This window comes from Microtus pennsylvanicus, chromosome 10, assembly GCF_037038515.1.
Source record: "Microtus pennsylvanicus isolate mMicPen1 chromosome 10, mMicPen1.hap1, whole genome shotgun sequence".
Lineage (NCBI taxonomy): Eukaryota > Metazoa > Chordata > Mammalia > Rodentia > Cricetidae > Microtus > Microtus pennsylvanicus.
Window position 1 is genome coordinate 8,525,802 of NC_134588.1, and position 72,089 is coordinate 8,597,890.

Genomic DNA, 72,089 nt, shown 5'->3' on the forward strand with positions numbered 1-72,089 from the left:
TCACACAAGAGTCTGTGACTAAGGCAGTAAGTTAGAGAATGATGGAGCAGGACATCTGACATCCTTCTCTGTTCTAAATGTGTGCAACCCTTCACAGATATTAAAAACATTCAAGAAATAGGTGAAAGAATATTACCAAAATTAATCCTACAAAATTTTAAGTACTAAAGTATGTGATAAAATAAACATATTTAAAAAGAAGAACATTCAAATTTTCTAGGGGATCACTTTTTTCTTGTATCATTTCAATGCTTCCGTATATGCAGATGCAGCTTGTTTTAGCCATTCAAGACAACCTTCAGATGTACTTGGAGTTGTCCACTTTCCATTGCCTGGCAGTACAGTAATCTATCATTTCTCGTGGAGCCTAAATGTCATCGCTTCTTGGCACTTTGCTCCTTTGACCCAGAGACATCTTTCTTGCAGCAGCCAAAGAGGTCTGTGAGTCAGATCCTGTCACTTCGTGTTCTATGCACACACAGCATTTCCCACCAAACTTAGAGTTCAAAGGCTGAATGGCAGGCTGTGGGTACTGTTGAGTGTCTCTGGAATCTTGTGTTTCCATTACTGTTCTATTCACAGACTAAACAGGTTAGGACTCCAGAGTTTCCAAACTTGTCTCAAATGACCATAGCATAACTGAAGTATGTCATTACAGGGGCCATTTATGTCTTTAAGTCATGTTATCAGTTTTATTTTTTTGACTAGTGTATCTAAAATTCTAAAATTGGACTCTTAAGAGTTTTCATCTTAATATTCAAATGTTCCTTCATAACATCTTGATTTGCCTATCATATTTTTGCTTATTTGCATGTGCATGTGTGTATTTGTGAATGTGTGTGCATGTGTATGTCATGCATTGGGGGTATGGTCACACAACTGTGCAGAGGCCAGAGGTGAACCTCAAGCATTGTGTATTAGGAGCTGTCCACCTTGTTATTTGAAATAGGGACTCTCATTGATCTGGCCCCTGCTGAATCTGCTAAACGGGCTGGCCAATGAGGCTCATGAACTGCCCATCTCTGCTTCCCGAGTGCTGGGAAGGCAAGCATGAAAACTCACACTCACCTTTTCTATGTGGGTTTTAAGAATTGTACTCTAGGTGGGCAGTGGTGGCACTCACCTTTAATCCCAGCACTTGGGAGGCAGAGGAAGGTGTATTTCTTTGAGTTCAAGCCCAGCTTGGTCTACAGAATGAGCGCCAAGACAGGCTCCAAAGCTACACAAAGAAAATCTGTCTTGAAAAAGCAAACAAACATAAAACAAAACAAACAGAAAACAATTGAACTCTGATCTCCTTGCTTGTCTATCTAACATTTCACTCACTGATCAGTCTCTCTCACACTTATCTTTCCACATTATTATAATTAAAAGCATAGACATCACTCTTGTATGCCAGGCTCATTGGGAATCCAACAAACATTTGTATTGTATTAATCTCATCTTCTCTTACTGGCATCTTCTTAAAATGGATTTTCTTAACAAAGATTCACAGACAGGCTGTCAATAGGGTTTTAAAGTGTGTTTGGTGCATTGAGACTCCAAAGCCTTGGATTGTTGACTCCATTTACAATTTTCTTTTCTCAGAAGTCCCTGTCACTTTTGATGGTAGGGAAATATTTCCAAGAGAGTCTTAGGTTGCAAAAAGAACACTAAGGAAACACAAATGAAAAGTTTTTTGGTTCAAAGTTCTTGAGGACAAGGAAGCCATGCACTTACTATCTTAGTGGTATGTGCAGCATGTTTTGTATGCAGTAGAAATTCACTGTGTGACTACTGGATAATTTCATATATTCATTCAATCATTCATTCACAGCAAATACAAATGAATGATAAGTGTTGTCCTGTTAGTGGGATATGCAATACTGGATCCAAAGACAAGACAAATCAAAACCCACTAGAATTGACTCATCATAAAAACAGTATAAAAATAAATTTATAAATTTTCTTCACATTTAGCCCAATATGCACATTACAATTTCAAATCAGACTTTCAATGATATGATAATTTGTCTTCTTAAGATAAAATTATGTATTAAATGCAATATGTTATGGTTATCAAATTTAATTTTTAAAACAATGAGGTTACATTTCTCCATTTTATTCTAGTTCTCTTATTTTTTGAACACAGACCAAGACATTACAATGACTAGATTAATCAGATGGACTAGTTGGTGGGTGAATATTTTGGTGAGAAAAAATAATTTACAATGACAACAAATTATACCCAAAATAGCAATGAATTAGAATCTCTGGGCCTAGTTCAATTCTATTTCTAGAGTTCAGGCTGAAAGAATGTCGGAAGAGCAAGTTGCAAAATTTTCAGAGGGAATTGTAGCTAAATAGGTTTCCTATGGAATTATTTACCATAATATGAGTATTGCTGAGGCTCAGTGCTCTTGAGACTCATTGATATTCAGCACTGTATGTTACCGTGGTGGAGAAGTGATTCTATCTTCCAGAGTAGTGAGCCATATTATCTCATCCCCATGTGGTGCTGATTCTAGCTAGAGCTCAACAGATCAGAAAAAGAACAGAAAACCTTGGGTTTAGTCCACAAGCACAAGCTATCTATCTGCAGTGGTGCACACTGGCAGCTTCGGTGGCATTCAGGAGGTGCAGACAAGAGGATCAGCAATTCATGGCCATCCTCAGTTACACAGTGATTTCCACAGCAAGGCTAGAGGACACTCAGGTACTGAGGCCTGAAGGACCATTTTTATTAGCCTTACTTTTCTGTGACACTCAGAAGAATGAACTCTCTCAGCTCTGAAGCTGAAGAAAATATTCAAAGATGGAATTAATAAAAGTATGCATTTTCAACATCAGCTTAATAGTCAAAGCAACAAGGTAATGAAGAGGACCCATTGTGTTGACTGTCTTCGCAGAGTCCAGTATGGAAGTTTGCAGAGAGCTTGGTCACAGGTATACAGCATCTCCATTTCGAAATGGTGTCTAGATACAGTAGGCAGTTTCCAGTTTTCCCACAATATTTGGCCTGAAAGCACATGAAAAGAAGGGATAATCAGGGCAACAATTTGGCCATGTGGTCATGCATGACCTGTGCTACACAGAGATGCTGCTCTCCTGCTTTTGGCAGGAATGAGGCACTCATTCATGATTTCTCCTTTCCTCAATTTCAAGCCCATCTGTTCTTCCCACTCACAGTGTCAGCTTCCTGTCTTGGAAGATCCTGCTATCTTAGTTGCAGGGAACTCCCTAATGGCAAGGGTGGTAAATATGCACTCAGTGTTCCAGAAGAACTGCTGTGAGCCTTCCTGTCAGCAGAGAGTAATCAAATGTCTCACTCCCAAGGTAGAGTCAGGGCACAGTGGCAGAGAATGCCTGGGCACTGAGAACAAAATGCATGGTAGGAACATTCACCACAATCTTATTGTGATTTTTTTTAATATAATGTTAGGCAGAGGTTCAAAAGCAAGAGAAATAATAGAAAATACAAATGTGTGTACACATGCATATTAATATATATTATATTATGTATGTATATGTGTATGTATTAAACTAATTGGATTTAATTACTTACAACTGATAAGGGATGGGTGCATCCTGAGAATTGTGGAACTGCTCAATCCATGAAGCTAGATATCCCAACAATTCTAGGCTGATGCTGAAGTCCTGAAAGATTCCTCGGGAATCTCTGATTGTTAGTTGAACTTGTAAAAATCTGGATATGAGGTCGGCAACATCAAGAGGTGAAGGCTTCATGAGTCTTATGTTACCACTGTGACCTTACTTCCTTAGCCCCTGTGCTTTGTTTGAAGGGAAACACAGAAAGGTACTTTCTTTGATTGTTGACAGTGAGAAATTCAACATATGTTTCTTTTGTTCTTTAATTAATTTACAGTCCAGAATGTTTCCTAAAGGCATTTTTACTCATATTTATCTTTGGCTGACCCTCTTTTCTACACCCCCTTTCACCGTCTCTCTGGTTCCCAGATTACCTCTTCCACCATTCATATTCCACCATTTGTGTCACATGTGATCTATTGCTCTTCCTGCCTTTGTGTTTTGTTTTCTTTTTCTTTTTTTTTTTTGGGGGGGGGGTTTGGTTGCAAGCCAGGGTTTCTCTGTAACTTTGAAACCTGACCTGGACCTAGCTCTTGTAGACCAGGCTGACCTTGACCTTACTGAGATCCACCTGCCTTTGCCCCTGCCTCCTGAATGCTGGCCTACCTCCTTCCTTAATGCCTCTTTTGTCTCGTTTTTGTGTCTTTCTAGTTTTCTGACTGACATATAAACACTCACTCCCACATAAATACAAGTATATGACAGAAGCTGTAATCTGCATGTAAGATCGACACAGTATTTTTGTCTCTAAACCTGGGTTAGCTCATCTGTGTCCCTCAGAATTCCATCACCTCACTTTTCTTTAGGGCTCAATAATCTTCTGCTGCTTTCAAGTACACATTTTCATGGTGAGTTTATTTGTTGATAGACATCTAGTTTGATCCCCTCTCTTCGCTATTATAAATACAGCAACAATAAACATTGATGTGCACTCTATCTCTGCAATGGATAGTGCCCCTCAAATGTGAGCTCAGCTACAATTGGTTCATATGGTAGTTCTAGTATTAGTTTTTTTTTTTTAAAAAAAAGGAAAATTCCACGCTTATTTTCCACAATGGCTTGACTAGTTTGTGTTCTCACAAGCAGTGGATATGTGTCCCCTTTCCTCAAATTCTCACCACCATTTAGTCATTTTTTTTTCCTTTCTTGTTTTTTCCTTTATTTTCTTTTTTTGGGGGGAGGTAATAAGAACACAGAACCCTCTACTGCTTATATTGCAGTCAAGCTTCCATTATTTGGGGTATTTTTCAGTCAACACATCCAGAGTGCAATGGACAAGCCTCACCCTAGGGAAAACACCTTTTTGATCATGGTACCTCACCTGCCAGGTAAAGCATCCTTTGTTTTCTTGACATTTGTCGTTCTGCCTGGGTTTACATGAATTTACACAATAGTTTTTGTATCCACTTCCTAATGGTTATGGAAATTAAATAATTTTAAGGTGTTTATTGGCCTTTAATACTTACTTACTACTTTATATTTAGAATCTTTCTAACTGGACTTTCATTTTGTGAGTTAATTTTTAATTTATGTGTATGAGTGGTTTGCCTGCAGGCTTGTCTGTGCACCAAGACTTCAGAAGTCAGAAGAGGGCATCAGAGTCTCTGGAACTTACTTACAGATGAATATAAACTGTATTTTGGTGTTGGAAACTGAACCCTGGTCTTCTAGAAGAGCAATCAGTGCTCTTAATTGTTGAGCCAATTCTCCAAATCCTTTCAACTCATTTTAGAATGCATTATTTTCTTATTTAGTTTTTCAAATGTTATTTATATATTAGAGATGTTAATTAACTCTCTATCAAATGTACATCAGGCAGAGATTTTCTCTGAGGAGCTAACATACCGGAGTAGTACTGGTACAGATGAGATACATGAGGCTCTGCAATGACCAGGTACAGTGTAGCATAGGCCTGCTGAGTACATGTCATGCCATGATTTTGACATCTCAATACAAAAACAACACTGTTTAGAGGTTTATGCTATGTTCATTTTATAGGGAAGCAGCACATGGCCACTGCATGACTCCCACTGTGTAGAGATTAGAAGACAAATTATAAAAGTTGTTTACTTCATTCTACCATATACTCAGGAATTGAACTCATATCCTCAGGCTTGACAGCAAGTGCTCTTTACTGGTAAGCCGTCTAACTGACCCTGGTTTATTTTAAAACAGAAATATTAAGACTGGGCATGGTAGTGCACACATTAAATCCCAGCACTTCGAGGCAGGCCTGTTGGACATAGTTTATTTCAGGACCATCAGGGATATGTAGAAGACTGTGTCTCAAGGGAAAAAAAAGAGGGAAAAAAAAGGAAAGGGTGGAGGGAGGAAGGAAGGAAGGAAAAAGGAAAAAAGAAAGGAAGGAAAGAAAGAAGGGAGAAAGAAAGAAAGACAAGAACATTTAATAGTAAATGTCAAAAAAATTTGGACTTAGGGATTTTGAAGTAAGAGGTGTCTTTTTATCTATTAATGTTATATGTTTAAGAAATATTATTATTCTTGGTTTTGTTTCTTCATGTATAGAAAGGATAAAATGACTTGAAAATTATAATGAAGATTAAATAAGGCTCACAAATTGTATGTCTCTTATAATCTCGTATGCACAATTGCTCACGCAGGTGGATACTTATTTGCATGCAGTATGTAACCTGGTGTCAGGGAAATGCTGGGCCCTCCTGATAATCAGCTTGGGTGCTCACTTGTGTTCCTTCAGAAAACAGGACTAATCGATCTAATAAGTGTTCAGTTAAAGATCCCTGCACAGCAGGGGGGCGGGGAAGAAATACTCTTTGGGTGCATGACGACAAGTATGGTTCCCATGTTCTAGTGGGTGATCCCACACTCATGCACATGTGGGAAGCACTGAATGGAAGTAATGGGTTAACTATAAAGAGGAGAAAACATGAAGATGAGAAGTAGACATGAGGACGGGGATGCCGGGGCAGTTCAGGGGTGCAGGAGCAGAACTCATCCTGTCTCACTGTATTGTGTATAAAATCCTAACAAAGGTTTTAAGGACTCAAATACATAAAAAACAATTCCCTCGTTTTCATTTAAGCTGAATATTATGTAACATAACCACTTACTTTCAGAGCAGATTTTAATGCCTTTACTTCTATCACTTGGAAGGCAGGGGCAGAGAGATTTCTGTGACTCTGACAGCAGCCTGTTCTACAAAGCAAATTTCAGAACAGCCAGGTCTGTTCCATAGAGTGTAGTCGGCGTAATAACCAGGCTAACTTAATATGAAACAACAAATTTTAATGAAGAAATAACTTAGAACACCAGAGATCCAGCGAAGAGCAGGAGATACCAAAAAAAAAAGACCGGTGGGGCTCACGCTCGCCAGATTTATTTGTAAACATTAGTTAGAGGCGAACATGCCCCCTAATGGGCTGGGCTTATCCCTACAATAGAGAAACAATGTCTCAAGAAAAAAATAAGTAAATAAAATAAATAAGTAAAAAGGAAGAAAAGGAAAAGAAAAGAAAACCCCAAAACAACAAAAAATAGGGGGCCTGGAGCATTAATCTCAGATGTTAAGAGTAGTGATTGTTCTCCCAGAAGTCCTGAGATCAAATCCCAGCAACCATGGCGGCTCCAGAGCTAATGGGATCTCACTGACTCTGGACTGATAGCTGGGGAACCTGCATAGGACTGAACTAGGTCCTTTGAATGTGGGTAACAATTCTGTGGCTTGGGCAGTTTGTGGGGCCACTGGCAGTGGGACCAGGATTTATCCCTTGTGTACGAACTGGCTTTTGGAGTCTATTTCCTATCTAGAGATACCTTGCTGAGCTTCAGGTGGGAGTATCCTGGTTCTGTCTCAACTTGACAATCCAGATTTTGTGGACTCCTCATGGGAGATCTTATCCTTTTTGAGAAGTGAATGGGGGATTGAGTGTAGAGAATGTGGAGGAGGAGGAGAGAGAAGGGGAACTGTGGTTAGTATGTAAAATGAAAAGCAAAAACTTCTAAATAAAAAAATTTAAAAAAATCACAGAGATTTTAGACCTTTGTATTTAAAACAAGAGCAAAATAATTTGACAGATGGCAGATTACTTTCACATGATGGTGTTTATTTTCCTCTTATTTATACACATTAGAAATGACAGTAAGCCAGCTGTGACCCCAAATATGAACACAGACAAGTACCCAAGATGAGGATTTTGGAGTGCCCTCAACTGTTTAGTACAATAATTACATGAGAGCAAGATTCCGGTTGAGCATTAATGTCACTTTCAGGAGTGCGAGCTCTAACAGGGTGTGGAGAATTTCCTGAGTTGAAACATTCCACCCTGGAGGGAAGCAAAAAGACTGATTCTCAGGAAGTCCCTCAAATATCAGATTCACAAGGTCACACCCTGTCCAAGGTTACACAAACACTAAGGACGACTGAGAAGTCAGAGTCTGACTCCTGAAGCTGCCTAGCTGTTCTGCAGAGAGCTCCAGAGCTCCTGCTTTCATGAGGACCACTCACGCTTGGGTGAGATTTCAGTGATGCAGCTACCTTTGAGTCAGTGATGCTGATTAGTCTTCACCCATACTCAGGTAAGCAACCCCACAAACAAATTGGCTCACTGCGGTGGTTACTTCCATCAACTCAACTAAAGAGTGTCTGGGGAAAAAGAACCCCAATCAAGAACATGCCTCCATTGACTTGCTTTGGACAAGCCTGTGGGAGAATCATCTTTATTCATTATTGACATAAGGAGGTCCACACCACTGGATTGGTGCCATCCTGGACCTGTATATAGTCCTGGCTATATACAAACACGGGCTGATCAAACCATGGAAAGCAAGCCAATAAGCAGCATTCCTGACTGGTCTCTGCTTTAGCCCTGCCCCCAGGTTCCTGCCTGACTTTCCTGGGTGATGAAGTGTGACCTGAAGGTCATACCTGGAATAACCCTTTCTTTTCTCAAATAGCTGTCAGTGGTGGGCTTTATCATAGGGACAGGAAGCCCACAAAGATACTCACCATTTGAATTTGATGGTATTCTTTCCTTTGTCCATTGTTCATGTCTCCTCCTGAATAACATTACACAGCACAAGAATAAAAAACCTCCATGGTTATATAGAATGTGTACACAAAGAGAGGTGCATCATCCTTGTTCAGAACTTGAATCTCAGGTTGGCTTTCCTGAGAGGAGACATTTCAACGTAATCACTTTGCAGGGTGGTAGCAAGAAGGCAACATGAGCCTCAAGGAGGTAAAAGTAAACAGTATAATTTCTGAATTATTTATCCACTGGGCTTTTCATTCCCCTTAATGCTCTTTGTACTAATTTTTAGAAGAGTCTATTTTAATTCAATAATTCATCTTTCATCTTATTTATGGCCTATTCTGGAGTACTTTAAACATACTCATATTAAACCATTGCTTTCTTCACATTTTAACAGAGTGTTCAGACTACCACTCCCCTTTCCTCGTTTCTCACCATGGCACTGACTCATGAATACTAATCTATAAACAAAAGCACATTTACTTAGTACAGTAGTTCAGCAATACTGTTCTTGAAGGTGTGAATTCATTCTAAGCAAAGCAGCTATGGGCTAACAAGCTAGTTCCTTGAATACAGTGATTGCTCCCAAGCCTGGTGATCTGATATTGATATCTGGACCCCACACTGTGGAAGGAAATAACAGACCCTGACACATTGTCCTCTTACTGCCACATGCACCGCTGGTATGAGTGCATGCATGCACACACTTATTAAAGATAAAAAAACATTTAGCAGAAAGAAATGTAGCTGTGTTGTAGAGAATTTTTCCTATTTATTCTTAGATATCTATCTATTTATCTATCTATCATCTATCTATGATCTATCTATCTATATCTCTTTCTCACACACACAGAGAAACATGCAAATGAATTTTATCATTTTCATTCCTCCTTTGCCCTTTCTCAGCATGCTCTCTTCTGTAAGCTTGTCTTCTGCCCAAAGATCCCCGTTCTTACTTTCATCTTTGCCTCGAGCGACCCCCTGAGTTTAATTAGCATTTCATGCCTGAGCACAGGAGTCATGTTATTTACAAGAGCAAGAACATTTTTTTTTTCAGACTGGATGTGAGATTTATTATTGAACATGATTTGCTAGGGTACAGGAGAGCACCGTGAAAGCCTTCAGGAGTGTAGGGCTTGCCACTTGTCCAGGGGACCACAATTAGGAATATATTTGACCCCACAGCCATCAGGAATCAGTCGCTTCTTCAAATTCATCTGCATTAAACTTAGTAAAGCCCCATTTCTTTGAGATGTGGATCTTCTGGCGACCAGGGAACTTAATCTTGGCTCTACAAAGAATCTCAATCACATGTTCTTTATTCTGCAGCTTAGTGCGGATGGACATGATGACCTGGCCAATATGAACCCTGGCCACTGTGCCCTGGGGCTTCCCAAAGGCACCACGCATACCTGTCTGGAGCCTGTCAGCCCCAGCACAGGACAGCATCTTGTTGATTCAGATGACATGAAAAGGGTGAAGCCTCACTCGAATATGAAAGCCATCCTTGCCACAACTCTTTACCATGTATTTGTTGGCACAAATACGGGTAGCCTCGAGAGCTTCGGAAGAGAGTTGTTCGTATTCATCTGACACCATGTGGCCACAAAGCGGGAATTCATCAACTTTTGCCTTCTTCCGTCCCAAGTCAAAGATTTGGATTTTAGCATCAGGGACACCTCGGTAGAAGCAAGACTTTGGGTACAGCTTGTTCTTACAATACGGGTATCACCGCGCAACTTATTAGGCCGACAGCAGAGGAAAAACTCCATCTCTTCCAGCAACCACCAACTACTTCTCAAGTCCAGGAAGCATGTGGTTTCGCGAGCCTCTCTCTTTCGTGAAGAATTGGCAAAGGAACTGCCTTCGTGCGCATCTTGAGCAGTTAACTCCCAGTGGTGGGAGCTGTGGAGTGCAATAAGCAGGGCATGTTCAGAAGCCGGCATGTGTCAGATATCCTCTCATGTCTCAGGGACTTTCTAAGACTCGGAACTTTCTCTTCATCAGCCTTATGAAGCCTCCCTTTACAGCCTTATCAATCTTAATGAACTTCCTTCCGTGATGCAATATTTCAAGTCGGAGGCAATTCTTCATAAACTATAAGATCACACATTCTCCTCGTGTCTGCATTTAGAAATTTTTGCCCCCTCTTCCAAAATGTCTCCTGAGCCTTGGAGGAGACGGTGCAGATGTCCGGTGGAGGGTTGAGGAAAGAATTTTGTCATACAATTTAAAATATGCTCATAAACTTTAATTATTGTTGACACAGGAAAACAAGCCTTGCCTCAAAGAGTATAAAAGATTGTTTATTCTGAAGCAAAATATGATTGAATATTCCTAAGATCAAAGTTTTAGGTTACTTCAAGGCCCATGTTCCGACACTGTAACCTTTTAATGGCTTTTATAGTAATGGAACAAAGAAAGCTATAAGGCATTGTTCTTAATTCACTGGTAAAAACATCAAGTTAGTGTTTACTGCAAAGAGCATCTGAGGCCTTTGCTATAGTCCTCAGATGCTGAGCGACTCGTAGCTTTTGTTTGTTGGGTTTTGGTAAATTAATCCATTTCAGAAGTTTTGTTAGTCACGGTATGTCAGCTCATGGGGGAAAGGATTGCTCAAAGTAAATTACAGTTTGGCTCTGAGCCTGCAACACTCCAATCTCTTCACATCATTGAAGTTTTACTCAGTTAATCAGTCTTGCAGTCAGTTCAGGGGAAAGTGCAGCTGCTTTTCTTCAGAGTACGTGTGTGTGTGTGTGTGTGTGTGTGTGTGTGTGTGTGTGTGTCCACCCCCACCCGTGTTTTGTGTGTGTGTGTGTGTGTCTGTGCATAGACCATGACTATGAGTGGAAAGGTCAGGAGAGCTTATAAGAGCGTGCTCTTTCCTATCTCCATGTAGATGGTCAAACTGGAACTTCTCTGTCCCCCTGAATGATGAAATCTCCCAGATACTTTTCAGGGGGAATTCTGGAGACATCAGACACTAATGAGAGGAAGTCAGAGATTCCACAAAATGGGAAAGATCAGTTTGTTTCTCACAGGAGATCTTTGGGGGAAAGGTTGGTCCGCCCTTCAGAACTATTTGACATGAATGTACAAATAAGCTCCTGACTATGTATGGGAGCCCAATTGCACAGACTGAGGTGGAGAGCAAGAACTGTGTGGTGCTGCTTTCTCTGAACTAACTAGAGAGTTTTTACTACTGTCTAATATGCTGATTGCAGTAGACATGGGTTGTTGCCATGGACTCACACATCTGTATTTATTTGGAGTTTGGCAGAACAACAAAGCTGGCCAAGTTTCATTCATGCTGTTCTCTAGTAGGTTTTACAAAAAATTGTAATCCAGGCATCCTTAAAATGAAAATAGAAGTTTTGGGTGGATGGGGTGATATTACAGGTTTAGGGAAAGAGCCTGGGCCCAGAGAACCAGGATCACGCAACCAGGATTTTTACACACACACACACACACACACACACACACACACACACACACAGAGAGAGAGAGAGAGAGAGAGAGAGAGAGAGAGAGAGAGAGAGAGAGCTTCAAACTTTTCAAGTTTTTGTAACTATACAGTCCTGTTCAAGGTGTGATCCTGTCGGCCAATGACCTATCTTCTCCACTGATCCTCTTTTGCAAGGTCCTCTGAAAAGTTGTCAGCTTTAAATGAATTCTTTCTGGAACATAAGCCCCTCTTCTGGATGGTACCAGGTTTCAGTCTCACCCTCTCCTCATCTTGAAATTCATAACAGAATTCCAGTTCCTTGTGATCCATTATGCCAATAGTTCACTACCCAAAAGAAAATACATGGTATTGCTTAGAAAATCTTCATTCCAGCCAGTATGGTTCGGTGACTTGCTTTTATTTATAGAGTCCACCTTGAGGACTGAGAAACCAAGTGGGGTAACGAAGGAGAGTTATGTCATGCACATTCTTAGTGTGCTACTGTGCTAGGTGTCTGATGTCACTGATTACAGCACCTTATCACTCTGAGGGCGGTCCTTGGTCTTATTCCTTGGAAGCATAGCTGCACCCTTCTCTTTTGCCCTCTTCTAAAAGGCACAGCTTAACTCACTGTTCCTTCTGGGTGGACCAGACAAGTTTAAATTCCTTCTCAGCAGAAACAAAGGCAAGGAAAACTTAGTTTCAAGTGGGTTATATATCTCCTTTATATCCCCATAAAATGCAGGTGCTGAGATGCTCTTTCAGTACAACACCTGCATTTTATGGCGCTTATGATATAATATATTTTATTTGTGACTCCTTAAAGTGGATTGAAATGCAAACAGAGGAAATGGGATTCATTTAAAATGAAGGGCAGAATTGGTGATATGTTTATCTGGACTAATATTTTTAAACACCTATCAATCCAAAAATGATTAATATAAGCTTTAAAAGACAAACACAGATAATCTTATGTGCCCTTCATTTCTGCTTACTTTTTTATTATATCTTTGAAATGGCAGGTATTCAGAGAACCCTCAAATCTGAAAACCATCTGCTGAACAGAAATACAATAAAAACTATAGGGATCTCTGTTTCTATGGCTCAGGTCTGCTGCAGTTAATTACTCAGTTGAGGTGATAAAGAGAAAATACCTAGGTGAAACTGTTTGTCCACCCTCATTTGTAAGTTTCTCATAATGTCAAAATCATGTGAAGCCTAGGAATTCACTTTCTTTCCCTTTTTCCCATTTGAAGATATAATCAGGAATCAAAAGAGTTAGAGAGTGTATACTCTAGTATTAGGGCCGGAAAACTGACAGGAGGAAAGAGATAAGAAAAGAGGAGCATGTTCTGTTCCAGCACAGCACAGATATGCTGAAAAACACCCTTCAGAATCAATTGCAAATCTCTGGAGAAAGTGTACCTGTAACCTACTCTGCTTTCAGGGTGATTCATAAGAATGGGAACCATGGCCAACATTCAACTTCATACTTCAGGTTCTTATCATTGCCGGTATGTGTGCATATTTGTGTGTGTGCAGACACATGTGAATGTGCAGGCACATGTGTGCAAGTGTGTCTGAAAGTCACAGATGGATGCTGGGGATCTTTTCTAATCACCATCACCTCATTGTTAAAGACAGCTCTCTTCCTGAAACTACAGCTCACTGATATGGTTAGATCAGCTCACTAACAAGCTCCCAAAATCCTCAGTCTACACTTTTCAAATGCTGAGTTTATAGCCATGTAACACAGTGCCTGGCTTTTCAGGTGGTTGCTCTGTATCTGAGCTTAGATCCTCATGTTTGCCCCAAAACACCTTACCACGACAGCCCTCTTGCCCTAATGCTGTTATCTTAATGCTTACAGACACACAAGAGACTGTAGAATCAACAAAGGTAATCTGTCACTAGACATTATGTGATGATCCAGTCTTGCCTTACAGGGATGTAGTTTCAATTTCAAGGTCCTTTATTTTAGAAGGCCCTATAAGGAAATGTTTGTAAAAAAAATAATACCCTAAGTTAAAATGGGCCTTGAGTCATATATTAGAGGCAAGTTTTCTTGAAGTTACACTACCTGTCTCAACAAAATGAACTTACATTGAGGATAAGTATAAGTAGTAAACTCCACTCTGAGATCATTTGGTAAGCAATGAATGAAAATCTTCCTTGCTCTCTTTTTCTTTTCTTTTTTCTTTTTTTTTTTATAAGACTCTGTGTAACAGTCTTAGTTGTCTTAGAACTAGCTCTTCTTGACCAGGCTGGCCTTGAACACACAGAGCTCTGTCTACCTCTGCCTCCTGAGTGCTAGGATTAAAGGTGTGTGCCACCAGAGGGTAGAAAGGGAGAGACAAGTAAGGAAGGTGGTGGGGAAAATATATAGCTCAATAAAAACAATAAAAAGATCCATTCTTTGTACATACATTTGGAGAGTACTAGAACACCAAGGCCCACCCTGATATTCTTAACTGACTTTCTAAGATATAGTTACAACAGCATCCATAAGACTTTTAACAGCACTGGGAAAAAAGTGAAAAGTAATCATCTTTACTGCATATGTCAGTTGTCCCCCTTCTTATTTGGTTTGACCTTATAAGTTGGCAGCCATATTTCCTTAATTAGAAGGTTTTATTTTACAATTGGTTTGATTGTTGCAAGCTTTGCTTGCTAAATATACAAGTAGCTGATAAGATTTGTTTCTTTAATAACGTATTAAAAGGAGAACTTGGAGAAAATGAATAGTATAGTTCATCAATAGAAACAAAGGGAGCCAGTGACATAGGTCAAGAGATCTCAAGAAAATATGAGAGCTGTTACCAAATTAATAACATTTTACTGAAATATGGTCTAAGCAAAACCAAACTTGGGATTTCAATCTTCATATTCTTTGTTCCTTCAAACCAGTGGCTCTCAGCCTATATGTTGTAACCACTTTGATAAACCTCTATCTCCAAAAATACTTACTTTGTAATTCAGAGCAGTAGCAAAATCTCAGGTATGAAGCAACAAGGAAAACAACTGTATGGCTGGGAGTCATCACAACAGGAGAAACTGTATTAAAGGGTCACAGTTCTAAGAAGATTGAGAACCACTGCAAACAAAGGCTTCAGCTCAACTTTCTGCTCATTCTTTACATTTGCTTTCAAACTAACAGATTTCAGAGAAGTGTGGTGCAGCCGGCTTGCAAAGCCAAAGCTCTGCTGGTGGCAACAAAGGATCAGGAGTTCATACTTATTCTCCACTAAACAGTTCAAGGAAAAGCTAGATGAGCAATTCACGATGATTCCCCACTATCCAGGTAGTTTAAGGCCAGGCTGGACCAGGAGTTCTGACTTATTCTCCACTAAACTGTTAGTTCAAGTCCAGGCTGGATGAGCAATTCACGATGATTCCTCACTGTCCAGGTAGTTTAAGGCCAGGCTGGACCAGGAGTTCACACTTATTCTCCACTAAACAGTTAGTTCAAGACCAGGCTGGACCAGAAGTTCAAAATGATTTACCACTGTTAAAGGCCAGTCTAATTGCATGAGACCCTGTAAAAAAAATAAAATAAACAAGTATATAAATAAAGAAGTGAAATTAAATAAACAACAAGACTTAAATAGCTCTTTCAGTATTATTATTGTATTTTAAATCATGTTTATATGTCTGGGTATGGGCATATTCTTTCAGTGTCTGTGGAATCTAATAGAGACGATGCTGGATGACATCATGCTGGAGTTACAGGTACCTGTGAACTGTTGGATATAGGCATCGGTGACCAAACTCAGGTCCCCTGTAAGAACAGTGCATGCTCTTCAACACTGAACCAATCTGTGGACCAAAACAATCACAATCTAAATAAAATATTTAATCATAAGATTACAACAACAAATGATGAATATCAGAGACAAGAGAACACCGAAATGTGGTGGGAAAGAGCAGATGAAGGAAGATTATGATCTTTGGATCCATTTAGAAATCTTTTTGAGATTCCCACTGTCTCCCTGGAATCATCCTTCTTAAGTCATCTTTCATCTCAAGCCATATTGGTTTCCCTGCAGGTGTGTAGCAGAGGGGCACGGATGCAAAGACAGGGGAAGACCCATACAAAGCTCTGCATGACTATACTTGGCATTTAGTAGACAATTAGAAATATCCCCTTCCTTTATTTCCAGAAAAGATAGATTGTATATAAGAATAAGATATAGGTCCCAAGAAAAGTCTAGAAATTGCTTGTTACAATCACCTGTTAGTCATTTGATGAACATACAGTCTTTTTATCAGTTGATCTGATGACAGGTGGGCAAACATTCACCTTTCCCAGTTGAGGCAGCACTGTGCATAAACTTTCTCCAACAGCATTAAGAGAGCCCCAAGGTGGCTCGGCAGGTAAGGAAGCCTGCTGCATTAGAGTCTATCAACCCGAGTCTCACCCCCTAAAACTCACAGAAATGGAGAAGGAAAGAACTGGCTCCATGGAGTTGTCCTAAGCCCTACATATACACTACATTTACACCTGCACACATATGTCATGAATACACACAATAACAATTAAATTTAAAGCACATATTAAAAATGGGCTTTTGGACCGAGTGATCTATCAAATACTTGATTTTTCTTATTGGTATCCATTTAAATATGGTGTTTTACATTCTTGAGTTTCTTTTAAGTCTCTATGCTTTCACCACTTGTATACGCTAGGAAAGAGCTATGATATGGTATTTAGATAGAGCCATATAACCTTTAAAACAGCTCGATTTTATATTCGCAGGCTCCATTAAGGCTGAGTGAGCGGAAAAGTCTACTGCAAAACTAGCCACCCACAAAAGCTGGAAAGATACACAGAACGAAATATTTTTATTATGTGATCAAATTCATGGAAAACTTACTGAAGTGAGATATTCCTAACACCCCTCAGGGTGAGTACCCTTAATCTAAATGGATTAGCAAGCATTTTTGTTATTTAAAACAATTTATGGAGTGAAGGCTAGAGAGATAGTAAGTGCACCATAGAGACACTGGCTCGTCCTAGGAGTGATCACAACAATGATGTTTCCAACACAAAACATCCTGCTCTCACAACACACACAATAAAGAGTTCACTCTGAAGGAAAATATGTGTGACCATGTCCAAGAAACACAGACTCATGTTACCTCAAGCTCCATGTTCCAACATGGCAGCAAAGTTGTAGAGTTTTTATACTAACTCAACAAGACCAGGTCCCTGTGGGATTATCAGGCAACTGGTAGCAACAAACTAGAACAAGCTTTGTCATAGAAAGATGTTAAAACCTTTTAGCCTTTGGATGTTGAAGGAGAAGAGTATGTGTGTGCATTTACATAATAGCCACAAGGATGTTAGAGCACAGAGAGAAAAAAATGAATAGCTATTAAGGGAATCAAAAAAAAAAAAAAACAATCCCCCAGAAATTGCTGCTTCTGTGAAATTTGGGTTTCCCATTATCAGTTAATCAGCTTTGTAGAATGTTTACCACAGGCATGGCTTCCTTTCCTCTCTCATTCCTTAGTCCAAATACCAAAAGGAGATCACATGCTGCCAACATTTACACAACCTCCTCTGTCTCAGGAGGGAGCAGATGGTGACATTTCACTCCCATACCTTTCTGGGCTCCACTGACTCCTCAAGCAACTTGAACATGGGGCAAAGAATGACTAGCATGGGTCTGTTGTAAATGCACCAGCGACTAGCTGCTGACATGGTGGGGGGAATGGCCACCCTGATCTTCCTCATGACATCCTCTTTGGATCTGTTTTTTCCTCCTACCCCACACAGGCGTGTGTTAACACACTTTGGACTTGCTGCCATTTTCAGTCCAGGGTTTATTACTCTGTGATCTCTGCTTTAAGAAGCACCCCCTTAAGGGCCCACTCTCCAGCAAATAGTCTTTATTTTAGAGAAAGTCTTTACTGAAGGTATTTGATTCTCAAGCATGTTGTCTTTTATTTCTAATATAATACCTCAAAACCATTCTGGGACACTATTGCCCCTGTATATTTGTCATCTTTATAAAGGACTTCCTCTTGATTGGGTGTATTCATGAATAGTTCTTTGTAAAAATATTCTCTGGACCCACACATTAAATACTTGTACTTTAAAATAAACAGAATGGCCACCTAGATGGATCTAGGGGTAGGAACTTGCCATGAAGCCTAGGGATGCCAACATTTTATCCAAGGGATCTTCTTGGTGGCAGGAAAGAGATGAATTCCTTTAATTGTCTTTTGATTTTCACATGAGCACCCCACACAAGTAAATACATAAATGTAATTTTAAAAAGTTAATAGTTAGAGAGATGGCTTAGCAGTTAAAGAGAGTGTATTCCCAGCACCCGAGTCGGGCAACTCCAGCTGCAGGAAGATCTTATGCCTCTGGCCTTTGTGAGGCGTCCTCACTCACATGCACTTAACCACATCCAGACATACAGTCAGAAACATAATTGTATGCATGCTTTTCATAAAGACAAAATTAAGGCAAACCATTTCATAAAGCAATGAAAGTAGGTGAGTAGGTAAGCGTGTGTGCAAAGAGCTGAAGAAGTGAGAACCCAGATTGACAACATGGCTTGTGTGCATTCTCTCCTCCATCATGAATACCAATTCTTCTTTCAGAATTTGAAACTTCAAGGTTTGATTTTCTTTAAAAAAAACCAAATTCTCAAACTTAGGAGACATTTTTTTTTTTTGACGTGTGCTTGTTTTGCTTTCTATGATGTCTCATGTAGCCCGTGCTACCTTGAATTTAGCACGTAGCTGAGGATGTCCTTGAACTTCTGATATCCCTGCCTCCCCTTTCCATATGCTAGTGTAGGTATCATCAGGAGGAGAACCTCCATACTCAGCTTATACTATGCTGGAGATTGAATCCAGGGTCTCATACCTGTATGGTAAGCTTGTGATCCAATGTGATACATCCCAGAACAAACTCTCAGACACGTAATTGTGGTGGACAAATTTCATCGGGCATCAATTAAACTGATATTGTTTGACACCAAAAATAATGTCCCCTGGAATAAGCATGGACAGAAGAATGTAGAAAGAAAAATAAAGCTATAATTACTAAAACACAAACTACCAGTGAGGACAAAATAACTTGAAAAGTTAACAGTACAATGATGGCAACCAACACCACCTTTCAATAATAATTTTAACTATCTGTGATCTTCATTCTTCAATACAAAGACATAGATCAAATGAATGGATCAACAAACCAAATCCAGCTATCTGTTTTCTGTGGGAGTCAGTCATGATAAACTAAGTATGGGCAGATCACCCAAAGGAAGTTCTTTACCTGCAACAATTATCACCTGCCAGAGTAGGGCTCAGCCATTGATAATTTTTTTTTTTTTTATTTTTCGAGACAGGGTTTCTCCTTAGCTTTTGGTTCCTGTCCTGGAACTAGCTCTTGTAGACCAGGCTGGCCTTGAACTCACAGAGATCCGCCCGCCTCTGCCTCCCTAGTGCTGGGATTAAAGGCTTGCGCCACCACTGCCCGGCAGCTATTGATAAATTTAATAAGGGCCTGAGTCTCAGTAGTTTACCCTGAAGCAATACCTGGCTGCAAGAAGAACCACAAACTAAGATTATCTGAACATCACCCCAAACCAGACCATCCAAAGGAAATGCCTAGCATTCCAACCACTGTAGATAGGACCACCTACCAGTACACACTCACCGGGGCACCCCTAGTCAAATGTCAGCCAATCAGGGGTCCTGAACCTTAGAAACCCCTCACCCTACCTTTACTACTATAAAACCAAATTCTAACTGAGCTTGGGGCTCTCTATTTATTCCAATACTTTGGACATGCGAACAAACCAAGTTTACAAACTTGTATAAAATAAAGGCTCTTTGCTTTTATATACGGGACTTGTTCTCCATATTGGCTTTTGTGGGGACTTTGTGGATTTGGGCAGAACATTGTATACAGGAAACTCATCTTATAAGCATCTTATAGTGAAGAAAATTGACAAAAGTACCCCAATGAAATGGGATCAGAGAGCAAGCAAGCATCAATATCCTAAGACAGATTAAATCAGTCAAATTATACAATTAGAAGAGATAAAGAGGGATGCTCTATTTTAGTCAAGACAACAGTTAAGCAAGAAGACATGAATATCCCCAAAACATATGCAACAAGCACTGGGCTACTAAATTATATTTTAAAAATTTTACTGTTAGATTTAAAGACACATATACAAGATGGCTTAGCAGTTAAGAGCATTGCCTGCTCTTCCAAAGTTCCTGAGTTCAATTCCCAGCAACCACATGGTGGTTCACAACCATGTGTAATGAGGTGCCCTCTTCTGGCCTTCAGGCATACACACAGACAGAATATTGTAGACATAATAAATAAATAGATTTAAAGACACAGGTTGACATCAGCCCCATTAATACCAGTTGATTTCAATACTCTATTTTCTATAATAGTCAGGTTATCTGGACAAAGAATGAACAAAGAAACATCATAATTAATTAATAACATATACCAAACGAACCAGCAGTTATCTATAAAATACTCCATCCAAGCACTAAAGAATGCACATTCTACTCAGCAGGAAGCTTTTCTAAAATAAATTATCCTGGAACACATAAAATACATCTTAACAAACTCAGGATAATAGAAATGACTTTGTGTACATGACTAACTATAATGTAATTAAGCTTAAATTCCACAGCAAACAATTTCTAGTAAGTACACAAACTAATGGAGAATAAACAACTCATTACTGAAGGATGGCTGGGTAAAAGAAGAATTCAAAAATAGCAAATAAAAAAATTCCTGGAACTAAATGAGAATAAAAGCACAACAGAACAAAGTCCTGGGTTACATTAAAAGCAGTCCTATGGGAGAAATTTACAGCTTTAAGAGCTTCCACTAAAACTCAGAAAGAGCACAAATAAATGATTTAATGATGAAACTTGAAAATTTGACAAAAACAACAAAAAATCGCAAATTAGAGTGAAAATTAATGAAATAGACACAAAGACAATATAAAGCACTGAGGAATGTAAGAAAGGGTTCATGGGGAAGATGGGCAAGATTGTCATACTCTTGACCTAACTCACTAAAATAAAAGAGAGAACCCAAATAAACAGGGTGAGAAATGAACAGAGAAGCATTATAACAGACACCAAAAGAATTCATTCAGAATATTTCAAGTGAATATATTAAAAACCTGTACTCCTTTAATTTGGAAACTGAAAATAACTTTTAGATTCAGCCTAACTAGTAAAATTAAGCCAAGACGACCTGAATAACCTAATAACCCAATAGACCCATAACAGATATCAAGATTGAAACAATGGAAAAAAAACCCTTCTAATACTACCAAAAAAAAAAATCTGGGCCAGATAGATTCACAGCAAAATTCTATACTTTCATTTTTATTTTTAACTACTTCTTATTTATTCTTTTGCAATTGCTTTAGCAATCTCGCCCAAATAAAATAAAAAAAATTAAGAGAAAAAAACAAGAAAAATCAATCTTGTCATGTAAGTTGAGACCCCCCACGGATATCCTGTTGCTGCCCTATGTCCTGGATATCCTGTGTCTACAGGACCTGACACTTCATGAACTCTAGCAGATTATATATGGGGAGGATGTTGGGGTGGGCTAACACTGTTTTGGGGGTCTGGGTAGTTGCAGGGTTGCTCAGCCTTCCAACTCTCTCCTGTACATGCTGCCACATGATAGATAAGGAGGTGAAGACAGGGTAAGGGGGGCAGATCTCACATTCTCGGGCCTGCTCACCCTAACGATTAGCTCAGTGTGCTGCCCCAGACCAGGTGCAGAGCCTGCTCTCCCTAGTGTTGCAACTGGTAAAGGGAATAGGGCTGGAGTCAGCTATCTGCTCAGCTGGAGGTAGTAGGACGGAGTGGAGGGCATATTTCCCTTGCCCCTACTACTACACTCAGATAAGGAAGGTGGGACAAGCTATGCCCCTCTCACACCCTCAGGGTGGGCCACCTGTGCCCCTGTTTAAAAATGTCAATTTTCCTGTGGTGCCCAGGTGAGGCATAGAGCCAGTTCTCCTGAGTGCTACAGTTGGTAAGAGGTTGGATCAGATTCCTCCGACTGCTCCGGGAATGAGGGGAGGCATCTTTTCCTCATCACATGGCAGGCAAGATCTCCTCTTCCGTTCTCACGCTCTCAGGGCCAACTCACCCATGCCCCTCTGAACTTCATTGTGCCACCCAGATGAGTTGTAGGACCCTTTTCCCAGAGTGCTTCAACTAGTGATGTTGCATCCAGTAAGGGGCAGGGACAATGCTATGGAGCCCTTTCCTCTGGACCTTCAGTGATATCAAAAGCCATGGACAACAGCACAAACTGCAGCTACATCAGAGCCACCCAAACATGAGCCCTGGAAACAGGCCCAAACCATGGCCTTGGGTGGCAATTAAGTCACACACCTCAGCCAGCTCCTCACCACTTTTACCTCTACAGGCATGTGCCTGTCCACAGAACATGAACCATTCTTTCTCGCCATTCTCTCCCATTTTTCCATATCATGCCATCTATTTATTCATCATAATAGTGCCCATCTGCCTGGTACCATGCGTGGGTTGTTCTGTCCTGCTCAGTGCTTCATGGTCCTGGGCAGGACCCTGCCTTCAAGAATCATAATAGTTCCCAACCTCCCTGTGCCAGAGGCAGTGAACAAAATTCTTCTATCTCTAAGTATAGAGAACTGGGGCAGAGCTATGCTTCTCCTCTGGGGTCCACCGGGCCTAAAAAACATCAGGAATCTCATGGATAAAATTTACCCTGTCCCAAGAGTGCAGTTGTGTTGGTCTCCTGAGGTCCACTAGGCCAAGATACACTAGGAAGCTCACTACTATACATTTGAAGAAGATATATAGCAATACTTCTTAAACTAGTTAACTAGAAATAGCAACAAAATGAGTACTCCCTAAGTCCTGCTATTAAGCCAATATCGTTCTAATATAAAATCCTGTTATATACACATACACAAGAGAGAGAGAAAGACAGAGAGAGATGAAGAGAGAGAGAGAGAGAGAAAAATTGCAGTTCAATATACCAGATGAAAATAGATTTTCTAAGTGCTCAATATATTACTTGAAATCAGAATAGAGAAATACCTCCAAAAGCATTATCTGTAATAACTAAGTTGGCTTTCTCCTGGAAATGCAGGGATGGTTCAAGAGGTGCAAGTCAATAAATGTAATAAATCACATAAATGAATTTGAAAACAAAAAATACATAATCATCTCACTGGATGCAGAAAAAGCCTTTTCCAAAAATTCATCATGGCTTCATGATGAAAGTCCTGGAAAGAGTATGACTAGAGAGAACATTCCTTGGTGTAATTAAAGCTTTTTTGGAAAAGCCTACTGCCAACCTCATCATATATATATATATATATATATATATATATATATATATATATATATATAAACTTGAAACAATCCAACTGACATCATGAATAAGTCAGTGCTATCTACTACTCTCAACAATTTCAAAATTGTGCCCAGAGTACCATTTTGAAGGAAGAAATGGAAGATTTGGGAATTGATGTAATTATATAGTAATTTCAAAATTTTAAAAAAATGTGATAAATTTATCAAACCCTTATCATTTCAATTTGTATAAATTGTCACCTTTTAGAAAGGTAGTGGAGGAGCTCAATAAAAAGAAAAAAGGTAGTGGATGAAATACACAAGGTGATGGGTGTTGAGGGGTTTGCCCACTAGAAAGCCAGCTGAGGCAGGTTCCCCTTTTCCATTTGGTCCTTGAAAGATACATCTTCCTGTAGCTTAGAAAGTATGTAACAAGGGCTGTGGCCATAGCTTAGCCCATGTTCCTGTTGTGTAAGTATGAGGACCTGAGTTAAGGTCCCAGTGCCCACATAAAAAGCCAGACATTGTGGTTCACATCTGTGAACCTAACTCAGAGGGGTAAAGTGCAAGACAGAAGCTTTCTGTGGTTCACTGAGCAGCCTGACTAGCCAGCTGGTGAGTTTGGGGTTACCTAAAATGTTCAAAACATTCTGTGGAGAGCAATGAAAAAGGTACCTCCATATTGTTCTCTCCTCCAAAGGCTACGGGTGTATGACTTGGGTATACATTCAAATGCCCATACAAGCACTCAAAAAATGAAAAACTAAATAAGACTTTGAAAGAATAAACAGATTTCCACAGAGGCCGCTCCAATTTCATTACACTCTGCATTTGTTCTCCTTTGGAGTCAGTGGCTGGCTATTCTAGGCTCTCTCCTGTTACCCACTATTATATTTCACATAAGTGAAATATAATAGTTTTTACTGTTTGAAATGCTGCTCTCCTATGGACGCATTGTGTGAGATGAAAATGTCTTTACGATACCAGAGACCATACTGTAGTAGTGTGGTTGAACTGTTACACCTGAAAGAAATAGTTTTAAAATACTTGGCACCGTGGAGCCAGGGAGATAACTCAGTGGATAACATATTACCTTGCAAACATGAGAATCTGAGTTCAGATTCTAAGATCCTATGTGAAGGCATATGTTTAGTAATGGTTGTAATTCTAGAATTTCTGTGATGAGATGAGAGAAAACACAAACAATGAGGAATTTTTTGAACAGTTGGCTCTGCAGATGTAAGGTGAGGACTGACCAGGGGCTCAGCAGATGAAGGGTGAGGGTTGACCAGCTGACTCAGCAGATGTAGGATGAATTATAAGAGGCAGATAATGCTCTCTTAAACAAAGTCAAGGTGAGGACTAATATCTGAAGTTGTCCACTAGGATTTTATTCATGTTAATGCACTAGACTTTACCCAGTTTCTGAGGGTTTGAACTTAGGTACTAGTACTTGTAGGAGAAGTGATTTAACCACTGAGCCATCTCTCCAGCCACAAAAAATTAGAAAAAATATCCTCATTATCAAAACAGCAGTGATAAGGAATTTGGGATTGTTTCATTGTTTAGATTGGAACCCTGAAAAAGCATGTAGAGCTCACTCTACTTTTCTTAATTAAGGAATGTGATCATTTAAATGTATGGGGGGGTTCATGGATACTTTACCACCTTACAAATCAGTATAATACAAATTAGAGAATCAGAGAGAGGCACAGGAAACAAATAAGTCTTGACATATGGAAAAAAAAATAGTAGCAGTGATTCTGAAGTATGGAAAGTTCTCCTGAATAAAACAAAAAGAAAGAAAAGAAAGAAAGAAAGAAAGAAAGAAAGAAAGAAAGAAAGAAAGAAAGAAAGAAAGAAAACACCATTTGTAATGTATTTCAAGCAGAGAAGTGAGGGTGGTAAGTCATTGACTCCGTTGAGGACTTCCTTCTGACCCAATCCCAGGTGAACTAGGGTAGAACCAGTCAAGTTGGTACCATGCTAATTTGTTATCCATAAAACAAAATAGTAAAGTATTATTTGCACACAAAGTCAAAAAGTAAAATAAAATTAACTGAATATTAGTGGAGTAATGTAAAAGAGACCTCTTCTGATTCCCCTACTTTGGCCCAATAAATGTACATAAACCTATCAAGAAACTTATTTATGGAAAATTTTCTAACTATTTTTTTCTGATCTTTTTATAAATAAATAGAAAGACAGACAGACAGACAGACGAGATGATAATGTTAAGTCTGGAGCATAGTCCTAGCCCCTGGCATCTATCCCAGCCCCCTGACCTGGGAGTTACATTAGTCTAGACTACAAATCCCAGCATGCCAAGTCCTGATCTCTCCCTGGGGGAGGCTCAGGACCACTACCACAGGATATTTAAGTGGGCTCCCAGAGAAGAAACATGCGGTATCAGGTTTTGATGAAGGAGGGTCATCTGTCTTTGTGTTACTTTCATTGGTTAATAAAAAAACTGCCTTGGCCCTTTGATAGGATAGAAAATTAGGTAGGCAGAGTAAACAAAACAGAATGCTGGGAAGAAGGCAATTAGGCAGATGCTATTACTCTCCTCTCTAAGATGGACTCAGGTTAAGATCCTTCCTGGTAAGCCACCACCTCGTGGTGCTACACACATTATTAGAAATGGGTTAATCAAGATATGATAGTTAGCCAAGAAGAGGTTAGATATAATGGGTCAGGCAGTGTTTAAAAGAATACAGTTTCCGTGTAATTATTTTGGGTAAAGCTAGCCGGTGGCCAGGAGCTAGGTGATGGGAAGTGGCCTGCCACTCCTACAAGGTTGGCATGTGCTTCCCACTTTCCTATCTTCCGGCCATGCGCGCGGCCACCCCAGAGTGCCGTATTTAATAAAATGATGGGCATTTTAATTTGGCTTGATCTGACCTAATTGGATTTCTTTGCGCTGCCGGAACTGCCCATCTCAGGATTTTTTTCCTAACTGATAACATAAGGAAACAGCTATGATATATAAACATATAGAAATAAAGAGATTTCTAGATTTTTGTCTACAGTGCATTCATTGCTATATTTCTCTCTCTCTTTCTTCCTTTCTTTATATCATAATTTCATTCCTATTGTTTTTATTATAGAAAAATATCTGACACAAGCCAACTTAAAAATGAAGGGGAGCTGGGTGGTAGTGGCATATGTCTTTAATCCCAGCACTCCGGGAGGCAGAGGCAGGAGGATCTCTGTGTTTCAAGCCAGTTTAGTCTATAGAGTGAGCTCCAAGATAGTCAGTTCTACTCAGAGAAACCCTGACTTGAGAAACAAAAAAGAGAAGGAATTTACTTCATCTTATAATTCCATGTTAGCATCTGTCCTCATTGGCGCACTTAGGAGGACCTTTAAACAGCGAGGTATTATATCCACAGTCCAGAGCAGAGAAAGAATACATGAAATATTTTCTTGCTTTCTTTCTTCTATCTTATACAGTTCAGGACTTCCTGCCTAGGGAATAGTGCCACTCACTATGGACTGTATCGTCCCATACCAATCAACTTATTGAGAAAGTGCCCATGGACATCCCCACATTCACTCCAATGTCGACAATACCTCATTAATACCCCCTTCCAAAATGATATGTTATATCATGTTGACAAATCTAACAATTACTACAAGCCCATATCAACTTGATATGCAAACACATCTCTTTTAAACCATAACTTTCACCTTTTTATTTCCAGTCCCATTTTCTTCATAATATAAAGCATGGTTCTGCCTTAAAAGCCCAAATCTTTTTTAAAATCTAAAGTCTACTAAAGATAGCTTTCTACAAAATTAAAAACAATTTATATACTCCCAGCATATGATGACACAGCATAACATATTTATTTTCCCAAAGGGAATAACTGGAACATTATGAGGAACAATCAAATCAAACAAAATTAAAATCCAGCAGATAATTATAAAATCCTGTAGAACAATGTTTAGCATCTGGGACTTTTTTTCTGGGCTTCAAAGCCTTGCAAGCCTGCCCCTCCAGGTCTTCTGCTTACAGCACATAGCTTCTACATTGTGTTTAGGTGGGCTTCACGCTAAACGTGTAGCTCTCCGGGGTGGGTGCCTCCACAGTCCTTACATCTCCTGCATTCTGAGATCTCCAATGCAACTAATATTGTACCTTAGCTCTAGAAAATAGTCACTAATATATTTATCATCCTCTACTTATTGACCTACAAATCTAACTGTTATCTATTTATCAACTAGTTATCTATTATCATGTATCTATCTTCTCTTGTCCATTATCTATCTCCCAATTTAATAACATATATTCACACATATATACATATGTATACATCATACGTGATTCACTCTTACAGATTCTAGTTTAGACTTTTACCTCAGAATGATGGCACTGAGGATTTTTTTCAAAACAAATTATTGTGAAGACAATGGCCCCAAGATATACTTCTACCCACCTCTGCTGCCATTGTTCAACAAAGAAGCTAGAAAGGAGTTAATCGTCTGCTTTCACCATCCCCCACAGTGGGGCATCTCTGATCCCATATCCCTGGTCTCTTGTGTCAGATATCGTCTTACAGGTTACTCTCTCCTTCCTTTCTTTTCTGATAATGCTCTAACAGACACTCTGATACGTGCTCTTCCCTGAACTTTCAGTAATCAGATGGCATCATCTGTGAAGTTACCTGATTTCCACTAAAGAGTGAGTATGGACTTTGAAGATGTCTGTGACAAGCAAACAGAAAGGGACCAGTTAGGCTTTCTCCTGCGGAGTTTTACTGCCCATATCTTCTTACTGACCTTTCTAAGATCAATCTTAGCTCTGTTGTCCTTTGAAATAAGACTCATATTGGCATCTTTGTCTTGCTTAACCAGATGCTGCCTTCTTTTTCTTTTTCCTTTTCTCTTGTTTTTGGTTTTGTTGTTTTGGCACAGGGTTTCTCTATTTAGCACCTCTAGCTGTCCTAGAACTAACTCTGTAGACCAGGCTGGCATCCAACTCATAGAGATCTGCCTGTCTCTGTCTCCTGATTGTTGAGATTAAAGGTGTGTGCCAGCAATACCTGACAAGGTGCTACTTTTAAAGCAGAGATCTACAACACCATAAAATCCATCTTGGGATGTTGAACAATTTGTTTGACTCTTTCCTTTGGAAACTACTGGACTCTATGGACCTAAATCAGAGATGGCTTGAGACAATGGATCATTCACTCACTCATTCATTCATTCATTCATTCATTCAGTGTAAGTGTGAGGAAGTCCTTCTGTGCTTCATACTGTGGTCTTACTGTGGTGACAAACACTGAGTAGCCATATCTACAGGTGCTCTATAAGCCTGTCCAAATAATAGTAGCAATAGTAGCAATCCATTTTGTCACCAAGGTGCCAATCAGAAGACCAATCAGAATCAGATTGGCTGATTCATAATTCTACCCTCTCTGCAGTTTCTACAAGGGAAATCAGAATCTGGTATCTTAGAGGCACTCAATTACATCATTCACATTATTCAAACATTAAGAAACTGATGAATGAACCAATAAATCAATGCTAATGTTATAGTAAAATTTTATGAAATCCAGTGTTGTATGGTGCACTCCGCCCTCATATATAATCTCATGCATCTTGGTGGTTGTCTTAGCCATGAAAATGAGGTTGTACCAATATAACCTCTATTGCCCTATTTTAATTGTGCAAAAATGGTTATTTCTAATACTTGACAAATGACAGACAATATGTATTCCTGGAATCTCATTTATCTTCAAACACCCACATTTATTGCATTGGCAATCATACTGTTCCAAATAATTTTAAGAAATTTAGATGAGAGACTATGGGTCCATCTGCATAAAAGATCCGAACCCTGAATACAGAAAACAATGTGTAACATCCAGCAGGAGGTGATAGTTTTGGCAGTCACTGGTCTTCTGTCCCTCCTTCATCTTGCACACTTTCTGGGAAGATTATTGATCTATCATTTGTGAGCCTGTGTTTATTTGTTCAAATTCTCAGTTCATAATGTGTAGTAAAATATGATTATTGTTTTTCTTCATAAGATTAAACTGTTTTCTTCACCCTTCCTTATAGAAAACACATTTCTGATTCAATGGAAAAGGCTTCTTCAGTTCCCCGTATAGCTCTCAAAACCCATATTGAAAACTCTGATTCATTTATAATACAGTACACTTTATGTAATGGGATATGAATCATAACTTCATATCAACCAGAAAATGATTTGACAGTTCAAGATGGATGTCTTGAAGTATATGCTCGGGATATTTCTTTGAAAAGAAATATGTTTTCTTAATCACTTCTCTTCAGGTTTGTTGCGGGGGGGAGGGATCCCACATGCACAGTAAAACTGTTAGAGACAACATGACTGAAATTTAACTCAAGTGGAGTGTTGCTTGCCCTGGGCATGGGGATATTATGATAATGATGGATTTTATGGCATACTTCTTATTTGTGAATTCTTCTCCTCCATTACTTTTTTTTGCATTAAATTTGTCATTGAAATTCTACTCTCCTCTCCTGCTGCTGCCTTATGTATGGTTTAGTGTTTATATGTGCAACTCCAAAAAATTTATCTACCTGAGGGAATAATCACTAAAATCAAATATCCCTTAAAAACCACACTTGACATGTCAGATTCTGCCTATAAAACCATAGGTCAGAGGATCCGATTATCAGATAGCTAAAGTCACATCTTTTCAAACAGAAGCTCATGGTCACAGCTAACATGTGAGCAATAATGACAGTATTAGTTATAACTGGGGTAAAGACCTTACAGGTGGATATTATCTGCCCTTAAGTATCAGTGTAATTCATTAAATCACTAGAAATCTCTCCTGCAGCTTTTCTAAAGCAGAAATGAAAGGTTTGTTCTAACTCTAGACAATTTCTTACCATGAGAACATGATAAACTTAAAATAGATGCTAAATCTTGGAAAGCAATCCAAGAATCCCACTAGCCTGATTATCATCAAACCTTCTGAAAGCCTTTGATACTGTGCCCATTTTGCAAAAGAATAGTGGGGTTCCTCTTAGGGTATATTACCTCCCATCCCACGAGTGTCTGACCAGATTCAAAGTGCCAAGAATTCCTCCAATGTAGCAGACTTTACTCCCAAGCAGGAAAACATTTGGTTCCCCCCAAACAGATGTGGTGCTATTGGACCAGTGGGCACATCTTGCCTGGTAGGTTGGTATTGTACATGTGTAGAATGCAGTGAGCCACAAACAATCAAAAAGACATGAGTGTAGGGGTAAAGGTCTTAATGAGGCGAAAAAGATAATTGTAGTGAATATGTTCAAAGTACATTATACATAATCATGTGTACATAAGGTAATTTTCTAAGTGCCTGCTGATAACATACTGCAAGCACTGTTATTAAAAACAAACAAGCAAACAAACAAACAAACAAAAAACAACTTCCAGCAGAAGGGGAGGGCGTCCATAAGTGCTGAGCATGTAAGGCTATTTAGATGAGGAATTTTTCATGGACACCGCTGAGGTAAAGAGGAACATTTGCAGAACACATTATCATTTAAATTAGTTTCACTCCCTATCAAAAAAAATCACACACTAAAGAAGTTCCAACACATGAGAAATTGAAGTTAGAGGATGTAATAGTGATAGCGGATCCTAATATTTCCTCTCCTGGCACATGTGCTCAAGCATGCCAAGTTGGTGATTGAATGGCTTGTAGATTGCTTCAAAAAAATAATAGCATGATTATCTTTGGAAAACAACAGCAAAAGTCTGCTCAATTTCTAAGGTGCTTCCACTGCTTCAAAAACACATTTTCAGATTTTATTTTACAGCCAGGCAACTGCTAGTGCTAAATATTGAAACATACATTTTATATACTAACATTTGTTTCACTGCTGATTTTTATCAGTCAAATTTCATGATTTATTCCAAATCAGCCAGCCTTTTTTGTTCATCATTGTTTTTCTTCTACAAAGGTAAAAAAAAAAAAATGGCTTTTTCAGTAGCTCATTTATAGCTAGGGTCTAGAAAATCTCAGACAAAGGATGGAGACCAATGATGATTCCCAGTGCCCTGGTCATTAATCTATAGCAGTGACTGGAATTAAGGGTGTAGGCTGTACTTGCTTTACAAAGCCACAAGCATGAAGTTAATGCTGAGCTCCACTAATCTTTCTTTTAATTTCTCTGACTTTAGCAATCCAGGATTGAAACATCTAGGGAATCACAGATTTGTTTCTGTATTGGCAAAAGTAATGGAAATTTGTTATTTGTTTGCACTTTTGTGTTTAGATCTTTAGGGGATTTGTAAAGGAGTATCTAAAAGGAAGTTCAGGCAAAGCATTTCTTGTATTTATAAGAAAATAAATAATATTAGTGTCAGAAGACCAACCAGGCTGCAGCCCTGGGGACAGAAGTCTCTTTCTTCTGTAAATGAAGTGGCAAGCCCCCTCCCTACTGGAATTCTCTTCCTGAATCTCTAGCCCATTGGCGAAATGCAGGTGATGTTCTTATATCACTGTGGAAGCTTATAGACTCCAAGTTGCCACATTCTGGGGCATCTGAGGGCTACTGGCAGCAAACCATCTTCCCAGCTGTATAGTGGATACTCCTCAACTAGACATGTCTGACTTTCTCATTTCTCCCCAATCCAGAGAGTCAGACATTCTTTCCTGGCAATGCAAGACTCTACTTCCATTTCCCTGCTACCCCTGAGCAAATCAGAGAAAGCCTGAGTATATGAAATTCCCCTTTATCTGACATCTCTTAGGAGGACCTATCCAACTTTGTCTTGTGGTGCTGAACTCAGATCAGAGCCCCCGCTGAGCTGTCTGTCTAAGACATTGTACCTGAACTGTCCTGAGTGCCTAGACCAGTCTCTCCATAGTATTAAGAACACTTCCACCAAATTTCTTGCGTAAGTGCACATCTGCCTCAGTGACCCCTTTAACATAAAACCTAAAACCTTTGGATTCGTAAAATATTAATACGTTGTTTCCACATTGGGAGGAAGAGGAAGTTCAGTGACAAGGAAAGTGACAGTCAGGCACAAAGACACAAGTCAGTGGGAGATCATGTTAGGACAGAAGGTAGCATTTGGAAGGCCCATCACACCAGGGCCTGCTACATTTCCATAAATATCCCACCAATCTTGAGTGGGTCAGCTTATGAGTTAGTCTCGCCTATCTTTGTCTAAACCGTTCCATTGAAGAAAAAAAATCAGTCAAATAAAATTAAGTATAAGTAGTTATACCTAGATATCTAATTGATACATTTATGTAAACAAGTAACAATTTTTTGTGTCTCAATTCTGGTCAAGAGATTGATAATCAATAGTCCTTCATTTTAAAACGTCCTAGAATGGCAAAGTCATATTCTCCAAGAGTGGCTCCTTTTCCCTCCTAGGTGTGCTCATTTTAATGAAAATCCATTAGTGATGATGTTTAGCCCTGAGCAGGATGCCATCCTCAGAGTGGAGACTTCCAAATCACAGTTCCTCTCCCTGCCATAAAGGAAATGGTGAGATTAAAACTATCAAACCCTGAGAAAAATCACTATGCCTGTAGTCAAGAATTTATTATGTAGATCCTTGCTCTTCCTACCATGATTCAGATAGCCTGACTGCCAGCATAGACTATGGCTACTTGTCAATCATGTGACATAGAACCTCCACCTTCGGGCACCTCAAAGGACAGGCGGTAGCTGCCACCACCACCACTCTGCCACAGGGACCTGAGCTCTCTTCAGAGCCTCCACCATGTTCCTGTCTGTCTATCTGTGATCTTAATAACCCTCCTGAAAAGATACCTCCAACCAAAATGACAATCAACCTCAATGTTCCCATTGAGCCCCAAACCCAGGACCCTTCCAATGGATTCATTAAAAAAAGGAGAGATTATACAAAAAGGACCCAACAACACATTGTCTCTGTTTGTAAAAGTTACTTCTTTGCTGAAGGCGACCTAGTGTGCTTGCTGTCAGAGCAGTTTATGAGCATTTCATCATATTTATATACCATAACTCCTAGTCTATTGATTTACAATTTAATAGTCTCTAGTTTTTGCTGTTACACACAGTGCTGTAAGGAGCATCTCTTGCACATTACAGTGGCAATATCACACAAGGAGAAATGGAAAATGCATTCTTAGCAATAAGATTGCTGGGTCAAAGTTTGCGTGCATTCGCTTTTTAATAGGCATTGCCAAATTGCCCGCCAGAAATTTCACACCAGCTTAGATTCCCATCAACTTTTATGAGAGGCCTTTCTGCTTCCCACACTGGCCGGTGCTGAGAATCATTAAGCACTTTCATTTTTATTTTTTCGAATAGTGCAACCCACAAGCCTGAAAGGAGTGAGAATATTCTAAAGGGAAACGGTGCCCCTCCATTTGGCTATTACATCGCAGAAACAAAGCAACCCATGGAACTGGAATTTCCCCGTGGAAATCCAGCCTGTGGGAAGGGAAAGGCTGAACACTCCCACCCATTCTTCTCCAACCAGAGGGTGAACTCGTCTCCTGGCAAGAGGAAGAGATTGAAATTTCATGCAGTACACACAAGATGATTGTCAGATCATTTTGCAGAAGCCATAATGATGGGTCAGTAACTGGGCAGACCCACACCTTGAAGACTGCTTGGTTAGATGTATCTCCTGGCCTATACTTAAACCTAAGCCACATCTAGTATCCAGAAAGTGGACTTGGGGACACTTTGGATTTCTTTGCCCTCTTCCCAATGTGGCCCCATGGAATACATCCTCCTTTCCTGCCTTGTACTATTAATGTGGTCTTTTTATTGGCATATGGAAGCTGAGTAACCAAGAGTAGCTTATTAGGGCTACATGGGGCACAGGATCTTACCACATTGCCCAGATCCTTGAATCTCATGTGAATTCCTTGAGAGACAGCTGGTTTTGAACATCTTTCATATGTTTGTTAGCAATTATTTTGAAATTTTGCTTTTTTATATGTTTGGAAAATTTTAATCTTAGATTGTAGATTAATTAATTAATCTAGATAATTGATTTTTCTTACTGATTATATATTATTTTAACTTAAAAAATTTTGCCTTTTATCTATCATTATAATATAAGTACACATTATTGATTTATGTTTTGTGTTTTGAATTATTTTTGTCCCATAGAAAAGAAAAGGTAGTATACTATCTGCCACACCCACAGGGTGTGTATTACAGCTCTGCCACTTGGGGAAGTTGTTTAACCCAACAGTAGATAAGTTTTCTTGTCTTGAATTGGCTAGCTTTCATAGAGCCATGAAGCATGATGCAAGAAGAGAAAAGTAATCATCAGTCTTTCACAGCTGTAAACTCTATAGCTACAATAGTGACTGCCCTGGAAAGACGTGACCACTGGTGCAATTGTTACACAAATATCACAGAAATAACCATCTGCTTTCTGCAGGGATTTAAGTTCCCCCAACAACAGAAAAACCATAACTGGCACCATTTTCAGACCAAGAACACATGCCTAGACACTTCATAAGCCCTATGGAGGGAACCTATTAGTATTATTTGCTAAATACATGGTGTTAAGCCAGTTCCAGTAGCTTATTACTTCAATAGATCAGAGAAGCTTCTTTATTCAGTAAATGTTGAGTAACCCAGAGACCCTCAGTTGGTTCAAATGCAGAGAATACTGCTTAAGATTAAATAAGATATCTGCATTTCACTCAGTTTCCCCAAAGTTAAGAAGTCACTATAGACAGAGGGTGGAAAGATTTGTAAAAGCCAGAGATAGTGTAAGACCACAGGAAAATTGTCTGGGCATAGCAGGACAATGGCACCCACGAACTCATGGCAGCACACACATGGGCTTCAAACCAGATAAAATCTCTGAATAGTGAGGGGAGGGGAGCACAATATCTTGCACCTACTGAAGAGTTATTGGCAGCTAATAGCTTTGAGGAGAAGAGTTTGTTAAGGGTGTGCCCTCTGTTTGCTCCACTGGGCTCTAGTAGAATGTCACATAACCCAAAGCAGAACAAATCAGACTAGGTAATGTTTTTAAAAAGGAAAGTATGGATACAAAGTTAGTTTGGTAGAGAGATGAGTATGGATCTGGGATGAAGGGATGAATATAATCAAAATATATTGTACAAAATTCTCCACAAACTGGTAAAAAATTGCAAAGGAATCATAGTGAATTGCTTTTAACACATAATTTAAGAATCTACATATTTGAAGGTTATAAAATTGAAAAATAATTCTACTGAGTATAGATAGGATGGTTCAGTTATTAAACTGCTTGGATTACATACATACATGGTTATTTATGATTGATCACTTTAAAAACTACATATGGCAGTATGTTCTTGTGACCCAAGCACTGGGGGGGGGATGGGGGAAATAAAAAGATTCCTGAGCCTTGCTAATCAGCCAGTTACGCTGGACAGAATGAACTTCAGGTTCAGTGAGAGCTCATGCCTCAAAAAATAAGGTGGAGAGTGATTGACTGAGGAAGACATCAGATTGCAGATTCTGACCTCCACATACATGTTCATACATGCACAATTACACCCATACAAAAACGTGTGTATATTACATGTAACACACAGACACTTTACAATAACACACACATTACAATGCATAAAGCACTAAGAAGATAAACAACATGTTCATGGTGATTAGTAAATATAAATAAGTTAGTAGTGAGAAAACTACAGACTTTGTATGATATTAATTTCTGTATGTTAGTATTTGTGTTTTCCTTGCTGGTCAAATTAATCAGGCCCTTTCTTTGTGATTCTAAACTTTCATTCTGATTAAAATTTAGGAAATTTTCAGATGTAAATTACAATTCATGAAAAGCTAGCAGTAGGAAAAGTGACTGCTCTCAGATGTATCTGGTTTACTCTTTCACTCAAGTTAATTAGTGAAAAACCTGTGTGAATGTTTGAGTCTTTGATGTCCTAACAACTTGAGTGTTTCAGCCTTTGCACTTATAATAAAGAAAATACATGAAATTTTTGTGTAAGAAATCATATTCATGGTGGCCTTTCTGTGGATGGTGACATTTTAAGGACCCTCTTGCTGATGTAGTTCTTCTCACGATGGTTCCAAACAACCTGTGCAAAGAGATGGAGCCATCTTGGAGTGGCCTGTTGAAAATGGGTGACTAACCCCAGCTTGGGGCACAGGTTGTGGTCCGAGTCTGATAGTACCAGGGCTGGAATAATAAGAATATTTCTAACATTGATTCTAGATAGCCATCTCAAGTCCTCATACTGGTGTAGCATGCATCTTACCTACAGATCTGCTATCCCAGCCCCACTCTGGTACTTTTCTCCTCATGTGTGTGCTGATATGAAACATGGCACTTTAAGAACAGTATTGGATAGTGGGAAAATGGATGTCAGTGGATGTAAATGACATAGCTTATGGGTTCATCCTGTTGATAAAAAACAACCAGTTCACAGATTCACAAGAAGGTCTTTGATTTCAAGGCACATCTAAACACTGTCAGAGGACTGTGCGCCAGTCATGAAGATTCCATAGGGACTTCACAGGGTGTTGCCATTTTTAGGGAGTCCTTCTTCTTCTCCATCAGGAAGGAAGAAGTGCAGAGAAGGTTGTCAGGAGTGTCCTTAAGTCTCATTCTTGCCTAAGCCTCTGCTAGCTCCTCACCTCCAGGAAGTTATGCCCAGAGTTCTGAGGGTATAATGCTACTCTTCCAGCACTTGCTTGAAGTCAAGCTGTGTCAACTTTCCAAAAGCACGGAACAGGAGAAGGAAAAGGTCTGGTCCTTTATGGCAGAAAGGTCACAGTAGCAGGCTTATCAATTTCCTAGTTTGGTGACTTTTGGAGTCTGCTGTAGTCTTTTGAGAAAGTGAGGTCGCTTATGTATACTATCATATCATCTGCAAATAACGAGAGCTTAACTTCTTCTTTTCCGATATGAATCCCCTTGATCCTCTTATGTTGTCTTATTGCTATTGCTAGAACTTCAAGCACTATATTGAAGAGGTATGGAGAGAGTGGACATCCTTGTCGTGTTCCTGATTTTAGTGGGATGGCTTTGAGTTTTTCTCCGTTTAACTTAATGTTAGCTGTCGGCTTGCTGTATATAGCTTTTATTATGTTTAGGTATGACCCTTGTATCCCTAATCTCTCCAAGACTTTTATCATAAAGGGGTGTTGAATTTTGTCAAATGCTTTTTCAGCATCTAATGAAATGATCATATGTTTTTTTTCTTTCAGTTTATTTATATGATGGATTACATTAATAGATTTTCGTATGTTGAACCAGCCCTGCATCTCTGGGATGAAGCCTACTTGATCATGATGGATAATTTTTCTAATGTGTTCTTGGATTCGGTTTGCCAGTATTTTATTGAGAATTTTTGCGTCGATATTCATGAGTGAGATAGGCCTGTAATTCTCTTTCTTGGTTGGGTCTTTGTGTGGTTTTGGTATCAGGGTAACTGTAGCTTCATAAAAGGAATTTGGCAGTGCCTTTTCTGTTTCTAGTTCTTCGCGACTAACAGGTCTATTTAGATCGTTCACCTGGTCTTGATTTAGCTTTGGTATTTGGTACTTATCTAAAAAAATGTCCATTTCGTCTGCATTTTCTAGTTTTGTGGCATACAGGCTTTTGTAGTAAGATCTAATGAGTCTCTGTATTTCCTCTGTGTCTGTGGTTATGTCCCCCTTTTCATTTCTGATCTTATTTATTTGTGTGTTCTCTCTCTGTCGTTTAATTAGTTTGGATAGGGGTTTGTCGATCTTAGTACAGACTCAAGACAGTCACAGCAGGCAGCCTGCCATGCTGCAGGTGAGCACAGCTTGAGTATCTCTCTCACCCTCCCCTTTCTCTGTCTCTGGGGAAAAGAGACAAAATCTCATATTTTGAATTGCAATTTCACGTAGCCGTAGTTGTCTGTGGACATGCTATGTGGCAAGGGATGACTTAAACTTCTGATCATTCTGCGTCCACCTGCCTAGTGCTGGGATTCAAAATATGCCATTCAACCAAGTTTATGCGGGCCTAGTAATCAAGCCTATGGTTTTATGCATGCTTGGCAAATACTCTACCAACTAAATTTCTTTATAGCCCACACAAATATGATGTTTAAAAGTGCCTAGCTCTGAGTTCATAAGTATGCTACTTATAGATCTGTTTTTAAGATTTATTCAATTATTTTATAGGGTTTTGCCTACATATCTGTCTGCTGGCAAAGGACAAAAGAGGGTATCAACTTTCCTGAAATTGCTGTGACAGACAGATTGACAGTGAGTTTCCATCTCGGTGCTCAGGATTGAACTCAGATTCTCTGGAAGAGTAACCAGGTCTCTTAAACATGGAGTCTTCTTTCTAGTTCAATGTGATTCCTTTCAACATCAATGGTGAGATAACTGTGGTGACAAGCAGTGGCCAGCTCAGCAAAAGAGCTGAGAAAAATTACCCTTCAGAAAGAACCTTATTAGGAGAGAGGGCCTTGTAGAGGGGCATCAAGGGGAGAAGGTACAGAAAGGAAATTCCTCAGAGAAATTCTATGAACAATGTGAATATTTGATTTTTATAACTCCTATCACTTCCAGGAAAATCCATATCATGTGTTTTAATTAAGAGCTAAGATAGAGCTCTGAAGCTCAATGATATTAAGACAGTGTGTCATAGCAGAGGTGGCATGAGGAGACCTTGAAGAGAAAGAGAGATTCCCTTTATAACCTAGAGATGAGCTTTATTATGAGATTATCAAGAGAGAGATTAAAGTAAAGAAGTATGAGATAAAGCACTTTGAAACTCATGGTGAAGATACATGAAGAAGGAGAAGAAGGGGGGATGGTCCTCAGAAATTCAATGAACGATGGGGATATCTGACTTTTATATTTTCTGAGACTGGCAAGAAAACCTATACCAAGTGTCTAAGGGTTTTCTGTCGCTGTGATACACGTCAGACCAAAAGCACCTTGGCTGGGAAAGAATTTATTTAATCTTGCAGCTCTCAGGTCACACTCCATCTCTGAGAGAACCTACACTAGGAATTCGGGACAGGGTCCTAGAGGAGGGAACTGCTGTGTAGACCATAGAGGAACACTGCTTACTGATTTCTTACACTTGCTCAGCCTGCTTTCTTATAGAATCCATGGCCACCAGCCCAGAGAAAGCACCGCTCCTGATGATGATCTGGCCCCACGTCAATCACTAATTACCATATGGACTGTAGTTTTGTCCAAAGGCCAGTTTTATAGAGGTGTTTTCTTAACTGAGAGTTTCTCCCTCTAAATGACACTGGCTTCTGTCAAGTTGACATAAACTCATCAGCACTGTAGATGATTTAGTGGGTATAGCCCACTTGACTCCCCACACTGACTAAAACTTTCTATTGCACTTTTCAGGAGAAAAACCTCAAGGTCAGAACAGCATAGCTTCCTTTTTAAGCTTGCAAGTTCTATTTGTGAGTTTATGCATGTAAATATTCATCTGTGTGTGCGATGTATTTCATGCAGTGTATTTGATGAGCTTCAGAACTTTTAACTACAATAGCCCATGCATTTATTTTTTAAAAAAGTATATTAAAGAGGTAAGGGGATAAAATCGAGCCTGCAACATATCAATGTAAATGTGCCGTGGATGTGTGCAACTATCTCACTGCTTGGTCTGTGAAAAATAGTGTGCTGACCTAAGTAAGTCTAGAAATATATAGGGTTTGCAGGTGAAAAGGCAAAATGGGCCACCGTAAACAATGAACTTTAATTAATAAAGTGATTTCCCATAGGGCACAGGTTAATAATTTATACCCTGATATTCTTGACTACTACAGTGGAGCAATGAACACACCTGCTGCATATATCTTAGTTTCCTGTATGCACCAGTATAAAGAACTGCAGCTTTTAGAATCAATAATAATGGGTAAATATTAGTTCATAAATTGGAGTAGATATTCCACATTCAGGCGGTGGGTATGTGATTCATGGAAATCTTCAGTATCTTTGTCATGATCTTTCCATAGATGAGAAGCTACTCAAGGGGAAAAGTCCATTGAAAAACAAAAGAAGATAGGGGATAAATGTATTTAGGTAAACTGTCAGTGCATCCTGCCTATGTGCTATCATAAAATTCATCCTTCATTACATTTTATCAAATGGGTAAAGTCAATGGAATGTGAATTTGCTGATTGGAGTATTTGTCTTAAGAAAGCATAACCCGTGTGAAAAGAAAGGTGAGCAGTATTTCAGCATAGGCGAGCTATGCCATGTTTATTCGGGAAAGAGCGCAACCTTTAACACAAATTACACCCCTTTAAAACACAATGTTTCACATATACACAGAGATGAGCTCAGCACCACAGAGTGATTACATGCTGCTGGGTTCAAATCTCCATCCTCCGCATTTGAGGACCCGAGAGATTCTCTCGGTTGTTCCTTCTTCACTAAGAGAAGAGGCTTCATGGCAAATGCAGAATCCACATTGTGGGGTTAATAAAGAATAGTGTTTTTTTTATCTAAGACAGATGAGCAAATTCACATAGGAACAGATATGTAAACTGGCATTTTGTTTCAGAAAAAACTACAGAAAAGTGATTTGGTATATATTGGAAGAGAAATTGTGAACCCAACAGAAACAATTTCTATAATGAGACTTATTTTTAAAGTGTGGGTCTTCTAACCACTTTTTCCCTCAGTTTTACAAAGTAAAGTCATTGTTTTCTTAACAGTGAAAATACAACCTTTGAAGAATAATTTGTAAATCTAATTTTCACTGCACAGTGTTTTATGAAAAGTGAGAAATTACAGTAGCATTCTTTAGCTATTATTATTTATTATAGCTGAAATTTGTTATTTTACTAAATAAAATAAGATATTGTTATAAATATTATAGCTGAAATTTGTTATTTTACTTAATAAAATAAGATGCTATTATAATCATAACAGTAACTATAACATGATATAATTATATATATTATAATTGTTATAATGATAATTACTACTATTATTTTTTGAGAGAGGAGCTCATGTACATCAGATTGGCCTCAGGTTTGCTATGTATTGGTTTTTGTAACTGAGGATGACCTTGAGCTCCTTATTCTTCAGCCTCTACCTCCAAAGTGTTAAGATTAGAGCCTTGTGCTATCAGGTCCAGTTTCTCAGTCAGTGTTCTGTTTCTGTGAAGCAATACCATGACCATGGTAACTCTTATAAAATAAAACATTTAGTCGGTGTTTGCCTATAGTTTCAGTGGTTTGCTTAATTATCCTCATGGCGGCACCGTAGTTGCACAGGCAAACACAGTAGTTGAGAGTTCTACATATGGATCTAAAAGCAGCAGGAAGAGAGTCACTGAATCAGGCTTGAGCTTTTGAAAACTCCAAAGGCCATCCCAGTAATATATTTCCTGCAATAAGGCTACACCTACTAACTCCTATTAAGTAACACCACTCCCTAATGATCAACCATTCAAATAAATGAACCCATGGAAGCCATTTCTATTCAAATCACCATATCCAATATTAGCAATATTGGGTTACACGCATACTAAACAAGCATTCCACAAACTTTTGCTGTACTTCCAGCTATAATTATTAGTATGCAAAGTGTATATTATATAGGCAAGAACATGTAGGTTTTACATTTATTTATTTGACGTGTATATGTGTGTGGGTGGTTAGGTGAATTCATACAACAGTGTGCATATGGAGGTCAAAGGACTACTGTGGGAGATGATTTTCTCCTTATACCTGGTGGATCCCTGGGATTGAACTCAAATCATTAATCTTGGTAGCTGGTATATTTATCTACTAATCCATCATCTCATGGGTCCAGTATATACAACTCTTTAAAGACTCTGAAATCTATTTTTCAGAAATGGAACTATGATCTTCTACCCAATCCTTAGTTCTTCATTGAAGGTACCTTCTATTTCAGCAGCTGATGATAAATTGGAGCATTCTGGAGATGAGCAAGCACTATTGTGTTGCTTCTGTCTAATGAGTATGTCTTTGCTAGTGACTCCCCAGCCTCTCCACTCTTGTGGCTTTGATGATTCATACAATGGATTTTGCCATATGGTGAATGTGGCTCATGCATGGAGGTTCCTGTGTTGTGAATCTGGTTACCCGAGTAGGAGAACTGGGCGAAGTTCTAAAGTCTTTAAGGAAAGGAATTCCGCGGAGTTTCTTAATTTGATTGTGTATGAATATGTCCTCAGAAGCAATTATGGTATTTTTAGTGTAACTCTGGTTATTTCTTCATCAAGGTATCATAGAAAGTCTGAGTCTGCACCCACACAGCCTCTCTGCCTTCCCTTGAGATGTGATTTCTTTCTCCTACAAATGACATTCACTATGAGGTGATACATCCACAGGGGTCTCATCATCAGAGTCTGATCTGTGTTGTCTGACCTTGCTGTCTCTGTTGTGAACCAGAATCTCTTCTCTTTATTTACGAAATTACCCCGATGCAAACATTCAGTTACACTGTTGAGAATGGGCTCCAGCACAGTGGTTCACAGACCGTCTTTCAGTCCTCTCTGCACAAAACACCACGATCCTTTTAGAATAAGCAGTTGCCCATCTTTGCTTCTCTTCCTTGCCCCTACCCACTTGGTCCTAGTCATCTCCTGTTATAACACATTCAATGTGACCTTTAGGCCTATTAAGTGGTTTGCAATTTTCCTAAGTGGTCTATATTTTGTGTATGTTCTTCTTTCTAGAATGCTTCATTGCTTCCATGGAAATTCTAATCCTGTAAACAACTAAATACCATGCAGCATGGCTAATAAAATAATCTTTATTCCCTTCTCACTGTGAGAGTTCCATACTTTCATCTTCTTCAACTTGCTTGGGTACTCCAAATTTAAGGAGTTTAATAAAGCCAAAAGAATAAGAGAAGAAAACCACAAATGTCTCCTATAGCTTCCAGTAAATAAGATCATATCTCGAAGCAGAAATGAAGAAATTAACATAATATACAATATTATATAGCATGGAGACTTCAAAAGAATAATCAAATGTAAACAAATAAAACCACAAGTAAATGACAACGTCCAAATAATACATCTTGGATTTAAAACCATGGTTGCCTGTGGTCTGCCCTACAGCTCTGCCACTGGGTTTGATTGTATTTTCCTGTCCCCATCATCAAAGACTGTAATATTTTGACAAGAGTGCATCGCTCTGGAGCCCTCCCAATCCTGTAAACCTGCTTTGAAGAAGGCTTTGATAAATTCTCCAAGTTGCCTTTGTAGAAGGCTCTAATTAATGGTGAAGGCATGGGATGATATTTCAGCAGTCTGAACCCCAGAATTTGGGTTAACATTTCATAGTTGAAATGAGGATGGCAGTCATAGTGTGCATGTCCTCTGGCAGTACTAATTCCAATAAAAGTCATATGCTGGTCACCACAAAGCTCTGGAAAGAAATGACATAAGACTTCAGAAATTCCTATGAGCTCCGTTTGAGAGTTTTGCCTCATTAGACTTCCATGAACAGAGTAACACAGAAAGCAGAGTAACTCAACAATGTTCATTTTGACTTTTTATTTAGTGTTTGTTTGTTTATGTACGGAATGTACATGTGCCTGTGGTGGTATGCACATGGAAGTTATAGAACATCCTGAAGTACTTGGACCTCTTTTTCTATTGTGTGTGACCTGGGAACCAAACACAGCTTATTGGGTTTGGTGATGAGTGCCTTAACCTGATGAGCCATTTTGTTGCCCCCAAACAAGATTTTTCAGGTTTTAAAAATATGATGAAGCAGAGACATGAAGAAAGAAATATCATGATTCTCAATGGACTTGGGAAGCAAAGCCCTTTATGCTCCCTCTGGCCAGGAAAAAGAAATCTCATAATATACACAAGACTTTGTTTTCTGACCCCAGATAAGCAATGGGTTATGGTAGTTTGAATAGGTATGGCCTCCATAGACTCGTGTTTGAATGCTTGGTCCATGGGAATGGTACTATTCGGTAGGGTGGCCTTGTTGGAATAGGTGTAGCTTTGTCTCTGTGGGGATGGGATTTAAGGTCTCATACTCTCCAATTACACTCAGTGTGACACAGTCTCCTTTTGCTGCCTATGGATTAAGAAGTAGAACACTCATCTCCTTCCCCAGCATCATGTCTGCCTGCATGTTGCCAAGTTTCTCATCATGAAGATAATTTACTAAACCTCTGAAACTGCAAGCCAGCCCCAATTAAATGTTATCTTTTATAAGAGATGCTGTTGTCATGATGTCTCTTCATAGCAATAAAAACCTTAACTAAGACATGGGTTAAAAGGGAACCTACTAATGGAGTTCAAGACAAATAATTCAATTGAGACCTCTCCTTAGGTGGCTTAAAGACAAGCCTGAGGAATGAAAATAAGTATTAATTATTCAGAAAAGATCTCTCTTTCCTCTCTGCCTCCCTATGTAAATGTATTCGTGTGCATGAGTGTATGTATATATGCACTTTTGTGTACATGCAGGTAGAGGCTAGAGGTTGGCCTTGGGTGTTCTTTCACAGGAGCCATCTTACCTTGATTTTGAGGCAAGGTTTCTACTGACATGGACTCACTGATCAGACTAGGTTTGCTTGAACCCCCATGTCCCTGGCTCCCAGTGCTGGCATTACAATCATGCACCATTAATTTTGGTCTGAGTTCTGGGAGTCAGACTTAGATCATTGTACATTCAGAGAAAGCACTTTATTAACTGGGCATGCTTCCCAGCCCTGGGAATTTTTTTCATGTAAGTACACCAGGAAACACAATAGTTTACTCCTGTACTACTTTTACTTTTGTTGCTGTGATAAAGCAAAACAAAACAAAACTCTCAGCAAAACCAACTTAGGGAAAGAAAGGTTTATAAATACAAATAGTTATAATTTCCTGTCACAGTCCATCAGTGAAAGAATTCATGGCAGGAACATGAAAGCAGGTCTTTTTGCTATTTCACACATTACCACCAACCCGCAACCCACTCCACAGACAACGAACTACAAGAGGAACCTGGAGAATGCTGATGACTGGCTGGCTCTCAGATCCATCATACAGCTCTTTCATACAGCTCAAAACAACTTGCCCAGGAAAGCAGTGAGCAACAGCACCTACCAACCAAGTCAATTCTTCACAGACGTGTTGATCAATCAATCTAATCTACACAATGAGATTGTGTAGATTTTCACTTCTCAAGTAACTTTCAGGATTTATCAAGTTAAGCTACCTATGACACCTTTGTAATAAAAAAAAAAAAGGGTTTTCTATTAAAGCATGTAGAAAAATGCCACCCATACTGCTGGTGGCTGCAAGAGGAGCAGCAGGTGGCAACTGAAGTTCAAGGTGTGAGCCCACCAGTAGGAAACTCTCTGATGGGTCAATCTCAGACAGGCAAGGCCCTGAAACCACAGTAGATGCCCACTGCCTGTAATGTAGTGTGTTTATCTCATGGGAACATCCCATTCTCCTTAGCAGTTTCACCTGTGGATTGTTATGAAGATGATTCTTCCCTAAGCTGTTCTGTTTAATTGATAGTAATAATGTTAGCATATACAGAGTTTCAGTGAATAAAATAAGTACAAGAAAATGTTATACAGCTAGAGTCTATGATTTTAGCCTAAGGAACTGCATTAGATCACAGCTCAAGTTAATGATTAAGAAAAACAGTTGCGTCCCAGGTAGCCCAGCTAGCTTAAATTCTTTTAACCTTAATGTTGGGAAATATATTCACAAGTTTCAAAGTGTATAATTGCTGAAACAAAACTTTGAAAATAATTTCAAGTCAAACTAAGATATTTTGTCAAATAGTTTTGAGGAGAAAAATGCAAGGAAATAATCTAAAGTTTTAGAAAGGCACATAGTTTAAGGTCAGGAAATGAGAACAAAGCAGCCCAATTATTACTAGCTCACATACTTTTCTTCTTAGGATCTGTTGATGACCAAAGGTGGTGATTAAGTCTTTATACCCATTTCTGCCCTCAGTCTCTTGATAAAAAATCTGATGATGAGTGGATATGTACCCTAAAGATTTAAAGTAGAGCTGACTGATTCTCTTTCCTAAATAAAAGTCTAGATTTGTGATTCCTATAAGATTTCTCATAAGATTACCATTCAAGGTGAGTAATAAAATAATTGACTGTTTCTTTGTAGCTGCAAAATGCAGTCTTCAAGTAAAAGACCTGACAGGAAAGAATACTTTGTTTGCCCACAAGTTGCTTAGGTATGAACATACATGGGTTTTGGGGATAACTTTTTCACCTGTAATACATAAAATGTTTAATCATGTAAGAGATATGGGAAACATGCTGTTTTTTACTGTTTGTTTAGTATTCATTACAATCATTCATTTGAAAGAGAATGTAACCACATTACAATTTTTATATTTCCTGAAAGATTTTGCTGGGCTGTATAAGCTGTAAGGGAAAGAATAAATATAGAGTTAAAATGGGTTAGAAGAAAAACATCAAGAATGAGAGATATAAAAGGGAAACATCAAGAATGAGAGAAGGAATAGAAAATGCAAAAGAAGAATAAAGAAAAGGTTTGAAGGAAACCATTAACAGAGTGTGTATTTTTCCCCTAAACTCCTCAGACAGAGAAGTCTTAGTATGTGCCACTGCCCCAGGCAGCACTACCATACCCAGTTAAAAGTTAGTTGACAAACATATTCAGAAAAAAATAAATTGAATGAAATTATTTAATATGACATTGAAGTATTCATTCCAATTGTGTTTCACATGATAAATATGTGGAGTAAAATAAAAACTGTATAAAAAGCAGACAGAAAAAGAGGGAAACTGAATTTCTAGGCATAAAATGATAATAGCAGGGGATAAAATTCACTGGAAGAAATAAAAAAAAATCAGATTATGGAAATAAATCACAAATTATATCAGAAGGAAATCACCCAAGTAAGGCACAAAAGGAAAGGAAATCTGACAAAACGAAGATAGCTCTGTCTCCCTTACTGTAGACTGTAGACTGACTATAGAGCCCTGAGGGAAAGGTGTGAGGAAAGGGGCAGAAACTAAATTTCAGAAAATAATAGTGAAAGTTTGCCAGTTTAAAAAGTATTTTGTATAAATAAATGCATATGCTTGTTTACATGTATGGGCGTACATGTGAGGGTACACATGTGTGTACCTTTCTCTTGGTCATTGAGATGGGGACTAACAAGTCATGTCGGGTTTCCCAGTGGATCCCTCGTCATTGGAATTACAGAAGGCCCTGGACACTGACTCAGTGTCCGTGTTCATTCTTGAGCTTCAGACTCTAGTCTTCACGCTGTCGCAGCACAGACTGCATCCACTGAGCTGATTTCCATTTACCATTTTTAATGAAACTTCTAAACACAGAGTAATGAAGCTCAGTGAGCCTCAGCCTCATTATAACAGAAAAGGCAAACACTTAGGCACATTACCATCCAATTCTCAGAGAATCTGATGGAGAGAAAATCTTTCTGGTTTCTGGCAGAAAAACTGTATTTCACACACAGTTGAACAAAGATAATGATTATTCAGGAAAAGGGGATGGAATTTATCAAGGCCCTACTAAGCACAGTTTCCACAGCAATGGGTGTTACTAAATTTGGGATTCCTTATAATTATAGAACCAATTCATCAAGAAGATGAAGTATCCATAATGTGCCCAGGCTCCCAGTGGAAGAGTGAGATAATTGATGTAAAGCTGGCAGGATGAAGATATGGACAGAGGCAGCTAGTACTAGACCTGCACACCGCAATGCTGTTTTTCTTGGTAATTATTTGATGGAGCTGACAGAAAATCTGTAACACTGTGATGACTTCAGACACCACGACTCAATGACTCTATAGGATGCTCCACACAAAGACAGCCCAGCTGAGTATACACCAGATCAAGTCTGATAGAAACGTAAGCATATTGTCACATTTTAGGTGAACCAATAAGCCTTCACCCTTAAAATGTGCAGTCAGCCGGCAGTGGTAGCAGCACATAAGCAGGCAGAGGCAGGCAGATCTCTGTGAGTTTGAAGTCAGTATGTGGGCCAGCCTGGTCTACAGAATGAGTTCCAAGGATAGTCATTATACACAGAGAAACCCTGTTTTGAAAAACCCAAATAAATAAATTAATTAAATTAAAAAAAGAAAGAAATAGGCAAAGTCATATTGAGATGTTGAGCTTAACAATATTTAATCAGACATTATTAACAGAAGTTGATTTTAAAATGCTCAATGAGAGACAAGTAAAATCATTACAGTGCTCAATTAAATGCATATAAATTCATCAGCATACTGTAAACAAAAACAAATGATGCTACGATGAAATCATGAGGGCTATTAGAAAGAGACTTTGAGTTGAATGAAAAAGTAAAATGAAATACATCAAAATTGTTAAGGCAGAACAAATGAGACACTTATAGCATTAAATATGTGTTTAAGAAAGAAATATTGATTTCTGAGCTACAGTGATGGCTCCACCCTTCAGAGTATTTGTGGCTCTTGCAGAGGAACCAGATTTGATTCTGAGCAGCTGTTGGCTCACAAATATGTATTAACTCCACTTTCAGGGACTGTGATTCTCTCATAGGATCTCCTTTAGCACCAGGTTGGTGTGTGATATACATACATACATACGTACATACATACCAGAAAAGAGATTGTAAACATAACATGTTTTTTAAATTATAATTAACTAAATGAGTTGACCCACATTTCTACCTGGAAAAGGTAGTAAAGTATGGACAAACAAAAGCTGAAAATTGAGCCTGGAGAGATGGCTAAATGTTGAAGAACGCTTCTGTTCTCATGAAGGGCTGGATGCTGTTCCTAATCAGGGATCTCAAAGTAACCTATAACTCCAGCTCCAGGGGATAATTCTTGGGTCGCCCCCCCCCAGATATCATTTACACACACACACACACACACACACACACACACACACACACACACACCCAACCGAATAAATATTTTAAAAGATAAAATATTAAAGCTGAGAGTAAGCATTTAAGCAAATCATAAAAAGAAACAAAAAACCAGAAAAGTGATTAAACACACACATGTTACTTTGGGGGGGGGGTCATGGAACACAGGATATCCTTACACTTCTATGCAATTGAAGATGTTTAACTTGAATTTCTTATCTTCCTCTATCTGTTGAATACTAGCATTGCAGTTGTGTGGTCTACATCTGATTTATTTGGTGCCAGATCTTCATGTATGATAAACATGTAATCTACTAACTGAGCCACAACTCAAAACACACAGAATTGTACTCTTCAGGAACAACTTATTTTGCCAATATCTGTTTAATTAGATTTTTTTAAAAAACATAAGTGCTTAGGGTTATGAAGCTGTGGTAGTCATTGCTGTAGTGCAGTGGCCTCATACTTGGATAGGACTAGCGATTGTTTTCCTCCCCTGGACACTAGCACGGTTCATGTCCTCCAGCTCCCATACCCAAATTGCATGGTCTCTTCAGCAATAAGAACTTATCTTTAATCTCTGAGTGGCAACTTGGCAAGTGGAGGCACTAGCTGTTGATGATAATTTTTTGCAAGTCTTTTGAACAGTCATGCCCTATGTGGTGTTTTTTGTAAAATAGTCTAAGGCTCTGGAGGAAGGCATTGTCAGTTTAGGTAAGTAAATTTAACTTACACTACATACGTATTTTTTACACAGACTTATCTGTATTATATGTAAAATTAGGTAATATACAATGTCTTGATTATTTCAGATGTGCTTTCTTTAACAAACTTTTTTTGTTTTTCCTTCCCTCCTCTTTTTGTATTGATTCTCCCTTTCTAATTAAAACTCCTTTTCTACTTCACGCCTTGCTATACCCCTCTCCCTGCCCTGTATTTCCCTTTCCTAATTTCCTAGTATCTGCAGTTACTCCAGGTTACAGACTTAAATCTCAAGATTAAAGACTATGAACAAGTGATAAGAAAGAACTCATGATGTTTTTCTTTATAGTCTGGGTTACTATTTTATATAAATTTTCATGTTTGATCCTTTTAGCATTCAAATTTCATGATTTGATTTTCTTTATATATGCATAGTTTTCATAATGTATATGTATAACATTTTTATTATCCATTCCTCAGTTGAAGGATATCTGGGTTGTTTACACTTCCTAGCTAGTATGACTAGAACAGTAATGAAGATGAATGAACATGTATCCTTGGAGTAGAGTGTGTAATCTTTGAACATATGCCAATGGGTGATATAGCTGGGTCATATGGCACATTGATTTTTTTGCAAGTTAAGAGTTCTCTACACCAATTTCCAGAGTAGCTAGAACTCTAGCCTTAAGAGAACTGCTATCTTTTGGCTTCTGTGGCCATGCACATACCTTGACACAAACTCACATGTATATGCATAATCAAAATAAAAATATATCTCAAAATAAAAGAAATGAAAGAAGGAAGAAAAGAAGCAAGAAGTTGACAGATTGGGGTGGTGAGAAGTTCAGTGGGTAAACCATAACTGAGATGGCGAATCTGAGTTTGGTACCTAGGACCCACACAGTAGAACGAGAGAACTGACTACCATAAGATGACCACTGTCCTCCAAACCTGCACCATAGCATGAGTGTTCCTCATATACAAGAAAATAAAAAAAATGAATAAATACAAACAATAAAAATTGTTAGTTTCACAGTAAAAGGAAACTAAAAATAAAATGTAGTAATAAGAGCAGCGGGGCTGCGTCCCCAGCACCTGGCCACCCACATGGCTAGCTCTAGCTTATGCCCCAAAATAATTACACGGAAACTGTATTCTTTTAAACACCGCTTGGCCCATTACATCTAGCCTTTTCTCGGCTAACTCTCACACCTGGACTAGCCCATTTCTTATAATCTGTGTAGCCCACGAGCTGGCTTACCAGGAATGATCTTAACCTGCATCTGCCTGGAGTGGGAGAATCATGGCGACTCTCTGACTCAGCTTCTTTCTCCCAGCATTCTGTTCTGTTTACTCCGCCTACCTATGTTTTAACCTATGAGGGCCAGCCAAGCAGTTTCTTTATTGCTTAACCAATGAAATCAACAGATTGATATATGACACTCCCACATCACTTCCCCTTTTTCTGTTTAAACAAAAAAGAAAGGCTTTCATTTTAACATAGTAAGATTACATATAGCAAAACAGTTATTAAGCAAGAATCACAGTTACAATATTTATATCTATTTTATCTTTTATCATAACAATGGAAAACTATAACTATCTATCCATTCTTCAACTCCATCAAAGACTCCAGAAGGATATAATATTACCTAACAAACACGAAGTCCAAAACTTTAGAAATAACAGAGGCATCTCGCTGCCTGGACAGTCACCCAAAGTTCTATTGTACCGTTGGGGCATCCATCTTCAGCCTTCAGGCCCAAAGTATCCAGCAAACATTTTTATCAAGCAGGAAATTCCAAAGACAGTTCAGTCACTTTCTGCTGTATCCTGCAGAATGTCTCGCAGACTCTTTCATGAGTCAGGAAGCCCAAAAGATCATCTCACCTTTAGGCAAGTTCAGCAGTCCTCTCTCTGCAGGTTCTTTGTGTCCAGTTTATGCATCAGTCCAGGCAAGAGCAGTTTCTTGCCCAAATGGCTATCAAACTCCATAAGGATCCTCTTTGATGCCCATCTTCCTCTTGAAGTAGCTGGTGCTGCCAGGAGTAGACGTGTCTCCTTGTCATGAAAAGCCCTAAATTATTAAAACATTAAATGCCATATTCTGCAGTCTTTGAAAGATATGAAGAATGCCTATTTAACTGAAACATATCTCAGTTATATCTAGAAAATCTAATTAACATGACTACAAACTTGACTATTATGATTATCCATCAACAACCTGTATTTCCTAATTATACATTACATTTTAAAAATGAACTACACAGTCACAATACCTTAATCAAGATCAGAAATACATATACATATAACAAAATTGACCTTAAAATCCTTACCAATGCAGATTATTCATACCTATATCATTTCCCCCTTTAAATGTAAAAGAACATTTATAAACAATATTTTGGGAACATGGGCGCAGTTTTTTCTCTCCAAACTGCTTCCTGCTGAATGGGGGCGCTTCAGGTCATTTAGGGTGTAACCTGTGTGCCAGGTTTATCTCAGTTGGCAGTTGAGTGAAGTAATTTTTTGAGGGTGTTCACAGGAACTTTTTGGGAGGTCGTGGTCTATCATACCATATTGGGATAGTTGCAATCCACAGGGTCTGGTCCTCTGTGAAAACAAAAGAAGACCCTCTCCAAAGCATCATATCCTTAGACCCAAATTCCGAAGTCTTACCCTCATGATATCCATTCTGGTTCCACTTGGCAGCCCATATAATGAAATGTCTCTCTGTACTTAGCTCCTTTACAGTCAAAATTTTTAAAGAAAACACATTGTGGGGCTGGAGAGATGGCTCAGAGGTTAAGAGCACTGCCTGCTCTTCCAAAGGTCCTGAGTTCAATTCCCAGCAACCACATGGTGGCTCACAACCATCTGTATGGGGTCTGGTGCCCTCTTCTGGCCTGCAGACATACACACAGACAGAATATTGTATACATAATAAATAAATAAATATTTAAAAAAAAGAAAACACAATGTACATAATCCAGACTCTCTGTGAATTTTCCATTTTTACATGGCTTATTTTTCTTTATTTCTTTTAATCTATAACTATCTGTACTCTGTCTCTTTAAAGACTTTACCTTTTTTTAAAACCATTAAATTTATTCTCTATATTCTTTTTCTTCTCTCTCTCAAGCCTACGTACATTCATCCAACAGTGTGACTCATTTAGTGGTCTGAATCTGTCCTATAGTGAATCTGCAATTTTTTACTATCCAGGAGCACTTTTGATTTGCTCCTTTAAATCACTAGGCGCTTAAGAATCTAAGCTGTGACATTCCTAGGTCAAAAACAGGTACTGCCTGCTGGCCCTGCCCAGTCCAACATGGCGGAGCTGCTCGTGCCTCTGATCCTTGCACATTGCACCATTAGCATGGTGGAGCTGCTTGTGCCTCTGAGCTGGGGCACTCAATGTCCCCCTTTTAGGCACACAGCAGTCTAGTTGCCATCAAACAAATCATAGCACTTTACTCCAAATGCTCCATTCAAGAGCTCTGTCTCCTGCAGGAGACAGATGGCAATGGCGGCACAGCCCAGAAAGCCGGCATTTTAAAACAGCCAGTTTTTTCCTGCTGCTGAGTCAGGAAAATTTCAAAATGGAGGACAAACCATTTTGTGCTAGATCTGGGCCCGCCAGGTAGGAGTGGCACTCAGCACTTTAATTCTGAGACTGAGCGTGCAGCACAGAAATTCTTTTCATCCAAGTTACAGCCAAATCTGACACGCAGAGCACTGTGCAGTCTGAAAACACGCCATGCCCTTCTGCCTGCCTAAGCCTGATTCGGCTGTCTGCCCAGGTGCAGGCAGGGAGTGCTGAGCCAGTATGCCAACTGGGATATGTAGAAAAACTTCATTTGGAAAGTCATCTGGTTATGGGGATAAGCCCTCCACAGGATGGTTGGATCTGAGATATAGTCTTCAGAGACGAGAATGAATGTGCCCCAAATACAAGCAAGAAGGTAGAATGCACTGAGCTGACCAGACTCATTAAACTTGCTGTGCTTTGTTTTGGAGAAGTGCATTCATCTGTTAATTTTATCCAACACATACTCCTGAATTATGGCGTGAATAATTATCACCACTAGCATGTAGAAGAAAACTGTAGCCAAATCTTTGAAGCCATAGGAATAAAGGGATGATCATTCAGTAGCTTGTTCTTCTGTTGCGGGTTGGGTTACATTTTACTGAAGAGCAACAAAGACAATGGCTGCTTTTGTTGTTATCTTGAACATGAGCCCCAGCAGGAAGAGCATTGCCAGGCAGGAGACGATGTCCGCGTGATTCTGCAGCACGAATTTGTGGCTGAGCAGCGGCGGGTTCTTGTTGCTCTTGGGCGCCATCTTTAGTAATAAGAGCGCGGGGCTGCATCCCCTGCACCTGGCTGCCCACATGGCTAGCTCTAGCTTATGCCCCAAAATAATTACACGGAAACTGTATTCTTTTAAACACCGCTTGGCCCATTTCTATCTAGCCTTTTCTCGGCTAACTCTCACACCTGGACTAGCCCATTTCTTATAATCTGTGTAGCCCACGAGCTGGCTTACCAGGAATGATCTTAGCCTGCATCTTCCTGGAGTGGGAGAATCATGGCGACTCTCTGACTCAGCTTCTTTCTCCCAGCATTCTGTTCTGTTTACTCCGCCTACCTATGTTTTAACCTATGAGGGCCAGCTAAGCAGTTTCTTTATTGCTTAACCAATGAAATCAACAGATTGATATATGACACTCCCACATCAATAAAGGGTTGATCCATGGTAAGTGGGCAGATATGGGGCTAATAAGATGACTCAACAGATAAAACTGTTTGCCTTCAAGCCTGAGGTGCTGGGTTCCATCCCTGAAACTCATCTGATGGAGAGAAGCAATGCCTATAACTTGTCTCCCAACTTCTACATGAAACTGAGACACAATCACACATACACTGAGTAAGTCTATAATGTAAAAGACATGACATGGTGCATCTGAAGATGACTTTACATGAGATGATGAACAAGAATAGTCAGAACAATAAAAAGTCAGACCTCAGGGATGAACTGACAAGACAGATGGACAAAAAGGAAGAGGAAGAGCCTGATACAACAAAAAGGAGCCTCTGTGACACAACCCCATCCAATGGGAGCAGGGACAGCAGAAGTCTCACAGGGACGGTAAATCTGGAGCCTGATAAAAATAGGGACCTTGCACCCATAAGCCTCAGTCTCGGTTTCTGGTGAGATAAGTTTACTTTCCTGGGCCAGCCACAGAGAGGAGATCTGTTTAGCATGTCTCACTTTGTCAGGAGGAGCTTCTGTAAGAAATATGTAACTAACATTAACATGTCAATGATCACAAAATATTGCTCAGTTAGCATTGGTAAAAACCAGTAATTTTACTCCAAGAGAGTAATGGGACATATACTCCCATTAGCTAACTACATATGGAGCTAGATGTAAGGTCCAATGTGGGCCCAAACAATGGTAGTGATACTGACAGTGTCTTAAGTAACTGTCTAGGCTAGGTTCTGGCTGGACTCAGATTGGGTAAACAGAAGGATTGCTACGGAAACTCAAACTCAATATCCCTCAGAAATTTTATAAAACAGGTTTCTGTTTGTCAGGAAAAGCCGTCACTTTCCTTATCTGCTGTCTACAGCCAACTACCTCCAGCAAGGGTATCCAGTTTCCAATTAATTCCAACAAGCTTGTAACAGGTCGAAGTCCACATGCTCATTTACAAGCTGTTCTGGCCTACATTGCACTTCTTGATGCTCTAATTCCCAGGTTGTTTTGGCTCACACATGCTCCCCACCTCCAAATGTCCCCTTAAAACTGGGAAGGTTCTTTCTATGATTTTATTGCCCCTGCTCTCGCCATTTGATTCTCCAATAAACCTTTTTTTTTTCTGTCTAGAGAGTTGTCTATTTCAGTGGTTTCACAGCTCCTTCACATACACTGGAGAGATGCCTCATGGGTAGGAAAGCTCACTTCTCCATCAGAGACTGGCACTCAATTCTCAGGACCCATACTTGATTACTTGATGTTTCACAAACACCTCTACCTCTCAGTCCAATGACACCCAATTTCGAACAATCCTCACTAACACCTCCTCCCTCCCATACTGTTCACAAATACAATTTTTACAAATTATCTCATTGTAAAAGATTTATCCATCTTGATGTATCTCGTGAACATATCCTTTCTTCCTCCCAAAGTCTGGCAGTTAAAATGAAATTGTCATCAATATCAAAAGGAATGAAAGACCGGGCACACTGTAACTTAGGCAAACTCTTAAGTGGTGTATTAGTGAAGGAAAGAGACCCTAAATATATTAGACAGCATATAATTGCCCTGACTTGAAATTTTGGGAAAGGATCAGGAATAAAGAAATTTTAGCTCTCTATTGTCATTGCTGGTGGGAAACATAGTAAGAGACATCTGGGATCAGTTTCATATTGACAGTGGTGTTCTAGAACTGTATACCAAAAGCAAATTCCTATACCTATATGTCAAAAGCAACATTAATTTTACTTTCTGTAAACTTTGCTAAAACGCTAAAAATCTATTGAAAGCACCAAATGCTTGGACACTTCACAGAAAGAAATAAATGTCAGGAATTACACATAAAAGTAGTTACAAATATTGTCTATCAAAATCGGTCATTAAACTATTGTAAGTTAAAGCCATTGTGCTATATAATTGCATGTCAATATAATAACCCACAAACAAGCATACATACAACTAATGAGAAGTAGAGACAACAATAGTTTGTGATTGGTCTTTTAAAATGATACATTAGCTATGAAAAATACTTTAGCTAGTTCTCTTAAAACATGGTATTCTTTTATCATATCAACCTAGTAACTGAACTCATGCACGTGCTAGAGAAAGATGAAAACATACATTCACACTGTTAAGATCTGGTGATGATGGAGGAGACAGGAGTTCCATAGAGGGTTACAGTACCTTGTTTGAATCATTCCGCAGCTTTATCACCATGCAACAAGTAGGTCTGGGAGAAGTGGGAAAAGCTTCAGTCCTGACAGATAAAGCAAGGAAGGATTCTATGGGAAGAAGCCTTGTATTCTGAGGAAGTAATATGTGACATGCTAAATGACCAAGGTAGGAGGGTAGAGCATAAGTTACTTGTGGCTTAGGCTACTTGACACTGGTAAAGAGAGGAAATAAAATCTGAGCAGGCAGTTTAGAGAAGGCCCTTATAAATGTTCTTATTTCTGAACAGTAATCCCAATACATTCTTGATTCTGTTTAGGCATGAGGACAGGTATGCCAGAAGGGAGCTCTGGCTTCTTGATATATTGATTATATTGATAACATAGATATGAACACCCCATGTGTTCATCTTACATGTGACTGAAACTGAGGGTCACTTAGACAGTATATATCTGAGTCACCTGGATTAGACTGATACCCCCCAAACCCTGCCGAATTCCCTCCCATACGTCTTAGAAATAGCCTCTAGATGGTGTAAATGAAACCCTATTTTAGAGAACCACTCTTGCTATATAAGATTTCTGTCTTTTCTTTCTCTCCTCTCAGGTTCACTCCTTTCTAAACTCACCTGATATTATGTTTAAAATGATCCTAAGAGTTTATGAGAAAACAATTCCAGAAACCACTAATTTGACGTGATTGTGGCAACTGTTGAATTGGCTAGCACTGTAGCTCCTCAAGCTCTGTAACCCCGAGACAATAGACAAGAAAGCCTCTGTACCTCCTAAGGAGCCATGTTTCTGATATCAGCACAGGCAGTTTTCTTCAAGAGTGAGGCTTGGATAACATGACCCATGTGACATGGTCATAGTCAGGATAACATTGAAAAGTAAAAACAAGGAAGAAAGAAATGTAAGTTTTGATGCTGAGAAAAAATGTCCTATTTTAAGTTCTTTGCTTATTTATCTTAACTTTTCTAATTTTCTTTCTTCCTTCCTTCTTCCCTTCTTCCCTCCTTCCCTCCCTCTCCCTTTCTTTCTTTCTTTCTTTCTTTCTTTCTTTCTTTCTTTCTTTCTTTCTTCCTTTCTTTCTTTCTTTCCAGGAAAACATTGACAATTGAAGCCTGGGGATTAAATGGGGATGTTTACTTCATAATAAGCAGTAAGTAAAATGCCCATTCTTTTAAAGCATGGTGTTCTAGAAGGCAGTGATAGATGCAGATTTTCTATTCAGAAAGCTCATCATCTGTCGATTGCCTTGGCGGGCCACTCAGTCTAGGGTTAGTAGCCCGCCTGGCAGTTCAGTTATTCCAGGGTCACGGAGAGGCACTACCTGGAAGATATGGGCTAGGAGACAGGAAGAAGGCCATGCAAAGTTTGTCAGAGCCTCCGTTTATTAGGGACGAGATACAACCTTTTATAGGGCAAGGAGTTGGGGGATGGGCACAGGGTTCTGGGCTCTTGCTGCATGGTTCACGTTGGTCACATGGTCCGAGTTGGTCACGTAGGCAGGAGGTTATCTTCAGTCAGGTCACTGTAGGCCAAGAAGTCAGGAGTCGACACACCTAGATCTTTAGATAGTTTAGAATGCGGGGTGGGTTCCGCTAACAGATAGCTCTCATTAACAGCCAATTTGGGTGTGGGGTAGGCTCTGTCAATAGAACCATTCTTAACACAATTAGGGGTGTGGGGTTCTCTGCAGACTCCCCAGGGTGATGGTTCCTGTAATGATTTTAGGAGGAAATTGGCTCCTGACAATCATCTTGCTGAGTTTATTTAATGGTACATTAAATACTGAGAATCCAGAATATTTTTCTTTTGATGAATCCAATAGAACTGTTCTGGAGAAGGTGTCCTTGAGAAGAAATACAGAAAAAGAATAGTGAGCCTATGTGCAGATAACATAATATGTCAGTCTGAGAAATTATTTTTGTGGTGGAAGGCATTTCTTCAACAATGGAAATCAACAGAATAATTGTCTATATAATATATTATGAAATAAGACTAGACAGAGAGAGCCGGGCGGTCTTGGCGCACGCCTGTAATCCCAGCACTTGGGAGGCAGACACAGGCGGATCTCTGTGAGTTCAAGGCCAGCCTGGTCTACCAAGGGAGTTCCAGGACAGGCTCCAAAGCTACAGAGAAACCCTGTCTTGAAAAACCAAAAAAAAAAAAAAAAAAAAAAAAAAAAAAAAAAAAAAGACTAGACAGAGACAAAGGAATTGAATTAAAGTATCTCCAGGAATTTATTTGGCACTGGGATACCAATTGGGCCCCTGTTTCCTTTAATTCATCTTTACCAATGTCAATGCTTTCAATATCGACTTCATATATAACTCTTAGGAGTACTGATGACCTACCTAGTCATGTGCTATGCACTTTGTGTTGTGTTAGAAAGGTGTCCCACCAACCCTGAAATGAGATACATATGACATATTCAAGGTCACAGAGTACTCCCAACCATTCTGCTTTCCTATTCTGTATGATCATATTGTGGTTTACTACCTCCAATGTCCTACGGGTATCAGAAATCCTCTGGGTCTTAGAAACTGTCACACAATGTGGCAGGCCCCTATTTGCAAAAATTTCCAATTACATTTATATTAATAACAATGATCTTGTAAAAATGATGTTTACTTCAAGTGATGTCCTTGGCCACTGGTAGTCCCCAGGCAGGAGGAAGATTAGGTGTAATTATATATGATAGCAGAGAGAGAGAGAGAGAGAGAGAGAGAGAGAGAGAGAGAGAGATCATTGCAGAGTTGGAAGCCAGTCCTGTGGAGGGGTTCATCTCTTAGGCTTCTTGAATATTGTTAAGAACTGGAAGATTTCTTTGGATCTTTGTTTTCCCACAGCCTCTGCACCACATTGTTTGAAGAACTTGAAGTGGTCAAAATTTTAGTGGATTATTATTTTTATATGCTATTTTATAAACTTTGATAAATTTGTTCATAGCCTAAGTTACAAAGCAGACAAGATTGCCAGCCAGACTGCCTTACTCCAGAGGGTCCTCTATTGAGTGCAGTATTATCTGCTGATTTCACAGACACTGATCATTTTTTAATGATCTGCTCATTCATCTGATCACCTAAAGAACATCTGGGAGTCTTTAGTGGTATTTTGTGAACAAGAATTGTGTGAGACACAAGGTGAGAGATGGGATGGTCCATTGATTTTGGCTCAGAAACCATTCAATATATTTTAAGGCCTAATTTTCTACTTTAAATTAAAGCCTTGAAGTCATCTCTGTGATTTCTAAGACATGAAACAGCCTCAGCCCTGGAATTGAAATAAACACATGAAGTTTGTGAGCCCCCAAGGACCTAAAGAATAGATGCAACGGCAAATGAAGGCAGCTAACACAATGGTTCAGCTTCATGGGAGACCAGTCTTGAAGATGGCACATGGAGAAAAAAGTCCATTCCCAAGCTTTGCTTCAACCTAAGGATGCTGCAGTAGAGAAGCATTGCCTCCTGGAGAGGTAAGATGCTTCACTTCTGGAAGAAGGCAGTTTAATCATAATCCGTGGCTCTGCCTCTCAGCCAAATGACCTCAAATGTGGACATCTGAATACTGAAAACATGAAGTAGGAAAGAAAGACAAGGTGATCATGGATAAATAGTTTGGGAAGGAATTTCTTATCTAGAATGTGTTTCCAGTCTCCATCCAGTTAAGAAGTAAGAGTCCCAGCATAATCAACATGAACTGTGCAAGTTGCTTATAGAGAGACAGTGTTGCTTTTTACATAAGTATTCAATGTTAAAGTACAATGAACCAAGCAGCTGTGTAAAAAGGCCTTTCTCTAAGCCTGAAGGAATTCTGCTGCCCAGAACTCAATACCCACATGGTAGAAGGAGAGATAATGCTCTCAGAGATTAGCCTCTGACCTTTACTTGAAGATCATGGCATATTCCCCCAGTCATAATAAACAACATACATATTTAATTAAAAATATGAATTTTACTTCTGAAATATTTTACTTTCTGAAATATCTTAGTTTTGTCTCTATCACATCCAAGAAAATATTTTTGATTAATCTTTGAAATCTCATGCATCACATATGTCTCTTATAAGTTATACTTACATTCTTCACAATCATAATTTGGGAGCATAAACAAATCTGAATCTTAATGATTTGCAAAGCCCATGCCAGGTTCTCTGTAGCTTTTGAAGATATGAATTCTTTAGTTATTATTTAGCACCCCCCCCCAATAATTTTAATTCCTTTTACACTGACAATTAAATAATAGTTGTGACCTTGTTAGCTGTTCTGTTTTGTCAAACAACACTCTAGTGATTGTCTACTGAAGTGGAGGTAGCATGGCACCTGCTGACCCCCTAGTGTCTACTGTTCTACAAGGCATAGGAATGTCCACAACCACACACAAACATTCAGTCCTGAGTCCTGTGCTTAATGAACAGCTTCTCAAGATTCTCTTCTCAATGATTTGGTCTCTGGGCAAAAGCCATAACAGGCAGCCACACTGTGTACAAAGAAGCTAAAAGGCTGTGTTCTCTGAGCACTGCCTGCTTTGGACCTTCTTATCTTATTTCTGATAGCCATGTGCTCATAACCTCTTTGCACTTTCTGTGCCATTTGAAAGTTTTGCTGAATGGTATATATATTGCATGTACATGTCTGTGCAGGTGTATTAGATGAGAGGAAGCTATATCATGGTCTGTTCTATCACTTTCTGACATAATCCTTTTAGTCAAAGTGTCTCAGAAAATCTTGATGTGGGATGCCCTTTTGTATGCTGTGAATATGTTTCATTATCATTGGTTAACAAAGAAGTTGATTTGGTCAATAGTCAGACAGAATAGGGCCAAGCAGGAAATCCAAACATAGATAAAAGGAAAATAAAGAAAGAGTCAGAAAGATGCCAGCAGCTGCCAGAGATGCAAAATGTGAGGTAATGCCACAGCCATATGGAAATACATAAATTAATAGAAATAGATTAAGATTTAAGAACTAGTTAATAATAATCCTGAGCTAATAGGACAAACAGTTTGAAATCAGTATTAAGCCTCTGAGTGTTTATTCAGGAACTGGCAGGAGGGAGAGAAACATCCGATTACAGAATCTGAAGCTGTGCTGACAGCCAATAATTCTCTGTCATCCATCCTCGTTTTCTATTCCCACCACAGTGATGGATATAAAAACACATGGCCACATTTAGCTTTCTGTTTATTTTGGGGGGGGGTATTAAGTAATAAAAACCAGACCCCTTTGCTTTGCAGAAATCTCTCTTATCCACTGAACCTTCTCCCCAACCTTGTCTGGCTGCTAAGACATCATCTGGCCATGTTGCTCAAGCTGCTTTTGTTTTTTTTTTTAATTTATTTATTTATTAAGGATTTCTGCCTCCTCCCCGCAACCGCCTCCCATTTCCCTCCCCCTCCCCCGATCAAGTCACCCTCCCTCATCTGCTCGAAGAGCAATCATGGTTCCCTGACCTATGGGAAGCCCAAGGACCGCCCACCTCTATCCAGGTCTCCTAAGGTGAGCATCCAAACTGCCTAGGCTCCCCCAAAGCCAGTAAGTGCAGTAGAATGCGCAATCCTGTTTAATGTCCCAGTGATGAGATTCAGGCTTGTACCACCACATGAAAAACATCATTCTTTATTTTTTATTAAAAATGTAAATTCTGTGATACGAATGCCCTACTGGTGACTTTATTTTCTATTTTTCTTAAAGTATTAAGTCAGAAATAATTTATTAAACATCTACTGAGCAACAAGTAACTCTTCTGGGCATTCAGCAGTGACGCCCACAGACATAAAGCTCTACTCATTGATCAGGTTGAACTCTAAGACATTAAAAACAACAACAACAACAACAAAAATAAACTAGAGTGTAAGCCCAACTTTGCTAAGTTCTACCAAAAACAAAAGAGAGGAAGGGAAGGGCAAAGGTAGGAATGGGAGAGGGGAAGAAAAGGAGGGACATAAGGGAACATAAGGAAAGAACAACAGTAACAGTAGGCAGGAGAAGTGGTACCGAGCAACTGGTGGTGAATGTAGCAGGGTCTAAAGTGTGGAGTACCTAAAGAATACATCATTCAATTATCCTTGTAAAGGAAATACAAGTACATGAAGGAAACCAAGTGAGAAGTGCTGAAAGCAGGCATACCAAGAGTGAGGCTGAGGAGAGCAGAGATGCAGTCAAGAATGAGTTGTGTGTGTGTGTGTGTGTGTGTGTGTGTGTGTGTGTGTGTGTGTGTGTGTGTGAAAGAAACAACAAACTGTCTTCAGCAGCAGGTTTAGGAGGTTTTTTTGTTTGCCCCACCCCCACACCAGTATGCTACACAAGGAACCCGGAGCCGTGGGCATGCTAGCTATAGCTAATCACTTGATCATTGAGATAAATACTCATTGAGAACATTTTCTTTAGGATAAAGTTAAAATGAGATGTGTGTGTGTGTGTGTGTGTGTGTGTGTGTGTGTGTGTGCACCACAACAACATATGAAGACCTGAGACAGTCTCTGGTGTGAGCTCCCACTCCGCACCCACACAGCTCCTTGAGACAGGCTTTTCCTGCTGACTGCCGAACTAAAGGACACAAGAGCCTCCTGGTACTTCCTGATCTCACCACAGTAGCGCCAGTTACAGATAGAATATGTGACCACATCCCAGTTTATGTGGATTCTGGGAATGTGAATCCAAGTCCTTAAAATATTCTAGCTAGTGTTTTCTTCACTGAATCACCCTCTTGCCCCAACAGTTAGCTTTAGATCTAAGCCCATTTTACCAAAAGCACTGTAATCCTGCAGTAGAGACTCAATTTTTTCACTATTTCTTCATATAACATATGCTAATACTTCAAATGCATCAAGAATACATTTTTGACTTAGGATCAAACAGTTTCTACTGCACATTCACAAAGACATGGCACTTATTCAGAGATCTGTCCATGAGTTTCTTGATTTCAAACTAAAAATCTTTCTATGCTGGATGTACTACTAGAAGGCTTTAATCCCAGCACTTAGGTGGCAGGTGCAAGCAGGTAAGTTTAGGTTCCAAGCAACCTGGGTATCACAGTGAAACCTTATCTCAAAGATTTTTATCATCATCATCATCATCATCATCATTATTATTATTATATTATCATAATTATCATCAATAATAATATCTTTCTATTAGATCAAATATGGAGCCAATTGATTCCTTTCAGATCAAGGCAGGACAACGTAACCAAATAGGGTGACAAAGGTCCCAAAATCACTGTGCCTGAAAACATACCAGCTGTACACATGTGCTCACAAAACCAAACTATATTACATAAAACCCTAGTTCCCCCATGTGCTGGACACAGGGTGTCTTTCTTTCCTCATGCATGAGCTCATTCCACATTACCATCAACTGTCACAGAGGTACTGTCAACTCCATTCTCAATTATAAGTACACTAAGGTGAAAGGGAGATAGATGGCTCAGGCCTTGCTGAAGAAGGCTGTGAACCTCACTCAGTTCAAATCTTCAGCATCCACAAAACATGCCTGGTATAGTTTTATGAGTCTGTAACCCCAGTGGAGAGCACAGGAGGATCGCTAAGATTTGCTGATCACCAGCCTAGCTCCAGTTACAGCAGAAGATCCTACCTCAAGTGAATAAGGTGAGGGGATAAGATTCATCTCTGGCCTCTGCACATGAGCACATGGTATACACACCAATATACACATATATAGGTATATGATACAATCGCCAACAAAAATAAGTAAATAAATAGAATAGTTAATTCAAAAGTGCCAATGTGTTGCTTACAGAAGTCCCACAAGAAAATACAGAATAAATTTCAAACACACTCCCTAGTTCTGAACACAGTGACATTCATTATGAGCATCTATTGAAACACTTAAGCAATTAATGATAGCAATCTCTGCTTTACATAAATATACTATCTAATGGGAAATAAGCTTAATATGTATAAGGTAATACTATGTACATTAGGTATTTTCATTACATTACGGAATTCACTTTTTGTTTTCAATAAACCACAGTTTGCAGATTAACAATTGACAATGTGGTGGGTTTAATAGTTTGCCAATACCCTACAGTTACAAAATAGTAGAGGTTAAATTAAACTAGAACTGCCCATACCATTTCTTTTCCAAAGAACACCTACTGACTTGCACATCTTAACCTCTACTTCTGCCCTTTGGGTGATAAGGCCAGGAAAGCAGCCTCTTTGGGCTGACTTACAATGTCCTGAATATATGATCAAAGATTTTAAGAAAGGAACAGTCATGATTTTTTCAAGATATATATTTAAGTCACTTATTCTTCATAATCAATAGATGAGAGAGATGAGAAGCAGTAGGGAAAGAAAGGGGGTTCTTACAAATAAAAGAGTATTATGCAAAATGAACTCAGAAGGCATTGACAGGCTCTATGAGATTTAAAAGCATAAGAAAAGGATTTGTCTAATTTTGTTTGGGATGAAACCTTGCTCTGACCCTACTTCATAAGGGAATGGAATATTTCAGAAAATGCATGTATCTTCAGATTCTAATATCATCACCATGGAGCTTAGCAGGTTTTGTGACCTTCGCCTGCACTGGAGGTGTTCATGATATATGCTCTGTCAATGGAAATTCAGGAGACCTAGGGAGATGATAAATTATAGCTAAGTGATTTAAAGAGTAAATATTAGGTTCAATGCCTGATTGCCTCATATTTTAATGCCTCTTGCGTGACGGGTCCAGTGTAGAGCACTCACTATTTACCCATGCAGCTTCACACAAACACCTTGGAACCATCATTCAAAAACGTGTATGGTCCTCCTTAAAGTAATGGGCTTTTGATGACAGGAATAGACGAATCTTGCCTTTGGATGCTGGATCTATGGCCATTTTCAGATAAACTGGCTACGAAGGACATTTCTTTCCAGTAATTGTGTGATTTTTCTTAGTCAGTGTATTTCTCTGAGTTAAGCTAGGTAGGTGGCTTTGGGGAAGAGGAGACATATTTGTTCCCTATCAAAATTGGAAGTGACTTTAAGAAGGCAGATGTAGGGGGACAGACATATACAAAGAATGTGATTTGCAGAAAAACTGATGAAGCTAGAGAGAAAGGCAATATGACAGATTGAGATCAGAAAATGTGGATTGGGTGTTACAGAAATCAAAATTCTGAGATGTGGGCTGTGGCCATAGCAGATAGGGATCAGACAGGAGGCGTGGGGGGATTGATCTGGTCTGAAAGCTCAGCTGTCTGGTATGGAGGGCTGACATTCTTCTGTTATCTGCCAATTAATTACTAGAACAGAGTAGGTGGTAGGGGTTGGAAGACAGAAACCTTTACACAGGGAACAATTTCTCTACTCTCTGTGAGTCTACTTTTCGAAATGAAGTGACCCAAGTGCTGAGCAGCATGATGGAAATGGAGCAGTGTTTGTGGACTTTAGATGTATGAGTTCATAGCATTTAATGGCCACTTAGCACAATCTGGCATTGTAATTAACCCACAGAGAGACATTGAAGTACCATTCTGTTGCCATTCCCAGTTTTAACATGACAAAACAGATGCCAAAGCAGTTTTAACATTTCTTCAAACTCAACATGGCTCGTATTTAAATAACAACAACAACAAAACAACAACAACAGGCCTCTTTCAAAGATTTTTGCTAAGACTTTGAAGTGATGCAGGCAGGGCAATGTTTTATGTCACTAGTTTTTGTAAACATAATTGCATAAGAGTCTCTATGTATGGAAGCCTGCAATATAGCAGGATATTGCTGTGCATTTTAATCCAGGAGAAGGAACAAAGTCTTTAAAAAGAATGCATCCTTGCAGGTGAGAATGGAGACACTGTCCTGGGTTCCCAGTGCTTGAGAGGTAGAGGCAGGATCCTCATGAATTCTGTGCTAGCCTGGGCTAACCTGCACGTTTAATTTCAGGCTGGGCTAATGGGGTATTGTCCTCTTGGAAGACAAAAGCAAATGGCAAGAAAGTTGAATGGATGGACGGTATAATCAAATGTACATATATTGCTTACCAAGAGCACCTGTACTTTACTGATACAAATGTAGCCAGTATTCTGGGAAGGAATGAGGATATTCTAATGAGGCACTCATGTTCCTGTTACTAAAATTCCTTCCCTCTGGGGGTCTTGAACAATTCAACCCACTCCTCCTACAGTCCCAAAGACAAGAGGAAGTTCTGTTAGACCAAAGTCTACCTAGGCTGCCAATGGATTTATTAGACTTCTTAGGAGAGAGAAAAATAAGGGGATAAGACTTATTAAAACTTAGGGAACTGGAGTTTTCTTTTGGAGTCTCCAGCTGGGAGAAAGAAAGGCTGATGTGCTGGAGGTATCAGGTCAAGTACTCTAGGCACAGAAAGGCCTTGTTTTCTTGGAAATGATGTACAGCTTATCTAACATGAAAAAGTAGTCAAGACCATATTTGGAAGGACTGCTTAGTAGGCACATTTCCCTGTCTATTTAGATTCTTCATTCATCCTAGGATTACCAAGATGGCCTTAGAAATCATTGGATACTGGATCTCTTTGTCTCTGTACCAATTGGCCACACTGAATAAATCTTTTCTGTTGATGTTTCTTATTTTAGCTCATTTACTGGGTTTATGAAGAATGGGTGGAAGAACCTGGTTGTTGAGTTATAGGCTGTAACCTAAATCTGGGAACACAAACACTTTCTCCCTCCCTCAAACCATGACTCCAGAAGACTTAATATATTTCATAAGTAAGTTACTATCTATTAGAGTGCTGGGAACCAACTCCAGTCCTCAGCAAGAAAAGTAAGCACTCAAACCCTGAGCTATCTCCAGCCTGTTTTGTGTAATCAATGTTTAGAAGATTTAACTGAAAAGAAATTCTTACCTTTACTCCCATGTATATAAGTCACCAGAGTTTTGATAGGAAGATACTCAACCCTGGAAGCCCTAACAAACTAGGTTTGCCCATTCTTTCCCAATGTGCCAAATAAGAATGCTCACTCAATGTCTCCACACCAAGGAGTATAAGACGGAAATATGTGTAGCTGTGGCAGGAAGGTAAGGAAATATCAAGATTAACATGGAAGAACTTAGTGGGCAGGAAAGCTAGAATCGCTTCCCCAACTCTGTTACACATAACACACTGTGGACAAGACCCTAAGACACAAATACTAGAGATGACAGACACTGTGTAGATGATGCATACTGCTTGTGAGTCTGGTGACCCATGCTTTCAGAGTATGTCTTAGGCCAAAATTATCTCAGGGCCTGTACCATGAGGCCTGTAGGACAGAGAAAAGCCTGAATCAAGTTTGAAGGATAGTCTCAAAGCTTCTGAGTGAGGATGAGACAGCAAAATCTAGGTAGATGCCCCCTAGGTAGATGCTTGGTCGTCTTTTGTTGGCTGGAGGTACCCCCACATCACTCAATGTCAAATAACCTATATAAGCTGATGCTCACAGTAATAAACTGAATTCCTGCTTTGACTTGACTCCTGTGTTGTGGGGCTGCAGAAGGAGCATATAAAGCATTCACCTTTCCATGGGGAATAAGGCTAAGGAGGCCTGGCAAGTATGTTTTCCCAGTTCAGGGGCAGCTCCTATTCTTAAGTGTGGTGGTTTGAATAGAAATGGATTCCACAAACTCAAATATTTGAATGCTTTTAAATTAGGGAGTAGTACTACTTGACAAGCATTAGGTATGGCCTTGTTGGGCTAAGTGTGGCCTTGCTGGAGAAAGTGTGTTACTAAGTGGAGACTTTGATGTTTCTACCTTCATGCCACATGGACTCTGCCATGATGACAATGGACTAAACTTCTGAAACTGTAAGTAAGCCCAAAATTTAGAGTTGTAATGGCAATAGTGTTTCTTAACCTCAATAAAACACTGACTAAGACACTAGGAGTAGCCTTGTATTTCTTAATGGGTTGTATATAATTCTATTAGTAACTATGAATCTCTAGTACAATTGTGACTGGACACAAGAATCTGGACTTCAATCTATGACTTCACAAGATGACAAGTGAAGTCGAAACCATCACTTACCCTTCATTGGTTCAAGTCATTTCTTTAGAGTGGCTTGAGAGCTATAAAAATTATATAAATCTCTATTTATTTAGCTTCCTCTCTAGCTGTCACCAAGGCTTCGGCCTTTCTCTTCCATAAGCACTGGATTCCTGTGGAAATTTTAATTCTTTCAGGTCCATTGTTACAGTAGTCTGATATCACAGGTATCTCTCTTTAAAATGTCTTCTTTCCTATCAGTATAGTTATACATGTGCTTTCAGGATGACTTTAATATGAATTAAACAAATATGATTTTTAATAGGCCTTAACTAATTGAAAAGAATACATGCTTGATAGCAATATAGATTAATGGCTTGGGGGTATTGGACTATGGAAAGAACAGAATTTTCTATTCCCATGTCAGTAACTTACCTCAGCAATAAAAGTAAAAGCTGATAAGAATTAAAAAAAGAAATGAGTACTTTAAGTGTCTTATAAAACATAAAGTTATATCAGCAAGACAGATGTTTGTTTTAGTTGACAGTTTTCAAGGATGTGATTCTGGAGGGTTACTTTTCTATATAATGTAGAAAATGTACACAATTTAATAATAAGGAAAACTATAATATTGTTCAAATTTATGTGGGAAATAGAATTCATGAAAGAAAATTCAAAGGCTTTTAACCAACATTGAGGCAGCTGATGTCATACCATTATAGGCCCATTAAAAGAAACCTATTTCCTTCTGTTGAACTTTAGTCTATCTCTGGGTGGAGGCATCCATTTTTTCCTGCCTTAAGACATAAGAAAATTGAATTGATCAATCATCTGACTATTGGTCCACCTCTCAGAAAGGCAGAGACAACTTAAATCATGCTAAAGAGATATAAGAAATAATTACCCTTTTGCTGAGATAATGTACTTTTCCTTTCCAACATGGATGTGCCTTACGCAGTAACTACAAAGTGGCCTTTTGGTTCTGTTAAGCCTACATACTCTTCTGAGTCTTCAGACGAAAAGAGGTCGGAGGACCAGAAGATATTAAAAGCATGATAGATGGGGCAAGGTCTTCAATAGCCACTGTCGTAGTTATGGTTTCTACTGCTGTGAAGAGACACCATGACTGGAGTAACTCTTATAAGGGAAAACATTTAATTGGGGCTGACTTACAGTTTTGAAGGTTTAGTCTATTATACTTGTGGCAAGAAACATGGTGACATGCAAGCAGACATGGTTTTGGAGGAGCTGTGGATTCTACATCTTGATCTCCATGTAGCAGAAAGAAACTGCCTGACACACTGGGCATAATTTGGGTATATATGACAATTCAAAGTCTACCCCCAGAGCAACGTACTGCCTTCAACAAGGCCACACCTACATCAACAAGGCTGTACATACTAAGAGTTCCAGTCTCAATTGGCCAAGCACTGAAACAATGAGTCTATGTGATCTACTTCTATTTGAACCACCATATTCTTCTCCCTGGCTCCCATGAACTTGTGGCAATATCATAATGCAGAAAATGCATTAAGTCTAACTTCAAAAATCTCCATAGTCTGTAATAGTTTCAAACTTGTTTAAAAATCCAAATTTCAATGTCTCTTCTAAAATTCTTACAATCCCTTAACTGTAATCCCTTGTAAAATAAAAATGAAAATCAGCTCACATACTCTCATCACACAATGGCACAGGATATATATTACCACTCCAAAAGGTAGGGAAAGGAGCGTAGTGAGAAAATAAATATTGGCTAAAGCAAAATCAAATGCAGTTGGGAAATCTCCAAACTCTGCATCTCCATGACTGATGTCAAAGAACTTTTCCAAACTTTAACTCCTTTCAGCTTTCTTGACTGCATCACACTTCTTCCTCTTGGGCTGGTTCCATTCCTTGTTAGCAACTTTCTCAACAGGTATCCCATGGCTCTGACAACTCTAACACCTTGAGGTGCCCAAGGGAATCCAGAGTCAATACTAGCTGTTTTAAGATTTTCTCTGCTACTGGGATTAATCCAAAACTTTTCACTTTAACCCAAGGCAGATACTTATGACAAAGGCAAAAGGCAGCCACATTCATCACCAAAATATCACAGGAATGATGCCCAAGTAACTTAATCATTTTGTGTGTGTGTGTGTGTGTGTGTGTGTGTGTGTGTGTGTGTGTGTGTGTTATGGATTCACACACATGACACGGCACCTTTGTTAGGACTGCTTTACAAACAATCTCCTTCTACTTGGATTTAAGAAATCCTACTAGGGCTGCCAGGCTGCTGGGCTGCTACTATTCTTAAATGCCATTTTTGTCTGTGTGTCTTCTTTGGCTGACTTCTTATGTCTTAGTTGCTTCCTGGACCCGAGACACTCTCTCTCCTCCAATCTACATGTGTCTTCTGTCCTAGGTAGCCCAGGCATCCAGAACATTCCAATCCAATCTTCAGTCAAGATGTCTCCCCTCTCCCACCTTCTTCTGCCCTTTCCTATACCTAAGCACAATGATGCTAACCATAGTCCACCCCACCCTTATTAAATTTAATTTGTTAGCTTGGAAGAGCAAATTATCATGATCAGCTGTTGCCAGTGCCAGTTCATTGAATTTCATATTACTCTGTGTTGCACTTACTGATCTAAAATCAACAAAACTAACCAATGAGCATTCTATAAAGGCATTTTGTATGTATTGGCTTGCATTCTGAATAAATCAACGTAACATAAGCTATAGTCATCAGAGAGGTGGGAACCCAAATGAGAAAGTGCTTCCAGAAGATCAAACAAGCCAATGAGCATTTTCTTAATTAGTGATTGATGTGGGGTGGGGGTGGGCCCCCCACCCATTGTGCATGCGGCCATCTCTGGGCTTAGGATTCAAACTTTATGGATGTTCATGGTACATGCCGCTACTGAAAATCATGTGGAATTCTATGATCCATGCTGCTGATGGTTGCTATCTTTTGCAGTGGTTTTGATGTTAGAAGACTCCTTATTGAGAATGAAAGACACTAATGGTTTCTGTGACAACCCCACCCCACCCAAGAAAAAAGAAAAAAATAGTCTAGACAGGTGGAAAGAGTCTTGTAAAAATTCTGATAAATATGCTTGAAGTGTAGTTCTTCACAGTGATAGTTTCTGGTCAGGGAAGGATGTGAGTATATAATATCAGTGAGAGGCTAGGTAGATGTGTCAGCAGGTAAATGTGCCTTGTTACCCAAGGTTCAAACATGAATTCCATCCCCAGAACCCATGCGAAGATGGAAGGGGACAAACAACTCCACAAAGTTATCC

The 72,089-nt window shown here is 39.2% G+C and overlaps 1 pseudogene; it reads right to left on the reverse strand.

The window, feature by feature from the left end:
* Positions 1 to 9,718: 9,718 nt before the first annotated feature.
* Positions 9,719 to 54,262, reverse strand: LOC142859202 (large ribosomal subunit protein uL16-like; annotated as a pseudogene).
* Positions 54,263 to 72,089: the final 17,827 nt, after the last annotated feature.